General features: G+C 36.2%; 4 protein-coding genes across 12 annotated transcripts in view; 2 read left to right on the top strand and 2 right to left on the bottom strand.

Annotated features, from left to right (window-relative positions):
• LOC126762078 (uncharacterized) overlaps window positions 1–8,903 on the top strand; it is a 16,167-nt gene extending 7,264 nt beyond the window's left edge. The window contains exons 3-6 of the mRNA XM_050478572.1: window positions 2,988–3,171; window positions 3,244–3,301; window positions 3,363–4,316; window positions 8,051–8,903. Coding sequence (XP_050334529.1) covers window positions 2,988–3,171; window positions 3,244–3,301; window positions 3,363–4,316; window positions 8,051–8,272 — 1,418 coding nt within the window. The 3' untranslated portion in view covers window positions 8,273–8,903. The remainder of the gene's footprint in view (window positions 1–2,987; window positions 3,172–3,243; window positions 3,302–3,362; window positions 4,317–8,050) is intronic.
• A 5,852-nt stretch (window positions 8,904–14,755) lies between these two features.
• LOC126762072 (uncharacterized) lies at window positions 14,756–25,457 on the bottom strand. The gene is made up of 4 exons (XM_050478558.1): window positions 25,340–25,457; window positions 18,422–19,776; window positions 16,274–16,452; window positions 14,756–16,168 (listed from the first exon to the last, which is right to left on the bottom strand). Coding segments are annotated over exons 1-4 (2,199 nt in total). The 5' UTR covers window positions 25,342–25,457; the 3' UTR covers window positions 14,756–15,505.
• Window positions 25,458–29,070: 3,613 nt separating this feature from the next.
• On the top strand, window positions 29,071–31,798 carry LOC126762073 (exocyst complex component 7). The gene is made up of 8 exons (XM_050478559.1): window positions 29,071–29,364; window positions 29,429–29,943; window positions 29,998–30,059; window positions 30,118–30,577; window positions 30,632–30,929; window positions 30,998–31,317; window positions 31,378–31,511; window positions 31,568–31,798. Exons 1-8 carry the CDS (start codon window positions 29,151–29,153, stop codon window positions 31,668–31,670), a joined length of 2,106 nt encoding a protein of 701 aa, XP_050334516.1. The 5' UTR covers window positions 29,071–29,150; the 3' UTR covers window positions 31,671–31,798.
• Window positions 31,794–66,116, bottom strand: LOC126762074 (agrin). Of its 9 annotated transcripts, none has more exons than XM_050478566.1 (7): window positions 65,981–66,109; window positions 60,670–60,779; window positions 60,342–60,591; window positions 41,341–41,741; window positions 40,472–41,106; window positions 40,171–40,368; window positions 31,794–32,500 (listed from the first exon to the last, which is right to left on the bottom strand). In XM_050478566.1, exons 3-7 carry the CDS (start codon window positions 60,544–60,546, stop codon window positions 31,957–31,959), a joined length of 1,983 nt encoding a protein of 660 aa, XP_050334523.1. In that variant the 5' UTR covers window positions 60,547–60,591; window positions 60,670–60,779; window positions 65,981–66,109; the 3' UTR covers window positions 31,794–31,956. The 9 variants fall into 9 exon arrangements, with proteins under 9 accessions (XP_050334523.1, XP_050334525.1, XP_050334517.1 ...); XM_050478568.1 differs by having other exon boundaries at window positions 60,342–60,561; XM_050478560.1 differs by having other exon boundaries at window positions 60,342–60,779; window positions 66,008–66,116.
• Window positions 66,117–72,089: the final 5,973 nt, after the last annotated feature.

Raw genomic sequence — 72,089 nt, 5'->3', positions numbered from 1 at the left:
GAAAATCGAGATCGGCCGAACTTGAGATTCGCTTGATAGCCATTCGGCTTCAATTCTTGCACGAGTTGGATTTTGTAAGCCCATAATACAAGCTCCTTCTGAAAAATATTCTATAAATTGGATGGCCATAATTCAAATTGTTGCGAGCGATGGCGGATGAATTCAGTTGGGTCTTCTTCTATACTCTGAGCAATAGCGTTTACTGTGTGCGCATTGTACGACGCGTCTGAGGATGCGAATTATCCACTAGACTAAATTTGGTGCGATACCGGTCCATGGTTGCTCCAATTACCGATTCTGCGGAGCGACTTGTCGACCGAATACCGGACCCATTCAAAAAATTTACCAGAGACTGAAATAAGTATTGGACCGAAGGTGCCAAGTATGGAGATAATGATTGGTATGGTACATCCCATTCAAGCTACAAAAGCTTTTGGCGTGTCATCAAACTTGTATGAGGCCTCTAATTTTCCTGGTGGAACATTACACCTTTTCTATTAATCAATTATCGCCTCTTCTGTTTGAGTGCATCATTCAATTTGTTCAGGTGTTCACAATAGACTTCAAAATTATTCGTGGTATACTCGGGCAAAAGCTCAAAGGAAACGATCCTTTCGAAATCTTACCAAACCGACAACATAACCTTTTTTGGTCACTATTGGCCTTCGAAGTAGTTTGAGCTAGTCCATCTTTTTCAGACCATAACCTCTGGCGCTTTACATTCTTGCAAACATCGTTAGACAAATTTTTCAGCAATCTCTCGAGTTGTTATTCGAAGATTTGGGACAACCAACGACTTGATTTTATCCACATCGGCTTCACGAGTCCTTACAGCACGTGGTGTATCCTCAAAATCGAAATTGCCGGAAGGAAATTTTGCAAACCTATTGTGGCATTGGCGTTCGGTCAAGATATCTTCTCCGTACACTTCACTTAATTTTCCTCTTGCTTGAACTGCATTTTTACCCTTTTTTCGATCTTCCATCTTCGATAGCGTACTGAACAAAATCTATTCCAAAAATTTTTTTCAAATATATGTATCCGAGTTAAATTTTCCAAAAGAATTTTACTAAAGCTATTCAATTATAAAGTTTGACGGAACTTTGAAAATTCATCATCTGTTTTCCAGTAGTGCTGAAAACTTAAAGGACTTTATGTTTGCCATAATTTACAGAGAGTCACATACGAGTATGTACACAACTATATATACATATGTATATTCTGATTACATTATATGGTCCAGCGTAGGAAAGTTGCAGTACCCATTGCAATGCCAATCAGCATCATTACCCACCATCGCTAAGAGCGTTTCCAAACAATTTGCTTGCGTTCCTTCAGCCGTTATGACGCGGTAAACTTTCTTCAATAACTTGTGGTCATACATCTACAGAAACATAAATACATACATATGTAGCTATATACAATATGTATAACTTCTGAACTAACTATTCTAAATCAAATCAATCAATTTGTCCACACATCTCTGCCACCTGTCTACAAGTACTCGTATATGCGCATTAGAGCGGGTTGATTTACAGGAAGCCAAAGAAACGGAAAAGTCGCGTGTGGTGGAAATGTTATATGGACTATTCTGAAGAACTTTACCTAAGAAAATTTGTAAGATATTCAAATGAAATACACCTACGTAATTGACCATTTATCTGAATCGGTCAGATCAGAACCGATTATTCCGTTTTTTTAAACTTTGCCTTAAAATTCCTTGGCTTGAAACCCCAGTTTTAACACCATGATCTCTTAGGCAAAGTTGTTCAGAATTATCCATAGCACATATAGTCCGCATACGCAACTTTTTCAGAAAAACAAAATGGGTCCGCTTTAATGTACCGCAATATGCCAATGCAATTTGTCACAACATTATTGCAATAATAACACAATTAAGAAAGCACAACTTTATTTTGTGGTTTTGTATCTTGTCAAATAAAAATGAATACCATACAAAGGATTGGTTCTAATAAATCAGTTTGTATGGTTCCGACAAAGGAACAGCTTCTTGCGGAGGAAATAGCGTGTGAAATTTCAGATCGATATCTCAAAATCTGAAGAACTAGTTTACGTATATATAGAGACAGGGGAAACGCTCGTTGGCTTTTCCCCCTGTGGGTAGGGGGGACCCCCTTGGGTTCGGGGGAGAAATCGAATATACCCGTGGTAAGGCATGCCTGTCGTAAGAGGCGACTAAGATCCTGGCCACCAGTCCAGAGCGGTATGGAAGCTCTACTGGTTGTAGCTTCGGTTACAAAGTCACACCAAAGACTTTAACCTGGTACCACGGGGAGCAGTTAGCCCTTGAAGGTAACTCCAATCTGCTTATTGGGTTTGGCCCTTTGTGGAGATTCGTGGTGGTTGTGGTTAAAACCCAAATGCGGAAGAACTGACCTTGTCAGTTGAATGTGGAGTTGCATTGCAACCGGGTGCCGGACCCAAAGTACGGCAGAGGTTTTAGATGGGTCTCGAACCCTACCAAAGTGGTTAATATGTCCATGCCACACTGCCAATTGGTACTGAAAATGCTTAGCATTCCCAGGGCGCTGATCAACGCATTATATTGATCCGCTGTGCTTTTGAGCGCCGTGGAGTGAGGCTGTCGTCAGCAAGTACCCACGTTAAACACACCAGACGTTGTCCGTCCGTCCATACAAGCGATAAATTTAGAAAAATTGTGACATCTCAATGAAACTTGGTAGACAAGTTTCTTTGCTTTGCTACACTCTCAAAATTCTGTTAATCGAAACTTATAAGATGCAAAAACCAAACCACAAGATCAGATATAAAAATGTAATTGTGTGCTTGTCCCTATAAAGTTTTATTTATTTTTTAACATCCCATAAACCAATAAAGCTGTATTAAACATTTCTTTCCCTGGAAAATTCTCCTTCGATATTATATATATACATACATAAATTTTATATTATATATATCATTATATTTTTAATAAGTAAGAAATATTGGTATATTTTTTCTCTCAGCTGACTCAGATGCGGAAACAGATGAGGATGAAGGTCATGTTGAAGATACTGAGAAGTGTCAAAATCGAGAACGTGAAAAGAATGACGAAAATGACGAGCAAAGCAATAAAGATGCACAAGATAGTGATGAGGATGTATCAGTGTCACTACTACGAGCCAAAAATCTGTCTTTACTTCAAAGCCAGTAAGATATTAAAACAACAAACATTTATTATGCAAATGCCTTAGTATCAATTCTAATTCTTACTTTCTACAGGGAAATTTCCACGAGCCAACAAAACTTTTTTCGAATGCTCGATAAAAAAATTGAAGAGGTAAGCACAAATTTTATATGGCTAGTAAAATTCTAATCAATTTAATATACTTTATTGCTAGGGACCCGACTACGATTCGTCCAGCGAGACAGAAATCGCACTCGAGGAGGCGCGATTGAACGCTTTGGTGCAACATTGGGAATCAGCCAGTTTGACTGCCTCTATATGCTCCTCCGCTAGCCGCTCGCTGCAAACGACGCCGATTCGCCAAGCACCCATTAAACAGCTGACAATGCCCAGAGCCATGCTCCAGCCCACAGTCGCTGTGCCGGTACCAATATCAATGCCCATTCAGCAACCAGTGCTGGCAACTGACTACCTTGCGCATGGGTCATCACCGGCGGCGACTCAGTTGTCGACGGCAGCGGTGGCGGCCAGCGGTGCGTTGAAACATGCCCAAGCGTCCCAACAGATAGTTATTTCGCATATGAACACCAAAATGTTGCAGCAAATGACCGTATTGCCACAAATGCCCCTAAATATGATGCCTGAAACTTCCGCATCTTCCGCTAATTCGTCCAACGCTCTAACACTAATGCAGGCACCTAACCCAACACAGCAGGCGCAATTCACCCAACATTTACTTGTAAGTGGTTCACCGCAACTATTGAGTGGCATGAAGACGAATGTTAGCCCCAAACGCCTAATGGATGGGCGATTGCTTATGAATTCCAGTCCGCTTGCACAACAAATGCACACTGTATCAACTCCGCTATCCAACGCATACATGATTGGCACAGCACAGTCAACGGCAGTTGCAGCGGTGTCAGCTGCCAACACTTATGCAAACGGTGGCACCGGTAGTAGTTGCACGCCACAACCTACAATGCCCATACAAATGGCATATTATGGCCAACCAACGGGGCAGCAGCAATATCAACAACAGCATCAAGCAACTACTGCGGCGATGGCGATGGCCACAATGACAATGACGGCAGCGCAAAACGACCAACAGACTCCACAAGGCCAAAGTCAGCCGTATTACGGTGACCAAATGCAAATGCACACGATGCAGGTAATTAACATAAACTTAGCATAATATTAAAAAATTCTTATGGGCGTAATTTGATTAACCCTCAGGTTAGGTTATGAGGTCGATCATCACTTGAACATCCATTGTGTTAGTTAAAACTCCTATATAATAAATCATAAGACCCTTACAAATCGCCAAAGCTCTTTGAACCCATCACAAATATGTTCAACAGCTAATGTCAGATTCGGCTATGTCTCTAGTTCGCCGAAAGTAAGGCTGCCAACTTTAGTCTTGCAAGAGTTGAACAACAGAGGAGAAAGTGTGTGGATGTTCCTACCTCACTTTCCTCCATAGAACTTGACTACTTGCGCCAAGATTTTTAGTTTTACCGCTTGATTGCCTATTGGACAATGTCTAGTGAGAACCTCTCAGATTGCGGCAAGATGAAATTTGCTCAGGGCAAGGCCAATCCATCCAGATAGCCCTCATCGGTAAGGAATCAAAAAAAAAAAAAAACAGTGAGTGCAAGCTTTCAAGAATGCAGTTCAAAGAAAATATAATTAGGTCTTTCTTTTTGGGACCCTTCATATGCCCAGCTTCACTGAGCCTTAACGCGCACTTCATGCATTGCTGCCGGTAATGCTTTTTAGCAAGTGTATCCTTTTCGAGCGCCCACCATAAGTCATTATTGGCTTAACTATGGTTTCGTAGAACCAAAACCAACCTTCGCCAGCGTAGGCTGTCAATCGACATCCTCATTCCTCGAGTTCTTTAAGTAGGTCGTTAACCACCAAGATCCAAAGCAATTGAGAAAGTACCCGTCTTTGCAGAGTGCCCATGTTAAGATTTTAAGATGTCTTTACACTACCTAACTCCACTACTGTCGCTCCATCTTAAAATTTTCGAGGGCTTACTCGCCGCCTCCAGCATAGCAAATTCTTTGTACATAACAGCTCCGTTCAGCTATGACACTAAGTCGTGCAAAGTACTGTTGACCGACTACCATTTGATGTAGGCATGCTGGGTCCTTAACAATTCACACCTCGGTTTTCGGCTCCTAATGTACAGATTCATCATCGAAACATCCCCAAATGGGTTGAGGCTGATTGACTTCGCCGGGGCCCGAAATATGGTTATCTGTAGTACTAGATTCCTCAAGTTATCTGTAGTGCTAGAAGCTCAAACCCAAGCTGTCTCCGGATCGAAAAACTACCAACCAGATCGATCATGTTGTGATAGACGGAAGACACGTCTCTAGTGTTTGATATTATATCAAATGTCCTCTCTCGACGAACAAAAGCTAAACTCTATAAGTCGCTCATAATTCCCGTCCTGCTATATGGTGCAGAGGCTTGGGCGATGACAGCAACCGATGAGTCGACGTTACGAGTTTTCGAGAGAAAAATTCTGCGAAAGATTTATGGTTCTTTGCGCATTGGCCACGGCGAATATCGCATTCGATGGAACGATGAGTTGTACGAGATATGCGACGACATTGCCATAGTTCAGCGAATTAAAAGACAGCGGCTACGCTGGCTAGGTCATGTTGTCCGGATGGATGAAAACACTCCAGCTCTGAAAGTATTCGACGCAGTACCCGCCGGGGGAAGCAGAGGAAGAGGAAGACCTCCACTCCCTTGGAAGGACCAAGTGGAGAAGGACCTGGCTTCGCTTGGAATATCCAATTGGCGCCACGTAGCGAAAAGAAGAAACGACTGGCGCGCTGTTGTTAACTCGGCTATAATCGCGTAAGCGGTGTCTACGCCAATTAAGATGAAGAAGAAGAAGAATGTACAGATTCATGAGCACCTCCAACGACGACTTGAGAGCTCTTTTCTGCCTTCGATATAAACGACCAGCCTTCAGACCATCGAAACTTGCCCTAACCTAACACCACAGATGAAGCCTAACAAACTATAATTAATTTCGAATACAAAGCTGTTCTCCCTATCCTTATAAATATATGAGATTTTGCTAGTTGAGCTAACGAAATGCAAGAATATTGTAAACGGTTAAGTAACCAATGCCCTCTATGAAAGTTCTGATGGTCCCAAGAAAGTTGTCAAGTTGTAAACTAGAACCCCAACTAATGTGGTGATGAAGTCGAACAGATATTTTCAAATAATTGTCAAAATCAGCTTTAGACTCTCTTGCGAGAGTACTTTTGTGAAATTTTGCCATGGAGAAACAAACCGATGTATTTCCAGAATTCGAAAGCAAAGCTTTGATACAGTCAAGAGGCGATGAGGTTTATTTTTTTTACCTGGAACAAAGCACAATAAATGGGATTGTAAATCGTTATATAGTATTAAAAGATTTGTTGATATTGAGGAATATGAACAGAGCTGACTTAGAGCTCCAATTGTTTATCCTTCCTTCGTGGATTTTTCATTCAATGTAGAAATTGTTACGTTTCACAATTTAAATCCTTTTGAAATTCAATCCTCCAGAAAGTAACATTTATAAAAATCAGTATTTGTTCCTTCGTACGATCGTTTTCTTTTTTACGAAAAAATCTATGTACAACCCTGTTCTTTGTGTTTGAAAGGGGATAATTTGAGATACCACTGTATCACGATTTTTTTTAGCTCAAGGTATTCTTTATATAAATTCTATTTGAAAAGGGTACAGGCATTTAAAGTCCTTCTCCCCACCTGATCATAGCTCAAATATAAGTATGGTACCATCATATCCTCTTTGTGCCTTATATGTCAATTGTTATGAGTTTCTTTCAAGTTTTAGCACTTAACGCCAGAACTTTCTATATTTATTTAGTGTTGAAAATTCTACGGTCTACAAATCGACGGCTGACAAAATCTCTCGAATAAGTCTATTTGCGTTGTGACCAGTTTTTTTCACGCACTCGCTAAAAAAAACAAAAATTTTTTTAAAAAATCGCCGATTCAGGATAAAACCAGGAAATCAGTGCCGAAGGTCAAAATTCCCTGACAAATCAGGGAATATGGTAACCCTACTCAAGGAGAAATGAAAGTTTCTCTAGGTATGAGAATAAGAATCTTGCACATAGTTTACGGGAGAAATTCACTCTTTTGCGTAGGCCGACTGATTTCGTTAATTTTTTTCTTCTTTAATGGCGTAGACACCGCTTACGCCTTTTTAGCCGAGCTTACAACAGCGCGCCAGTCGTCCTTCCTCTTCGTTATTTGGCGCTAATTCGAGATACCAAGTGCAGGCAGGTCCTTCTCCACCTGATCTCTCAAATGGAGTGGAGGTCTTCCTCTGCCTCCACTGGTGGGTACTGAATCGAAAACATCGCTCTAAAACCATAAATCCTTTCTCTCAAACACTCCTAAGGCCGACATGCCTCCACACCAAATAGTAGGACGGGAATAATGAAGGACTTGTAGAGTTTGGTCTTTGTTCGTCGAGAGAGAACTTTACTTCTCAATTGCCAACTCAGTTCGAAGTAGCACTGTTGGCAAGAGGTATTCTGCGTTGGATATCGAGGGTGACGTTTGTGTTGGTGTTGATGCTGGTTGGCTGGGAGGTGGTTCGTTTATTTAACTTATTATTTTTTCGGCAGCTAGCTTCCTGTGTATTTTCATCTTGCCAATAAATTGTTTATTGTCGCTACCACCTGTAACTCTGAATTAAGTAAAAGATTATGTCATTATTTGATGAAATATTATTGTCCTGCCCACAAATTTTTTCATAGACAACCAAATGTATAATAATATTATATAGTTGATTAACATATTTACATATAGTTATATCAAAATAATTACATTTACAAATACTTATGTATATAATTTTAGCCGCCGACGGAATACAAGTTCCCACCGGCTATCAGCGTTCAACGCCTAGCTCCACAAGTTCAGCGACAACTACGCGAAACACAAGAACTGATAAAAGACTCATGCCCACAATTGTTTGCAGCGGGTTATGGCGGCAGTCCCGGACCACCGATACGAAACCAAGCCAAAAATCCAAACCGAAGACCCACCCTGGAGACCCAATTCTCACAGGAAAGCTCGTGATATCTATCTAATTAAAAGAAACTCAGCGCCAAAATTAACGTAGACGTTCGCAGCAGCAGTTAAGCCCAGCATTCAGTGCCCCGAAACTACGCCACTTGGAAATCGTCCAAGCAGTCCAAAGAACTAAGATATATAATACATACTATATCAATAAGAATGATTAAGTAACAAACATAGTTATAATGGGCGGACTGCGGCGCCAACACAAAATGACTCTCACATTCTCATTTCGACGTTATTAATCCTATTCATAACCAAAAAAAACATACATACATACATATAAAAAGTAATGATATATTGAAAAATATATATAGAGTATACATACATATATACAAATGTATAAGAAAAAGCTGAAAATAAATTTGAGAAAAATTTATTTGAGAGCAAGAACTACATGTATGCAAATCGAGTCAAATTCGAACAAATTAATAAAATATGAATAAAATAATAACAAATGTATGCTGGGATGCAAAAGAAGTAAAGTAATTTTTAAAAATATTTATTTTATGTATTGTATTGTACTTAGCATTATTTTAGTATATCATAATTTGGTGTATAATAGTTTTTCTTATAATAAAACTGATTACGTTTAGAGCAAAACAAACAACATACAAACAACACACAAAATAAATTCACTAGTTTTTTTGTTTCACTCACCGGGAAGCGGATGTTTGTGTCGGAAATGACAAGCATGTTGAAACATAATAACATCTTCGGTTGTACGGAAGCTGTAATACTCATCACAAATAAAAAAGTTTCAATGCAAAAACATGATTCAATGTATCAGTTTGTATGGCAGCTATGTACACGTTATAGTGATCCGAACTGAACAATTTCTTTAGAGATTACTGACATCGTCTGAATATCGGAGGGATTAGTGAAGACCATTTTGAAAGATCGTTTGGGCTTAAGAAAAGTGAAACAGAAAGCACGATTGCTTCCAAAATCACCAAATTTTTTCAAAAAATAGCGTTAAAGCCATGCTTCCGACTACTGGGATGTCACGAAACGTATTATTACTGGCGATGAGTCTTGGATCTATGCTTACGACCCGCAAACAGACGATCAATCGGCCGCATATCGTGGCAAAGGTAAGCCGAAGGCGAAAATACCACGTCAAATCAAGTCAAAAATCAAGGCCATGTTGAAAGTTTTCCTCGATTATCGAGGTGTGGTCTTCCTTCCGACCGCAGACGATATACATAGATTTTGAAGAGATAATTAAGAATTTTAAAATATGAACAAAAGTCTTACCATTTTTTTACTCAAAACTCAATTTTTTTATAGATATTCAGTAACCCAGTTTTCCGTGCAATAACTTGAATCCGATCGTTGAATTTGTATAGCATCTATAAACTGTAATAATTCAATATCAGCAGTTTCGAGAAATGAGCAGCATCTTCTTCAGAAAAAAATTAATGAAAATTATTTGTGATACCTATTCTTCCCAAGAATGGTACACATAGTTTATGGGTTATATTTACTTGACTTGAACCATAAAAGGACACTAAAGTTTCTTTGAATATTTTGAAAGTTTTTCGGATACAAAGTTTTTATTAGCTCCCGTATCTTTAACTAACTTGACGATATCCCCGTTTTTTAAGGGGGGGTAAGGTTTGTTTCGTCGAAAAAAGACCTTTTTTCGTAAATTTTTTTAGAAAAAATTATTGCTGTAGGTTTATTTTACTTATTATTATATGAAAGTACAACATTTGAAGGATACTTAAAAAAAGTTTTATCGAAAAATAGCGAGGAATAACGGATTTATCGTCGATCTCTGCAGGCACTTCGAAAAACAGTTGTTGTGCGGTGACCAGCCTACAGCATCACTGGATCATCTGAAACCAAAAAGCTAAAATGCTTTCTTTAGTTTATTAGTTTATCTTTCAATTGACGTCGAGTTTTTTTTTAATTTTTCAATTTTTGGTACTATATACATATATGTAGAATATTTGTACAAAATTTCAAAACGATCGATGCAGTAGTTTTTTCTGTAGGCTGGTCACCGACTTTAAAAATGACATATTTGGGAAAATCGATTCAAAGTTTTGTACACTCAGCGCAGGTAGTTAGAAGTACCGTTGTTCAACCTGCTGTAACTTCGTTAGTTTTTCTCCGAATGACCTAAAACACACAATATTCTTGAGATGTTGATGGTTCAGAAAAAAAATAAATAAAAAAAATGGAAAAAAAAGTTGTCAAACCTTATCCCCTCCTTAAAGTTAGTTCTAAATAAGGTAGGCTAGACAGGCGTCTGTCATAAAATTTATTTCCTCGTCCTCTGTTTGGACATTAAATAATTTTTGAGTTTTTCTAGGGATATTTGAAGAATAATTGGATGGCCTTACCATAGGCGTATTATTCGGTCGATTCATATAGTTTATTCTTCGTAGTGTATGTATTGAAGGGTCCACCTCCATCGGGACTACTTCGTAGTCCAGTAAGACAGATTCGACATTGTGGATCCAGGATATGAATTGGATCGGATCTCCTTCGAATATTGGGAGATTCTTCACGCTGTCCGGTAATCTACTAATTTCTATTAAGTCTAACTCAGGACGTCATGAATAAGGTTGTTTGAAATAAAACTTTCGTTATGGGGATTAATTCTACTTACTGGTTTATCATATTGCTCAATATTTTGGATTGTTCGATCTGTGCATTAACAGCACCTGTTAGGTGTGTAATGGCTTCCTGAATTTGTTCCATTTCTGAGGTTGACTATGGTTTACAAAAAATTTTATTTGACCGACTATATTTATTGCTAATATCATTTTTTTAAGATTTTTTTATATATCGGGTAGTTATAAATTTTATATAAACTTAAAATTAGCTTACTTACAGGAGTGTCAGCTTCTGCATTCTCTTCGGACTGTCCACTGGATCCTTTTTGAAGCGTTAGTCCTCTACTGGAGAGTGGGTAATGTCACTTTAGGCGTTGATTTGGTGGTTTTTTTGTTTTGGTTGCCCACTTTATAAGTATTTTAATGAAAATATTGATGTTTCATTTGCGTTTGCCAATTAATAAAACATTTAATTTTTGGCTTTGTTGCTTAAAAGAAGTTTTAAAATATGTCGCAACACTTAACGCGCCTTTGTTCTGCGGCGTGTTTTGTGTTTGCTTATTCAAAGTATACTTTTGTTGTAGGCAACTTCAAATTTTTGAATTCTCGGGTGCCAGTTAATGGTTGTCCACCGTAAAATCGAAAACACGCTCTTTTGAATTGCAAAGTTTAACTAAATTTTTTTTATTGAAAAATTTTATTTTTATACAAAATTTTGCTTATTTACTATAAACTTACATATACACGAATTCTTACTTACTAGTACTTATTTCAGTAATATTAACGTAAACAATAATCATAGCAAACCTCAGTTTCATCGAGAAACGGCTTACACAGCGGCGGCACGGCTTCCGCTTGATACTTGAACTTTATTGAGCAACAATGATATTGTTTATTTGCAGAATATTGCAGAATTGAATTTCTGATTATAGTTGCAACATTTTTGTCTGTATATTTTACTAGCTACAACAACTTTGTTGTTGGTATATTTTGTTAGCTACGACAACTTTGTTGTTGTATATTTGGTTAGTTATGCTAGCTGTGCTAACTGTGATAACTTATATGTATGTTCGTCCGTCCGTCAATAACAGCAAAACGTCGGCATTGGTGTTAGTATATTTTATTTGCTGTATTTGGTGCTGGGAGTTGTCGTATCGACTATAGCCAAAATTATAATAGAAACATGTACAGCCTTTTGAAATGGTATATGTATGTATTAGTATGTTGCGGTTGTTTTAACGGTTATCAATCCCCGTTAGGATGGTAAGGGTTATCTGTGTTGTCATCGACGTCATCTAACGGGAGGCCCAGGAAACGTGCTGTTTCGTCGGGGTCGGACCAAAGGGAAAAGGGTGCTAGATGAGTGGGGTTGGTAGGGCATGCAAAGAGGTGGTCAGTGTCATGCGGAGACTCGTTGCATGCAGGACATACATTGGGTATGTCAGGGTCTATTCTGGATAAGTATTAGTTTAACCTGCTACAATATCCAGAACAAAGCTGCGCTAGGGTCACTCGCGTTTCTCCACGGCAACTCGTGCTCTTCGTCTGCGATGGGTAGTGGTTTGACTCCAAGAACGCTATTCACGGGAAGGGAGTCAGTGAAGGTATTAATGGCTCCACTGTGAATGGCGGTCAGTACCTGTCGAAAGTCAGTTGCGTCCGAAGTCCGGTCGGCGTACTGTGCAACGTCGTCGACGTAGTCAAGGAAAGACCTTTTGATGCTCCTAGCAGGCGGTTCCGCTCCAAGCAGATGGCTGCAAGGGTGATTTCCACGAAAACATCCTAGCAGGTACTGCTTGGAGAGGAGTTCATTATGCACCTTAACTGAGAGCTTAAGCGTCTCACTGTGAAGGTGTTCGATGGGAGACATCAAAAGGAATACCGTCGTGGTCCGGAGTGCAGTATTTTGGCAGGTCTGGAGTTTCCTCATCTGCATACCACTGCATCCAAGCGACCATATAGGCGTTGCGTAGTTGAGGACCGGCCGGCCGATTGCCTTGTATGTTGCCAACAACGTTTCTGTCTTTTCCCCATGTGCTGCCGGCTAGCGACTTGAGGATTTTGTTGCGGCTCTGTACCTTGGCGATAATCGGAGTCGTATGAGGAGTGAAGGAGCATAGGCTACCAAAGTTACGCCTAAAATCTTAGGGTTATTGACAGTCCGAATTCTTACGCCATCGACTGCAATATTAAGTTCAAGTATATACTCCTTCGTCCAGTTCGTAAAAATGGTCGCTGTAGATTTGGTAGGGGAAGTGTGAGGTTCCGTGCAGTGAGGAAACGAGAAAGATCGGAGAGGTAGTTGTTTACTTTCGAACACATGCCATCGATTCCATTGCGGGAGTTTCGAGATGTAGAAGTTAAAGAGTAACGGGGAGAGGACACCACCCTGCGGAACCCCCTATTTAATTCTTCTCAGTTTAGATGTTTCATCTCGAAATAGTACGGATGATTGACGACCGTTCAATTAGTTCATGGTCCACCTCTTTAGCCTTGGAGGAAGCGTGGTTTTCTCAAGGACCTACAATAGCATTGTGTGGTTGACTGTGTCAAAAGCTTTTGACAAGTCCAATATTAGTATACACATTCTTGGTAAAACTAAAAGAATATGACTGGCGGGAAATACCCAATTTATTTTATCTCAGCACAGGAATGCCTCATGTTGTGGGAGCTTGCAAACACATGCAAAAGAAATGTCCACCAAAACCGGATCATTGTACTAGAATTACAAGCAATATTTCAAGACGGTGGAGTTTTAAAAGTCAATAGTTTCGGAAATAAAACGTTTATTGGAACAATGAATGTACCAGAAGCAGAAAATCTTCTATAGAGTTCGATAAAATTCCCATCTTATTATGTGGAAACCCCTAATTTTCCTTTGGCGAAACAATTGATTGATTTTTAGTTCCATCAAACAACTCTTTGATTGTTAAATTTGCTGCATCCGCTAGTAAAGCAAGCTGTTCAAAAAATAAGTGCATCCCTTTACAGGAAAGCACGCCCGTCAACAAACACAGCTGCAAGTAACACTTCTACCGCCTGCTGAACGGCAGTGAAAATGTAACATCTAGAGGTGGGAAACAGATGTTCTATTGCCCGACTATAATGAGGTTCGAATAGGAATGACTAGCATAAAGAACAACAAAGCGGCAGGGGCCGATGAATTGCCGGCTGAGCTATTCAAACACGGCGGGGGACTCGCCCCCTTTTGCTGTACACAAAGTAAAGAAATACAGACGATAAAAATATTTTTCACATGTCGGCATTTTGATGGGTCACCAAATTGCACTTCGGTATTTTAAGTGTATCCCCTGAACAATGCCAAAAGTTAATGCAATTAGCCAAGACCTTTCTCCCAGCATACCTAAAATAGCGATTTCCGACTTTTTACCTAACATTAAACCGTGGTTGGTGAAAATATGTGTATATTAAGGAAGTTGGAATTGGTCTATCCGTAATAAAATTTCCAGTTTACGTTTTCTGCATAAACTCAATATATAGTATGTACTTATGTATATAAAAAATAGCTTCTTCAGTTGACTTTATATCATAAGTAAAGTAATATACAAATCTCCCTAATAGGGTTGTCCGCTTAATAGGTTGTCCTTAATAAACATCAAAAAATGTTGATCTCCGCTTAACAGAGCTTTCGCTGTATAGCAATAATAGTGAGTCTATGACCTATAATATAACTTAATGAGGTATAACTTTGATTGTAGTCCATTTGGTTTTCTCGAATAATTAATGTTAAGTTCTCGCGCTACATTTAAAAAATAAAAGTTTTGCCAACACCCGAGAGTATTTTCCCGGCTTTGATTCTTGCACATCGCGAGAGTATAAAATGTTAGGTTACATTCGAACTTAGTTCTTCCTTGCTGGTTCTTTATTTTTCATTCCATTCCGATAGAATAAAACGGCATTTACTTTAGGGCTTTAAAATATACCCCATTTGGTTGCAGTATATTTAAAAGCATGAATGCAATTTCTTTATTTCACTTTTATATTTGTAAGTATGTATAAGTCCATTTAAAATTCAAGAAATACAATTCACTTCAGTTATGTTCTATTATTGTAATTGCTAATATTTATTTCCAAGTAGTGATGAATGTAAGAACTAATGATGGAATTTAGTGAATATATAGAAGTGGTGAGTGAACAAATTACTTATTTTAATTTGTATAATTTCCACAGGAACGCAAATCAGATAAGATTATATCAAAAAAATTTCTTAGGGAAACACAAGAAACATAATTAAATAAAATTATTCTTTTCAAGGGAGGGTAGTTTTTAGTAACTATGACTAATGCCACCCGCGAGAACTGAAATATTGTATTTGCTGCATTAGCAATACAATTAAATAGAAAGAAATAAGAGAAATTTCAATGCTTAAAAGTACATGGAGGATTAATAAAGCAACAAAAGTATCAAACAAAGAGAACAGTATGGTGTTCGGTGCGTTTAAATGAAATAATGAATTGCAGCATTGCCTTGGCCTTTACATCCAAGCTTCGACCAGGCTACAGAATACTCGTAGTAATACGACACGACGGACATTACTACGCTACACTCTAAATGAACAAAAAAATTTAATCTAAACAAATGCCAAATGCAAAAGTTATTTCAATATGTTTTAAACTACTGATGATATTAATATTATATTAATGTTCTCTTAATTCTGCACGGGTAATGGGGGTGGAGGATAGGCAAACATGTTGCCCGATGCGGCACCAAATCCGGAGGGAACGGCATAGTGAGCGCCTACGGTCGAATGATGATGCGAAGGAGGTGCATGAGTATACATAGCTGAAGTGGCACCCGCAGCTCCACTTACTTGTGGTGGGCCACGATGGTTTGGAGGTGGTTGATGGTGGGCATTATGACTCGGGTGACTGTTTGCATTGGCCCCATAAGGTATGCGGGGTTGTTGCTGATAGGCCGAAGCTTGCTGTGGCGGTTGTTGCTGTGGGTTGAATCGTGGACGTTTGTCAACGCCATCAGCTCCGGCATTTGTATAGGGTTTATGTCCACCGGCTTGCTGATTACGATCATATGCGCCCTGAGGTGGTGCAGCTGAGAAACGAGATGGCGGTCCATTCGGACGTTGATACATTTGATTGCCACCATTCGGCGCTTGTTGTGGGCGCTGTTGATACGACTGTCCGCCGCCCATTCCTCCCATATTATTGTTACCATAACCACGATTGCCGCGATTACCATAACCGGTGCCACCAGCCATATGATTGCCACCGCGATTTTGATAGCCACCACGTGAGTTACGTTTATGGTTGTAGCCTGACGATGAAGCCATTTCAACTAGTCGCGGATTGATGACCTGTGGATGTTAACAATCAAAAAGAAATTCACATTATTAAGTATTAAAAAAATCACAATAAAACAGCAAATAATTTTATTGTATGCATAAGACTTGTACGCTTACCTGATTTGCTTCGCGCAGCACTTGTATCAAGTCATTAGCTTTGTTGGCATTTGAAGTGGTGAATAAGGTGTATGCCGTTCCCGTATTGTTCGAGCGTCCTGTGCGCCCAATACGATGTACATAATCCTCCGAATTCGAAGGATAATCGTAATTAATTACGAATTTCACATCATCAACATCTGTTTAGGTTGATGGGAGTTGTAATTTCACGTTCGTTCGTTGCAAACGTCGAAAATTAAAGATATTTAATTTAGAGATTGCACAATGGCACAATATAAATATAAGTACATTTTATCATACAAATTGAACAAAAATCTCTTCAACATTGCAAGTCAAGTTAGTTAAAATATTTTAAATTTTTTTAAATTAAGTAAATAATTTACTATTGGAGTTTTGCATTACGTTTAAGTGGACCTCGACCTTTAGCGATTTTTTCTTTATGTGTGTTCTTTTGTATTTTTATTAATTCTAAATATTTAGAAATGAAAATTTGATAAAATGCGTAGGCAGTAAGTCATACACGATGTTGGAAGCTTAATTCATATAGTATACTTAAGAGACTAACAAAAAATAAAAAAAAATATTGTTTTTTTCGAATGATTTTAATGAGAAGATAAAAGCAATGTACTTACCGCAATCCGGTACAGACCTGAACTGACAACTAATGGATGTGGGATCAACGCAAATTTTAGAGAAAAGAAATACGGAATAGATGAACAAGCAGACAAGCGAGCACATAACGTAAGTACAATGTATATGCCCTTACATACAGTTGCCTACATATACATACGAATTTTCTATTGATTTTAATGTGCAATACAAGAAAAGCTCCACCATCAAATATACAGCACGCGCATCGGTAGAAGCTAAACTTTAAAGCACAGCATTTGCTCGCATGTTTATGTATTTTTGTTGTCACGATCTCACTGCCATTTTAGCTTTAGTTGTTTGATTAATTCTTTATAACCTAAACATACTTATTACTACTTTATAAATACTAAATTTGAATTCAGCTTTTTTATCACGTATGATTAGTAATTCTTCCATCAAAAACAATCTGTAGAAACAGATTGAAGTTTTTGTCTTATACTCCATATTTTCGCATTTAACAAATATAAGAAAAAATCGAAGTCCATTTGAAAAAACGGTTGATATTTTTGTTCACACTTAAATTGTAATAAGAGCTAAAAAATTCAACTGCCAGTCAAAAATTTTTTTGGCGCAAATTCTGAACAATTCGTGGTATTTTCAAACCTAACCAAATGTAATTTTCTTCCTCCCTTCTACTTAAGTATACAAATATTATCTTTAGAAGACTTTGACCTTACAACGCTGTCAAGTTTAGTATCATATATAGAAATATAAAAGTCCATATTAAACACGATTAGTTTCTTCTTCGGATTTCCTTAAAGCCCGCACAAAAGAAACGTCATTAAAATCTAAAGCACTAAGTTTTTTAGACTTAAGATCGAATTCACTTTAAAAACTGTCTTAATGCTACAAAATAACAAGTGTATATGACAAAACTTTTCTTGCTCGACTAAGTTGTACTTATATTTTGAATAAATTGAAACAAAAAGTCTGTAAAGAAATTTTCCCACTTTCTTTTTTCTTTTAAGCAATTGTTTATACGTTTGCTGTTCTATTCAGATTTTGCGGCCACAGTTTCCTTGACTGACACTAGTCTTTTTTGCATACATATATTATAAAATATAGTTTCAATCCTAAGTTAATTAACGTGAACCGTAACGTCTTAGTAATGTATGGAAACACAAATTCCTCATTATTTACCCACACCTTTTCAGTGAATCGTCCGCAAAATTGTTGCATAGTGTTTTCGAAATCTTATCTTAAATTTTAACTCAGAACTTCACCCGTTTTTTAAGTGAACTTATAATTACACCCCATGTTATCTTTAATTGGACGCATTCGAAACAATTTAATTAATAAGGCGTTGGGTTTCGCTGATTCGCATTATGACAAAAAATAATATTCGCCAACGAACCAACAAAATAATAATGAAAGAATATTCAGCATTTTGTCCACAGCATCACTCGCAGCTACGATCAAAAAGTCAAGTTACTGCCGTAGCCGCATCTATAAAGCGGCAGCGGCAGCGGCAAAATACGTATGGAAAATTAGTCTTACCTAGGCCGCGGGCAGCCACATCTGTCGCCACCAAAATTGAGTGGCGTCCATTACGGAAAGACGACAAAACAAAATCACGCTCTTGTTGCGATTTGTCGCCATGAATGGCACATACGCGCCAACCGTTACGTCCAATAACACGAGTTATTTCATCCACGCGTTTTTTGGTCTCAACAAATATTATGGTCTTAGTTTCTGATTCGGCCGAAATCTCAGATAAAAGCTTAATAAGCTTATTGTCTTTCTCATTTTCTTCACACACATCTACTATTTGAAGTATATTGTGATTGGCTGAAAGGGTTAATGAACCAATATTAATTTGTATATAATTATCAAGAAACTCTTCGGCCAGATTGCGCACTTCTTTTGGCCAAGTGGCCGACCACATTAAAACTTGTCGATCTGGGCGGATCTGCTTAATTATTCGTCGTATTTGTGGTTCAAATCCCATATCAAGCATACGATCAGCCTCATCTAGTACAAGGTAAGTGCAACGTCGCAGATTAGTAACACCCCTCTCTAAGAAGTCGAGCAAACGTCCTGGCGTAGCAATCACTATTTCAACGCCACGTTCCAAGTCACGAGCTTGGGGTTGTTTTGGTGCTCCGCCAAAGATGCACGTATTACGTACATGGGTCTTAGAACCAAAGTCGTTAGCGACTTGCTGTATTTGTTGAGCTAATTCACGAGTCGGCGCCAAAATCAGAGCGATAGGTCCATCGCCACGCTCCAAACGAGCCTGATGGCTGATATGTACTACAGCCGGTAGTACATAAGCAAGAGTCTTACCCGATCCAGTTTGTGCTACGCCGACCATATCTCGTCCGCTCAGAGCGATTGGCCAGCCTTGAGCTTGTATAGCAGTGGGCTTAGCAAATCCCATTTTCTTGATCTCAGCTAAAACGTGTTCTGGGAAACCAGGTTCACTAAATTCAATATTGGGCGATGGTATACCGTCACCTTTCAATGTTACTTCATTAGAAGTAAGAAACCCATCCACGTCATTCTTCGAGCGTTCCACAACAGTTGTACTTGGTTGATAAAAATTCTTTTGGAATGGCGTCAATTTTATTTCAGACCAAATTATAGTGGGCAAACGATCTCCGGGTGTGCCAGTATTGTTGCCGCCATCCATTCGACGATCATTATTGCCAGCACGTGGGGGTCCGCCGCGAAATGGAGCACCATTACCACCAACCCCACCGCGAGCATAAGGTGCAGGACGTGGACGTGCAAGCCCATTGCCGCGCATCGGACCACCACGCTGCTGATCACGATACACACCACCGCTGCCGCCCATAGCGCCCATTCCACCAACTCCAGGTCCAGCACGATCACCGTTACGTCTATCGAACCTATAAATACGTAAAGGTTTTTGTAAATAAATTTTGTAATTTATGTACGGACGTTTAAAAGCAGAGCATAATATTGTCAAGTTTTCTTTTTAAAATATTATTATAGAACCCTGTTTTGATATGATTCAAAAATATACTTTAGAAATATTCTTGGCATAATTTTTGTGTTGTAGCTGCAGAATCCCACTTTCATAAGTCCGTACCCACGACAGTCGGATCTACGTAATCGGAACGGACCCGGACTTTTTCATCTGGACAAGGACTGCCAACCGGGCAGAATTCTGCACCACAACAACAATAACTCATAAGTCCTCTTTGTTTCTGATTCATATTAAAGTCATCTAAAATTACTAATCTTCCTACTCTTAATCCGACTAAACTGAAAAAAAAAAAAAACCTAATCTGAACTGTCTCAGTATATTCTGTTCTCGGAACTCTTAGTTTGGGAATCTGCCACTACAATACAACTACAACTATGGACAATGGAACTCATTCTACTATATATTCTAGGTCTTGGCAAGCTAATATACATACATATATGGATAAGTTATTAAAAAATGTACTCGTATAGCAATCCCTAGTATGTGGCTACAAATAATTAATATGGCATCTTTAAGTCTTTTATTACTTATGTGTTTGTTATAAAACTTTTCAGATTTTAAGTTTGTGGCTATCGAGTTTATTTGTGAAACCTTCTCTCTTTAATCAGAAAATTTCAAACTTTTTTCAATAATCTGTAACAATCTGGACCGTTTTGATGAAAAATATTATTAAAAAGTTATTACAATATCTAACCTCATTACAGGTACATTTATCACAATTCAACCAATTCATAGCGTGTCAGTATGTGTATACTGTATGAGTGAAATCTATAATCTAGAAGCTGTGTTTAGTAAAAATTTTAAGTCTTTTATTTAATTTACGCTCACACTATTTTATTTTATAACATATATTTTTTGTAATTTACATAAACTTAGTTTATCGTAATGCCATCGGATGTACAATATTTTTGGTTAATCCTTATGGCGTATAAACAAACAAATTCGATGGTTTTCCAACTCTGGAACATGCAACATATAATTGATCGTGAGAGTAACACGGATTTTCTAAATCTAAGCCACAAATTTTCATTGTTTGGCCTTGTGATTTATTTATAGTCTTAAGGTATTAGCAAGAAGACGTTGAGTACGTTGCCCTGAATTTTCATTTGCACGTGCAACTTGATTTCTTAAATTTATATTATCCGCCGATTGTTCTTCGACGGATCTATTAAATCGACGATCATGAACTAATTGCGCGTTCCGAGTACGTCGACCAATATTTCTTGCTCTTCCACGAAGACGTGGCATTTTTCTATAAAAAATAAGAAACTGTTAAATAATACACAACGAATATGAGTTACTTATTGAAGATAACATTTTATTTAATTAACTAAAAATATTTATTATAACAAATTTTGGGTAATTTTATTTCTTTGGTTTTTTATTTAATATTTCCAAAAATGAATTTTAATAAAAACAATAATAAAAAATAAAAAAATTCGTTATGATATCAATGAGCTACACAAATTAATTTGTAGGTTAGGGTGATTGTTAATGAACGCTCGTGTACATTTAATAAACAAATTTATAAGAAATAAACTCACTTCGACTCCGCACTAAATTCGCAAAATGTATAGTTCTTTCTGCACACTTCAAAACTCTTCGAACACTAATTATATTTTCATTAATCAATCTCACAATAATAACACAAAACTACGAAATACTTTTCTCAATTTGATCGCAGCACCAACTGTCGGGATAAACTAAGATTAAAATAGAATAATATTGAATATTCGATACTGCGATGGTAACGCAGTCTGCCGAATTGCTCTTTCCAACGGTACATTCAGATCGCGGCGCAAAAGATATCGGAATTGTGCCATTTCGGTATATACTTGTAATTTATGCACCTAAAGTTGTATTTTGCCAAAAATGCGTAATTTATTTTGATGCTTACCTCGTTATTACAATAATGTGCAGCAACAATAGCCAAATAAAACTTCTGCTTTCCGATATTTCAACACTTCTTTAAATATATACTGATATTTCGCATAAAAGAAAACTTGTCACAACACAACTATTTAGGAGAACAGAGATTATTCGCTTAGTGATCGTCATGCCGAGTCAGCAAACTCATCGGTTTTAAGGACGGTACCAAAAATGATCTCAGCCGGAAAGCAAACCTTTGCGCGATTTTTATATATGTACATACACTCGCCGTCAACAGGTTAAATAGATAGATACTTGCGTTAGTATTTAGATAACAAATTGGATCAAATTGTGAATCTAAACCATCCTCGAATCTCCTTGAACACACACACAAAAATTTCATCAAAATCGGTCCAGTCGTTTAACAGGAGTTTAGTGACATACACACGCACACAAGAAATATATACAGTGAAGAGCATAAGTCTTGATACCCTTCAATTTTCCACTTTATTATTAAGATATTTCACACAAGTTTAAATATTTTAAGCAACTTTCGCAATAATTTAAAAATGTACATTGTACTTTCATAATCGAATGGAAACAGCAAAATTTTACGTCAATAGAAATAAACGGCTGCATTTTGCAAAAACGTATACTTAAAGGGTGGAGGAAGCCAAACGAAGAGTTAAAACCAAAAATACAATTAAGAAGGTCAAGCATGGAGGTGTCATGGTATGGGGCTGCATATCCACATCGTGTTGACAACCTTGTTTTTATCAATGAAATTATGACAAAAGAAGTGTATTTGAAAATTTTTCAAGAAAATGTATTACAAAATGCGGAAAAAATCGGACTGTTTGGCGGATTGTATCTCCAGCAGAACAACGATCCCAAACATACTGCACACATAGTGAAGATGTGATTAATACACAAAGTACCCCATTTGTTATTAACACCTCCACAGAGTCCAGATCAAGCATTTATGGGATCATTACGCCTTTTTATACATTTTCTCCTTTTTTGAAGGAGTATCAACACTTTGAGAATATCCTTGGTTTTTTGATTTTTTTTTTTTTAAATAATGAAAATACTTTTTATATCTAATTTTTTATATTTGTCACATCAGAAAAAATGCATTTATTTAATTTTAATTAAAAAATGGAAATATTCAAAAATATTTTGTGATATATTTTATAAAATGTCTTCGAAGTGGCTGGGTATCACAACTTATATAAGATAGTTGCCGCTGACATATGGTTTTTGAGATATTTGCATTTAAAGTTCAATAAATCAACTATTTAAAATGCGTGTTTCTCCGATTTATAACAAATTTCACACTTATATTTTTAACTTTTATATATACACTCACTAATTCGTTTCTAACCATTTATTTTATATTAAATAGTGCAAAAATAACTTTAATTGTATATTAAACTTTATTTGAAATTCATTTATTCATACAATAAGAAAATGGTTGCAAACAAGCAAAAAATTAGTGTTACCAACGCAACGTAAAAAGGACGCGCAGGTGTTGGTCCGACCAGGGTTATGTTTTTGAAGCGCGGCCGAAGGCCCCCAATGCAGAAGGGAATTCTTTGCGGAAAACTAATGTGTAATTTATTTCCTGTCATTGGGGTATTCTTTGTTTTCTTTATTTATTTTGGTTCTTCTGTAAAATATGTACGTAAGGTAACACTGATTATTAGTTAGAATGCAATCCTTTTGTTATTGTGAGAACAAAAATAATTGAACAAAAATTAAAAAATAAATATTGATTACAAGTTAGTTTTGCACTATTTAATGTAAAATAAATAGTAAGAAACGAATAAGTGAAGTGTTAGTGGATATAAAAGGTAAATGTTATATTCATTATAAAAATTTTGAACTTTAAATGCAAATATCTCAAAAACCATAAACAGTGGCAAAAAAAACCGTGTAAAAAAAGAAGCGTTTCCTGTAGTAAAATGCGGGAAACGTTCCATATCATATCAAAACCGTGTAAGATGAAATAAAGAACTATATTTACTTCGAAACACCGTGTAAAAAATGTTGAAAACTATAAAATTTCAGACATGCATACAAATTGTATCTTCATATGTTTATTGAGCATTAGAACTTAAAATACATAATTCATACAGGTGAAAAATTGGTAGATTAAACAGAAAACAAAAGAAATCTGTTAATCCAGAATTAAAAACAGAAAAATTTGAATAGAAATAAGAAAAAAATATTTACATATAATTATTCGTCTCTACTTGATAACAAGCGCAATTGTTTGCGACGAACTGGACTTAAGACGGCATCATCTCCGGAGATATCCATTTCAGCAATGTAAATATCATGCGAACAAAATGTGTAGGTAATAGTTATCAAATAAGTGGATTTCCCAGTTACTGTCGGGATATGTATGTTCATTTTAGCAATGTTGCTAAGTGTGGTAAAAACAAACATAATTACAAAACAGTGATTTTGAAACCGTACTAGATTAAAAGTTTTTTACAAAAAAAAAATTTTTTTCAACCATGTAACTTCAAATCCGTGTAAAAAGAAAACGTGTAAAAAAAAGAGTTGGGTGTATATACATATAGATATATTTTCTTGATCTGGAGGACCTCCTCTATCCGTACATACCCATTTTAGCCCCGAAATCTGGGAATGCTATTCTGAAATTTACCCCGATTCTTCCAAAAATGTGTTTAAAAGCATTGAACAAGAGTTATTATGGTATTCTGAAAATTAACCCAACGTTTTTTCTGGTTGTTAACTCATTGACAGTTACATACTTGAAGTGGAAGTACTTACATACATATTTAAAAACTTTATTTCGTCAAAATAATAAAAGAGTAAGTTGAAATTAATTTTGATAATTAAATTGGTAAATTGAAATAGATTAAAAGGTAACAAAAATTTTTTCCTGATAATTAATTTGATAAAATTAAATAGAAATTCTAATAATTTTATTCCATAAAAAAATTCCATAACCACGCCCATTTTTACCTTTTTCAAACCTAATGCGCCATTTTCTGTATTTGTGCCATTTTTGACAACAAAATCGATCGATAATCATTTTCGAAGTTTCTTTTAGCCAATATGCGGATTACAATATTGTACATGAACTTATACGTATACATGGTGAGTCATCCAAACATATGTATACTTGATTTTTATTTTATTTTTATTTTTTTTTTTCAAACAACTAAAAAATTAAATCATAAACTTTGATTAATATAAAACTACGTGGCACAATTAATAAAGTTGTACATAACCTCATAATTAATTTGATACATATTCCTACAACGTTCCTAATAAATTCAATAAGGTAGCAACAAAAATATTAAAAAAAGAACATAATTTTTCCTTTCTAAGTTATATTGAAATATTAACATCAGACATAAGTCAGTTCTTCACAGCCTTCATAATTCGCCGAGTAGACCATTTATTCGCAATTCCGAATAGATACACGACCACAACCAATTTATACGTAACTTATTGATTTTTAATAAAAAAAAAATAATAAAATTCGTTTATAACTACATTTTCACAAAATTTTTATCACATTAAGATACGAAAATAACAAATGGGTGAATACTTACATCTTTAAAAGGTTTTGATGTTGTTTTCAGCAAAAATAACTATAAATTACTTTGAAATTCTCCTGCGAAAAATTTTCTTGTTCCTCTCACAGAGAATATATATGCTGATTAAATATTTTTCGTGTAAGCAGTCGTAACTATAAGGAAATAATCGGTAATCAATTTATATTTTCCATCTCTTATAAAAGCAAAGCTGTCTACACTATCAATAATAATTATCTCAAGAATTTTAGTGGTCGTTCACACATTCCAGAAATAGTCCGAAAAACTCAACACACACATTTTATAGCCCTGACAGACGACAGCGCTAATTTGCATTAGCGGACTTAATTTACATTTACTTGCGCCTTTGACCCACGTTAATGCAAGTTAGTAATGCACAAAAATTTTGTGCATTTAGCTGAATTTACCAAATTTGAGTAGGCAACACTGCCCATAAATGGTGAGTTTTTCTTCTAGTTTGGCAGATGTCGCTTGAAATCTGCCGCCTTCTTTGCGTTTACAGCATCAGATGCAAACTGTTTTTATATTGCGAATTAAATTATGTGCAAGTATATTAACAAAAGCAAATTTTAATATTTTTAGATGGCAGAAAATTAACAACGCACAGCTTGCTATTCATTTATCGAATATTCTTAACTTTTTCGCGCACTTTTTCGCGTTACAGTCAAGAATTGCTTTCAATACTTTTTATCTTTTAACGTGTTTAACAATAAACAAATTTTTTCGTTAAACTCATATTAGGGGTATTCTCTTGCTCTTGCAAACCCTTGCACGGTGCAAGAAATGCATATATTTCCTCTTGGTGCAGCGGCACAACAACAAATACACGCAGAAAATTATTTGCAATGGCTGGAAAATATATCAGACCAAAACCCATTGTTTATCTTCGTCCAATAGCACGTAAAAATATAATTGCAACCCTGTTTTAGCTGTCATTTTATATAAAGACATATTGCGCCGTTAAATTGTTAAGGAAGGTAAGTTTTAAATAGATTTTATAATTTCATAGTCATTCTCAATAAATTGACCGAATCAGCCGTTCATATATCACAAGTTTCTGCAATGGGTGCTCTATTGGCCTTGCATATTTTGATATAGGATGTTTGCATTTCGTGTCATCGTACAATCTTGCAAGAGCAAGAGAATCCCCCTATTCTTTACGTGACAGTTCTCATGTATGCAGTATATAACATAATAAATTAAATATGTTAAAATCTTTTGTTCTCTCTTGTTAACATCTTTGCAATGGCAGCAAAAGCAAGTTAAAATTTTTCATAATGAAAAAGTTCAAAATTAATTTCCAACTAATAAAACTATTCTAGCTATTTATAAATAATAATAATATAAAGTTAGTTTACGAAAAATGAAAAGCGCTGGTGAATGTCCAATTACATTGCGCTTACATAACATAGATCATATCAGCTGATTCGGTCAACAGTTTTGCGACGGCCACTAACTGAAACATAAATGACGCTCTGAACACATAGAAAGCGACTCGACATGGCAGTACGGCAGTGAACTGTAAATAGCGTCATGAATCATCCTACATGAACATTTGTAAGAAGGTTGCGACATAACAATGGCCGTCATGTTCACAAAACAACACAGCTGTTTATTTTGTGTGTACACCATTTCGTCGTTGCCATACTAATACCTTTCAATTTTAATATATTGTTAATATAATATTAATATATTGTTGTTATAAGTGAAAAGTGTGCGTTCGATCGGTATGTGTGCGCATGCGATTTACTCGTGTATGGGCTTGTGCGCGTACCGATCCAGGTTCGCGAAAATGTCTGATTTTTTACGATCGGTGTGCGCACATGTGTGTCGTGAAAGGCGTTGTGTGCGCACAAAATCTCATTTCTCAGGTGTCGCCGAACAGTGAAGATTGCGGACGAACAATGGCAAATGTTAAGGAGGAGCCTGCTTCGGTGGCCTCAAAAAATTGATTTTTTTGAGGTTTTTTTTTTTGAGGGAAAGAAATAATTGATTCAAGCGAAATTTCTAGGCTTTATAGTATATATTTGAACATCTTTCACAATTTTTTTGGATACGAAATCCTTAGATATTCTACCTTTGGGAAGCAATTACCCGATGCGTCTCGCATGCGCATTTTTCGGACGGCGGGCAAAAAAATCGCAATTTTTTCGGAAACAACAAATTCAAAGAGATTCATATTTTTTAATAGTTTATTTTCTAGTTAAACTAAGAAAATTCAAAAAAAAGTGTGAAATTTTACAAATTTTTTGAAAATTGAAAAAAAGTGGTTTTTGACCAAAAAAATTTTACTTTATGTTGTTTAAAAAATGTTCAAACTTGACTTTTCATAATTTTTTTTTAGTTTAAATAGAAGATAATTTTATGCCAATGATAATAAACTTTGCCCTAATTCTATACGACGTTTAGTTTTTTTCTATCCTGCCCGCAAATTGAAAATAATCCTAAAAATGAAAAACCGAGAAATCGCGCTTCAAAGTTTTCACTTTTTGCCCAAGCGCTCATATATCTGTTGGACGCTCGGTCACTATTTCCCATCTAGCTTCGACAATAATTCGAATTCCAATCTATAACTTTGGGGAAATATTGTTAGATAATTTTTAAAGAGATTTAAGCAAAAAAAAATCGATTGTTTGAATAAAGATTTCGTATCAGAATTTATTGATCTTATAAAAAATTAATTGGCAATTTGGCAAACGAAAAGTGAGAAATATAAAAATAAAATTGAGAAAAATAAAAGTTGGAATAACTTATTAACGAAATACAAAGAAATAGATAAACGTGCTACATTAGAAATAAATTCGATGAAATGTTCCGCTTGCCTGTCGCACATCTTAACTGAGTGAAGAACGAACGCAAAACGGATTTGTGTGTCGTGTATGGGCGACACGAATTCACACAAATCGAACGCACATGTGTGTCGTGTATGGGCCCTTTTAGCCCAGTTGTATAGTCGTGCAGCTGTTTAAATAACTGTATTCATAAGAATGTCTGTATTTTAATATTTGACAGATGTCGCTTGCAGTCTGTCGCGCTAAGCGTTAGCAACTGCGATCTTCTTATGGAAATGGCGGCTTCCAAATTTAGCATCCACAGGAGAAAGCAGTAAAGGTGTTTTCCCTGTATGTTATTTTTTGTCTTAAGTTTATAACTTAAAAAAAAGTGTTTTACTAATAAATGTTTACATGCTTTTTCACATACATTTTCCATTTGAGTCATTCTAAAATCAATTTAAATTATTTATCTAAAACAAAATTTGCAAGCATTGAGGATGGCGAGTTGTAGCCTTTGAAATAAATAAATGTTTAAAACAAGTTTTCTAACATTAAAGTTGGTGAATTCTACGCGCTTATTGTGTTATTGTTTATATGTACATGTACATTTTTGAAACCACAGTAGCAGTGAGCGTGAGCGTTTATAACATTTGATGAATATCCTCAAAATAATACAAACTATCCTGTCGTCCTTGAACACGCTACCCAGAGTTGCATTCCGGCTTTAACGTACATAATATTTTTAATAAGTTCAAACAGCCGATCATATATATTAATCAATTTCCACAAAAATTAAAATGCCTGTGTCCTCAAAAAGCGTACATTGCAGAACAAGAATGAAAAAACTGTCAATACAATAGGCAACAAAAAAGCATTTCCCCGATTACAAGCAACAAACCTTTCCGTGTGTAACCCCAGACTAAGAAATTTATCTGAATTTGGACATAACAAAAACAATAAAGAATGTGAGTGGCAAGAGGCAATTAGTCAACAGAAAACAAAGTGTGAAATCTCGACCAGAATTACGCCCAATAATGAATAATTTGGATAGCTGCGGTCAGGCTTTCCACAAATTGGAAAAAGAAACTTCCAATTTGTCTTTGTTAAAAGACCGTGTAGAAAAGTATCATGATTTGTCAACGCAAATGTCAAGCATTCTGACGGTTTTTGAACAACGCCTTGGAAAATTGGAAGAAACTATTCTACCGGTATACAAGGAAACGGAACAACTCCAAAAGCGACAACAGAGTAGGAGTGTACCATTTTAAGCTTTAGAGTAACATAATTTAGTATTGTTTTTATTTTATATCAGATTTGGACGCTACTTTAGGTTGCCTTGAAACTGTGCTCGCGCACTATGATGTTTCTCAAGAGGTGTGCAACCTTATCCATCAAGGACCAATAGAAGGTAATGTGAGTAGCTTTCTTGAAGCCTTGGGAAAGTTACGTGCTGCTATGGATTACTTTTTGCACCATAACTCTCAAAGTGTGGAGCTAGAAAATGTCACAAGCCTTTTTAATACGGGCTGTGAAGGTCTTAATCAACATTTCCGATTATTGTTAAAGAAACATAGTGTCCCGCTAAAACCAGTTGACCTATTAGATCTTATTTACATAGAGGATGATTCTAGTGATGAGTACACATCGTTCCGACAGTTGTCACAAAACACTAGAGAAGAACTTGCTACGATTGCCCATTGGTTGGAGCAAAATTTGCGGCGAGAGTACACAATAATTTATGCGGCAGAAAGAGGTGAAGTGGTTTTACGTTCACTCCAAAACTTAAAAGATCACCAGAAAAGTAGCAGTTGGGGTCACGAAGCTTTGGTGTGTTTATGATATAATTATTAAATTTATGGGTAAAATATATATATTCTACAGAAACCTCGACATAGCGGACGACCAGATGTGAAGAAAAATACGTCGGCACGACTGCAACAAATGTAAGGAAATCACCATAAAAAACGTTATTTCTTATCTATTGATAAACTTATTTTTTAGTTTCGAGCGAAAAGCTAATAAATTGTATCTGCGTGCGACTCAGACACTTGAACAGTCAACAGGAATATCGATAAAAAAGGCATCATCGCACTCTGAACACTTGTCCGCCGAAGAGTTCATGGATGGAGATCAAGAACTAGACAAATATCTTGTAATGCTATTGGGACTGCAACGCCTTCTAAATTGGGAACGCGCCCTAATGACTGAAATTGTGCCTGCCTCCAAACATGGAGAAGTTTTTTCCAAATTGGCTTACAATTCCATAGAACTCGTGGTTAAAGATGCAGAAGCAATTACAAATCGCATAATGCGTTGCATTTCACGAAAAGAGTGGACATCTGCTTTAGGCATATTTTCCGCACTTAAAAGGGTAATTTTGCTTCAACCAGACATTGAACGTACCTACGATCCACAACAACGCGAACAACTTACTAAGGTCCTAAATAAACTTCAAGTTACGGTATGAGAGAGCATTAATCTGCAAATAACATATTCATAACACAAATTATTTAAGGGGGCGAAAGCTTTAGAACATTTTCTTGATGTGGTTAAAGGTGAATCTGGCACGAATATAGTTGGTATGAGTTCAAGTACACTTGGCTACGGTTACGTAAATGTCCCTAAAGATGCGACAGTGCATGAGCTCACTTCGAATACTATTTGGTTTATAGAACATCTTTATGAACATTACGATGTAATTGGAGCTATTCTACAACAGGATGTTCTTTACAGTACTCAATTGGATACAATTCTAATGAAAAAAGCTTTGCCAGGTGAAGAGCGCAATAAAGCATTGTTGGCGATTTATATCAGTAAGCAAATCTAGATGGTAAAAAAAAATTCATTATCTAATATAATAAATCCGATCTTTTTTAAATAGAAAAGGCTTTAGCGGAATTGAACCTTTCCATAATGAATAAATGCGAGCAGTATAACGACCAAGCCACGAAACATCTGTTTCGTCTTAATAACATTCATTACATTCTTAAATCTCTACAGCAATCAAACCTAATTGATATTGTTACATTAGCGGAGCCCGAATGCGAACAAAGCTATTTAGACATGATCCGCGAACTAAAATTTTCTTACCAAAAGACTTGGTCGAAAATGCTAATAAGTATAGGTGTAGAGGAATTGCCTCGACCCTCTCATGGTAAGGTGAAGGATAAAGACCGCAGCATACTAAAGGAGCGATTTTCGGTGAGATAAGAAGGTTGTCATTTTCATTAAAATGGTTTCTTAATGGTTGTTTCATTATAGACGTTCAACAAAGATTTTGAGGAAGCTTGCAAAGTGCAACGAGGAATTTCAATTCCAGATGTTATTTTGCGAGAGGGTATAAAGCGCGACAATGTAGAGCACATACTTCCAAAATATAATAAGTTTTATGAAATGTAAGAATTTTAAATGAACGTAACTAAACTCTAATATCAACATATATTTGTTTTAGGTATGCGTCCGTGCAGTTCAGCAAAAATCCTGATAAATACGTAAAATATCGTCCTCATGAAATCAATCAAATGCTAAGCAAACTTTTTGATGATTCTGCTTGAAGCAGCTTACTATAAGTATTACAATGATTCTTTAACTTACTTTGTTCTTTTTAATATTTTTTATTATTATTTTTATTTAAAAATATGCATATAAAAATTTAATAAATATAAACACAGTTTCTATTATATTTTCAACTACATTTTAGAACTACAAAAATCATAAATATTACGCATAACTGTTTGTGTAACACAAATAAATAAAATGAAATACATAAATATAAATGCAAAAACAAAATTACAAACTATGTTGAAACCGAAGCTAAGCGCTGCGAACGCGCGTCCCTTGTTAGTAAAGGTAGTTCGACGAAGGCGCCTCTGGCCGTCCGCAGGCTCCATAGTGACTAACTTTTACGGTGTTATTCGTTCGACAATTTTCGATTTCCAGGAAGCATTCATTCAGATATGTCATATCATCTGTTCCGCAGATCGGTTCAAATTCTCGTGGGCAAATACGAGAGCAGCCTTTAAACTGAATGTTACTGAGGCAACGCTTTAGCGGCACTACAAACACATGTTTACCGCAGTTTTCTTTTCGCATGTGACACTCGGATTTATAAAATTTATTGTCGGATCCACATACGAAATTCGGTGGCTGTGCATCACAGTCCGACTCACAGTCGGCAGTGAGTAAACAGTTCTTCAAAGATACGGGAACCACTCGCATGTGACAAGTTCGACGTTTAAAGTCACACATTGAAGGGAATGTATTACCATCTGAACCACACACCGGTCCACTTTCGATATCGCTGCGTGTACAACGCTCACCACAATCTTTACTTTGAGCTTTCAGGTCCGTGCATGGACCTATATGGGCCAGATTTACTCCACGCCTGAGAAGATCAAAAAGACAATAATACATAATTTAATTAATGCGCTTTTTATAAGGAAAAGATATGTACATACTTATGTTTAACCTATTTTTATTATTAGTATAACATGAGTTGACTAGTGTCAATAACATGTCCTCACATTGTCTAAAGTATGCAGATATGAGAAGACGGTTGGGTTGATTGTGAATGAATTATAATCATGTTTGGCATCATCTTTTAGTTTTATTATTAAAATTTGCTTCATGCTTTATATAAAAACTTTATCTAACTAACCAAATTACTAAATTAATATACAAGGGATCTAAGTTGTTTGCCTTACTTGTAGTAGAATAACGAAGTCTTACGTAAAGGGTTAAGTCGTTAGATACCAAACGAGGTTTCAGACAAGGCGACTCCCTATCGTGCGACTTTCTCAATCTACGCCAGGAAAAAAAAATTCGAGCTGCAGAGTGGAATAGAGAAGGTACAATCTTCTACAAGAGTGTACAACTGCTGGCGAACGCCTATGGCATGAATATCATACCACACCATACCAAACATCATAACTGGTTCTGCTTTTACCAGGTTGGACAAATAAGAAACGCAACGGAGTCTGGTAGTGAACGAGGACAAGACGAAACATCTATATCCTGTTATCAAACACTTGGCTCCAACGTCACTACTGACAGTCATAACATCGAAGTAGTACATAATTTCGTCTATCTTGGAACCAGCATTAACACCAACAACAATGACAGCCTCGAAATCCAACGCAGAATAACTCTTTCTAACAGGTGCTACTTCGGACTGAATAGGCATTTGAGAAGTAAAGTCCTCCATCGATAACCAAATACCTAATTCGACAAGTCACTCATCATCCCCGTCCTGCTGATGAGTCTACGCCAATAAAGCAGAAGAAGTCATACAGCTACGGTCACCTAATTAACAACACTGCTGTGTGAATCATCGGTGAAATGAGCGATTTTGTACAATCGAACCTTCAATTTCAATTACTCTCAGAGATTCTCAGTGGGATTCAGGTCTGGACTGCATGAAGGCCAGTCTTATAAAGAAATCATATTTCCAGCCATACATTGTTTAGTTGATCCAGGCGGCATATTGAAGTATATTGGTGCTGATCCATATGACTCTCAATTTTTGTTACACGTAACAACCAACACACTTCCATGACATTGCGTGGGACGTGTGTATTTGGGGTCAAAGTCTTTACATCGCGGACGCTGAACGCAAGTTTTTCCATCTAATGACTTACTTATTTCGGCTCCATCCGAAAATAGCACACTTTTACACTTCTTTAGAATACAATTATTATATTTTGTGGTCAATTCGTTTTTTACGATTTCGCTCTGACAGCAGTGACTTCTTCCGAGAAACCCTCCTAGTGAGTATTTTTTCCCTTAAACGTCTTTTGACAGTTTAAACTGATGGTGTATGATAATTTTTCCTCAAAAATTGCAGGCGAATTTTATTTGCTATTTTTTTGGGGATTTTTTTTTTGATTCGCGCACGATTCGCTCGTCATCTCTAGCAGTGGTATACAGGGTCTTTTCTTGTGTGGGTCTTTTTCTGGAGGGTTTGTGGTTTTTAAACGTTGAAAACCATTATTTAACGATTGCGGAATCTCAAAATAGGACCTCTCATCAATTCCCTTTCTAAATAGCTCTCGAACTTTCGTCATAGGATTTGCTTTTGACCGACGGCTTGCTTGAGATGATTTTAAAATTGAAATCAAGCAAAAAGTATTAATAGATTAAGATATATGTATGTATTTGTGTTGGGACAAAAATATAGTTGACCGTAGCTGTATATTGTGAAATAAAATAATCTGATGGAATCTAAAATTGTATTAACTGGAGAGTATAAGCGTTTGTATTCCTATTGCAATATAAATATGTCAACTATGCATCAGATGTGGTCGAAGAATTGCTACAGTCGTTCCTGATCCTATTATCCAATTTTTTTGTTAATGGCGTTGTGGTATAAACACTTGCACTTTTTTAGTTTTGACCGAATATCATCCATATTATCTAAAATTCTCATTTTTATATCATAGCACAAGGTGCTGAAATGCAATGTTTCCACTAACTAGATAGCTAAGCCGTGTTTTAACGGGTGATCTAAGTAGCGGTACTTGAGTATGTTTTTGACACATCACGCGTGAGTCGTATCAAACTATTATGTTATTTTTGTTTAGCATTGTTTGGCATTTCATCATGGAAAGGCTTACGCCTATCAACGCTTACAAATCGTTCAACTTTATTACGAAAACTGACGTACTGTAAAGAATGTGTTTCGCGCGCTTCGCTCAACTTATGGTCAACATAATCGGGCCACAGAGTGTACTATTCGCATCACCCATCTTGAGATCCAGCATTCATTATTGGGTAATAATCGACCGAATAGACCATGCCCAGCACAATCCCCTTGGAGCGAAATATCCCGCGTGTCATTGGATGGACCATCTGAGACGTAGCTGCGGCCAGATAATCTTCAAAGATAAATGCCAAAGAATATTCTTTCGAATGATACTAAAAATTCCCCATTAAGTTTGAAGTTTCTGTGTTTTTCTTTACAAAAAAGTAGAAGACCTCGAAATGGATCATCCTTTATAAGCTTGGGATAAACAAAGGTGATGTTATATGGGGAAATTGCTGCGCCGATTGTAATTATTTAAATTTATTTAATTTAAGTTTAAGTTTAAAGAACTAGAAAGCTATTCTTTACTAAAATGTAAAAATATTTTTTTTTTGAATTCTGATAATTGTGGACATTCGTTCGAGTAAACATTTGATTAATATAAGACATGTAGCCACAGATGTGTTTTTACAGCTTTGTTGTATCAATTGAAGCAATTTATTATCAATTAGAAGATTGATTGTTGTTTTTTCACTTTTTTTTATGAATATTTTGATATAAAAGACTAGCATGTCAAATTGTTTTCTCAAGGTGCAAAATCTTATTTGATGGACGCCTAACATAGTCCAGTCATTTAAGCTTAAATTAGGTAAGAATCTCGGAATTCGGTATACCCTACCATATGTAGGTTTTAAGACAACTTTAGGGTGTCAATATACAAGTATTTACAGACATATAAATGGGTATATCGAATTCCGAGTTGAACTTACTATAATGACTGGACTAATATAAGTATGTTTTTCCATCAGAGATTTTACCATTTTGACCTAAGGTTTGACACTTAAAAAAAACTGTATTCTAGTAAAGTTGGTATTTTCCAATAATTTCCATAACAACGTTCTTTTAAATTGTTTATTACACGTCCTGGTTCTTATTCATTAGTTTAGACTCCTATAAAAGTCGTCTTATCGTTTACTCTCTGAATCATGCGAAGAAAAAATTTAAATATATCTGCGGATTCTACAGTAACCTATAATTACTTTAAGCTTTTTTTTTAGTCTGAGCTCTTTGGCTGGGGTTCCAGATTTCTTTGAAAACTGAATTATCAAAAACATACTAACAACATAACTCTTCCAATAGGGATGATATTATTTCTATGCGAGGTTTCGGCCATTTTTAATTTGTAATTATCAGGAATTTTTGTGTATTCAGCAATGTTTACAATTTCATGGAAAGATATACGCAAGAATAACTTTTAGAAATTAATTAATTTTATTAGCAAACTACACGTTCTCTAATTGTAACTTTTCGTGCAGTTTTGCCATTTTATGGTCGTAATAATCGTCCAACTGTGCTCGCTATTCGCCGAATTGTCATAATGTTCAAGTGCCAATAAGACAAAGAACCGCTCGAAGTAATGAAAATATTGCTGCCGTTGCGATTTCCATTTCCAAGACGTTGGGGGCTGTCTCAAACCACAACTCGGCGTATTTAGAGAAAAGAATCGGACTTGTATCCGTATAAAATTGTTCTCCTTCAAGAATAGAAACCATTGGACCACCGAAAACGTCGTGACTTTGACTGATTTTGCCATAAAAACGACAACGATGTTTGTAAGAAAATTATGTTTTCCGATCTTTCCGACTTTCATCTGAGTGTTGCAGTAATTAAGCAATACTGACGATTCTGGTACTCAGTTGGATCATTGATCCGTACTTCTTTGGAAATGAAGCTGATTACACCGTTACTGTCAATGGACAGAGCTATAGATCGATGATAACCAAGTTTTTATGGCCGCAATTGGTAGAAGTTAATCTTGACAATATCTGCTTCCAATAAGGCGAGGCTACGTGCCAGATTCGGTTATTTCAAGTAATTGTGGCATTGAATGGCCTCCAAGAAATTGTGATTTAACACCATTAGACTACTTCTTGTGGAATTATTTGAAGTCATTGGTTTTGAACGTGCTATAACGTATGACTTGATTTAGTGGAAAAAGTGCTCGAAAATTGGGTTCATCGAATTCGTTCCTGCAAAAGAAGTCGTGGAAGCCATTTGAAGAATGATGTTATATTCAGAACTTAATTGTATCGATTGCACTTCTCATTAAATAAAGAAACACTTCCTTAACCAAATTTTTTTTTTTGTTTTTTTTTTTTGTAAAGAAATCATATCGCTCTTATTGGATATGTACAACATATACAAGTAGTACATCGGTGTACAAAATTTCATGATGATCGGTTACGTGGTTCAGCGTGAAAACGTGACAAACAAACATGCGTTCACATTTATATTAGTATGGATTGGTGGATTATACATAACGTGATAAAGTTAATTGTTAGTTGTTATACATTTATTATGGGGTGGGTGTAATAATTGACCTTGCATGCTACGGTTGGGTTGATATTGAATAATGTTATGGGCGGTAATATACTATTCACATAGAGTGCCAAGTCCCACTAATTTTAATTCAAATTTCAAGATGTCAGGAAATGTTAAAATTAATTCGTTTCACTAATCGGAATATATCGGCTGAGGCTTTTCATGAATACATGTATAATGTTATTTTAATTTCTCCTGAGGGGAACGAAGAAATAAAGTTGTTGTTAAAACTTAAAATTCGTTAAACGTTTTCTTCCTGTCTGAACTTGGTTGCCATAGAAACGACAAAGGTAAAAAGCGGAAATTTTTTTTTCGGGTTAAGGATGTGGGTATGCACACATTTCTAAGCAAAAAGGCGGTGGTTCATGGCGTTATTTTTGGCCTACATTGACTACGAAATTAATTTCGGTTTCAAAAAGAAGATTGATCAATAAGCGATTTTTATAAATTACTAGAGGACCCGTCCACGCTTCACAGTGGCTGATATATAGATAATACTACTACTACCATCTATATGATTTCTATTAGTTGGATTATAACTATTAGTTAATAAGATATAGCATTTTTGTGAAGCAACTTGTGTTAGTTTACAAAAAAATGGATCATAAAGCATTTCGTGTGTTAATAAAGCATTTCTTTTTGGGGGAAAAACTGTTGATTTTGGGCTCAGGGAAATCCACCGTTGAAAAGATATTTTCTAAGCTGAAAACAGGCGAATTGAGCACCGTGGAAAATGATGCTCTAAAGATTCGAAAGCTATGTGCAAGTTCATAATCCAATAAAAACAACGAATAACTGATTATGAGAAGTGTTTGAGCGCTATTTAATAAAACCGAATTTTTGCGCCGCTCCATCATTTCCCACTGGAGTCCAATCGACTGTCATTCTAGTGGACTGCACATGATGAACCGGTTCTCAGACGTGGAAAGACGAAAAAGTCGGATGGAAAGGTTATGACATCAGTCTTTTGGGATGCACGTGGTATAATACACACTTAACGACTGATTACTGACCCATAATCCATTGCACTTATTTGGTTGCAGTTCTTTTCTACTATTACAAATACTTAGCAACAGTATTATTTTTGAGGAAGAATCTGTTTAAAATTGTACGCATATATTCAAATGATTCCTACAAACATGAATTTTGAACAAATGCTTATTATTTGAAATATAAATTTTGTATTTATGAGTTGTATTAAATTTTGACATAAAGAGATAAGAGGTATCCTATGTCCTTACCCTGGTTCTAAGCTACTTCTCCACCAATTTTCAGTCAAATCGGTTGTTATAAATGGTGTAACTAACACAACTTTCTTTTATATACATACATACAAGAAATATTATATGGAAATTCTGAAGAGAAATGTAAAAAAAAGTGCCGAAAAATTGAAATTGCCAGAGTCATTCACATTTCAACACGATAATGATCCGAAGCATACCGCTTATGATGTACACATGTGGCTGGCACATCACATAAAACATACATTACCACATCCCCCTCAATCGCCCGATCTTAACCCAATAGAACATTTGTGGGAAGAGGTAGATAGGCGCGTTAAGAAGCGAACAATATCAACAAAAGCTGAGTTGAAGGTGGCAGAATATTGGCACAGAAACGACACAAAAATTGGTTTCATCAATGCCAAACCGGCTGGAAGCAGTCATCAAGCAAAAGGGCTTGGCCACAAAATATTAATTTTATATATAGTTTACTACTTTGTTATTGTTTTTTTTTTTGTATTTTTATGGAGTGTGCCAATACCTTTGTTTCGCTAAAATTAGCACTTTTTTTCTTTTTATAATTACTATTAAATAAATATAAGAGATAATTAAATGAATTAAAGGAAATATATTTGATAATTACTCGTCCTAACTAAGGAATTTTTTTTGTATTCAAAATTTATTTTATAAGTGGTAAAAAACAGTGGTAAAGTCAAGGTATCTTGCTGTGCCAATACTTTTTGCTTAAAGATAAAGTTTACAAAACATCGCAACTGTTGTTTGAAAAGTTGTCCTCTGACATCGTGACGATCGCTTGCTGATTGCCCGCGATCCATAATTTCATTCGTATGTCATCGCATCCTGGGAATACTCGGTCATGTGCCATGGGCTGTCAATATACATACTTATGTTGATGCCAAAACGAACGCGACCTCTTCGTGGCATCGTAACAAATTTCAATCTGTAATTGAGCACTTTGTGTGAAACACACATAACGTTTTCACGGAATAAATTTCAATAATTTTTTTTGAATAACCGGAATAAAGAAAGCAAACGACAAATTTGACAATTGAAAAACAAAAGGAAAAAAGTTGAAAAAAAAATTGTGTATGAAAAAAGTTATTTTTTTGGAATTGTCCAACTTTCCGACTTTTCCTCACGAAAAGCATACGGTTTTTTTATTTCTAAACTTTCCTCGATCCACAGCGAACAACCTCTGATCAATTTCATCAAGATTGGTTCAGCTGTTCTCGAGCATTAGCGTTACTAACAGCATTCATTCGTTTGTATGGGAAAAAGAAAAGGGCTCTTTTTAGGGGTTTTTCGGCAATTATTCAAATTTTTCGCCATAAAAACCATCCTTGAGCCTCAACGAACATTTTAAAAAAAGAATTGGCAAAATTGGTCCAGGCGTTTTTGAGTTATGCGCCAGCATTTAAAATCATGTTCGTTTTTATTTCCTTTTTAAAATCGTATTTGAAAATTGATTTTCTTCATAATTTTTTTTTTCGGAAAATTTTCCAGAATTTTCTTAAGTATTCTCCTTGTTTGGGCGGAGGCCTGTCTGAATTGGTGGTAATCACCGAAATCGGTCCAGGCGTTTTCCAGTTATAAGCGTAGTAACTAACGTCACTTTCTTTTATATAAGTATATATGTATATGTAGATTGAATATTCAGTACAGATACAAATTTATGTCATTTAGACTTACAAGCACGTTGCATGCGCAAGCTCACATTCATTGTTGTAGGTTTTTGCATCACTGCCACAGAGTTTGTCATTGCGATTTGAGGAAAATATGGATCCGAATAAATTATTAAAGTCTTTGCAAGGCGGCAGCTGTTTGCATCGATTCAAACGGGTTTTACACTTGTCCATGCTCATTTTCTGTATAGATTTTCGTTGAGGACTACAAGAAATAAGAAACATTAAAAAACACGAGAGAAATTATCGACATTATTTTCATTGCTTGTCTTATGTACAGCACAATGAACCAATTACCGCCTACTTACCCACAGTTTAACATTTTCAATTCGCAAAGCGATGAATAAATATTGCCATCGCTTCCGCAGACATATTGTGATGGCGCGTCCGAGGTAGGAGGACATTCGGTGGGACAGTTATCCGCTGATTTGCTGCCATTTGTATTTCGCTCTTGAGACATGCAAAATGCTAGCGGTACTTCGAAAATATGCTTGCCACAGTTGTATGCTCGCATCTTGCAGGGGCTGGCGTACAAACGCCCATCAGAACCGCAGGTGGGCCGCGCAACACGCCAGCAAGACTCACGGCACATGCGCGTCGATTGGCAATGCTTCCGACTGGTCTTCACTACACCCTGGCTGCACGTCAGCAATTTCATCTCGCATGTCGAATTGTATACATTGCCATCGGAGGCGCAGATAGGACCGTCTTTGGGAGCACTTTTACAATCCACTGGACAAGATTCACGTATGGCACTGATGTTACTGCAGGCGCCCACATGCGACATGCTAACCGCAGCCAAACCAACACGACACGCTTGCACGCGCAACATACAGCGATTCAAGTAAGTGTGACCATCAGTGCCGCAAACTGGGTCTTTCTCTGTAGGACACCGATGCTTGCATTCGGAACCCCGCGCGCGTTCACAGCTGTCTTTAACTGCCTGTAAATTTGTACAAAACCTACATTTTAGTAAATATTTACATGCAAAGGTTTGAGGAGAAGTGAAAAAGAACGTTATGTTTTCATATCTGCCCTTGATCTTACTATCGGCTTTGGTGTGTGTACTAATACACTGAAATTACCAATTTACAAGATAAAAAAGAAACTAAATATGGATTTATTTTCACTGTACGTACACATAGTATGTATGTATGCTTGTACACAATGGTCTTACCTTCACTGTGTTTGACCCATTTCGAGAGCAAGTCTTTTTCTTCATTTCGCAGAGATTCGCATAAATTAAACCATCAGAGGCGCAAACCGGTACAGCGCCCACAGTTGTGCTTGGCGGGCACGATCTAGGGCAGGAGTTGGCATTGCCTCGTTGCTGCCTTTGCACTGCATCCTCGTCCAAACTCATTGTATTCATAGCTGCGTTCATGTACTCGGAATAAAGCAAAGCAGCACGGCTAAGAATCGGCGTCGATGTTTCGTTTTCAATGATATCAGATGGAGTATGGTCCTTACTATTACGATAGTTGATTATCGGCGAATCATCTTTGCTCTGGGTATAGTGGATTACTGGTGCTTGAGCTGGCAATTTAATGAACTTAATCGGTGAGTCTGTGGCTGCATCTGAAAGAAGAAATGTGCACCAAATTGTTATAATTATAAAAATATAAGAGAAGTATATGCATTACTTTTATACTTAAGCGAAACTAGAAGAAATTATATGTAAACAAATCAAAAAACACGAAAAATCCTTCACTTCAAATACTTCGGTTATATGTGAGGTATATGTTATAGTAGTCCGATTTCGAAAATGGTATATATAATAACAAAATGCACATCTGTATTAAATTTCATTCGGTCACCGAAAAACACATTTTTATAATCCCTAAGGACTAAACTTTGTCTTAAAAATCGCTGGGTCGAAACCATTCAAACTGATCCGTAGAACATTTTCCGCTAATGCGAATTCTCCGTTTTGAAAATATTCATTCTAATCTAAAATAAAAAATTGATGTACGCAAAATATCAAATTGATACCACAAAAACTGAATAACTGTTTCGCGTATACCATATAAAGGGTGATTCAAGTAGAGCTACTATATTAAATAGCCTATTTTTGACAGCTCACTCGTGAGTCGTGTCAAGTTATCATGATATTTTTGTTCAGTATTGTTTGGCATTTCATCATGGAAAGACTTACGCTTGAATCGTTCAACTTTATTACGAAAATTCACGTTCTCTGACGTATGGAACGAGATCTTAAATTGAACGCATACAAAATACAGCTTGCGCAAGAACTGTAGCCACACGACTTCCCAAGCGACTTCGCTTCGCTCTATGTGCTCTTGAAAAGTTCCAAGAAATTCCGACGTTTTCGAGCCAAATTTTGTTCAGCGATGATGTCCATTTTTGGCTCTGTGAGTATGTAAACAAGCAAAATTGCCGCATTCGGGACGAAAAGAAAATATTCAAGAGCTGCCATTTCATCCAGAAAAAACAGCGGTTTGGTGTGGTTTGTGTGCCGATGGAATCATTGGTTCATATTTCTTCAAAAATGATACTGGTGATAACCGACTATTTGGTGCACGAAATTGAAGCTCGTGATCACGGCGACATTTCAGCAAGACGGCACCACTTCCAACTCATCGCATCAATCGATGGATTTATTGAGAAAACACTTCGGTAAGCAGATAATTTCACGTTTTGGGCCGGTCCATTGGCCACCAAGATCGTACAATATCACACCTTTACATTTTTTCATGTGGATATATGTAAAGTCTAGATTCTAGACTTAGATTCAGGCCTTTGAGCAAAACATCACGCGTGTCATTTGCCAGTTATCAGTCAAAATACCCGAACTAGTCATCGAAAATTGGACTCAACGGATGGACCATCTGGCCGCAGCCTACATTTGAAAGAGATAATCTTCAAAAAGTACATGCCAAAGAATGTTATTTCGAGTGATAATAAACATTCCCCATTATATTTGAAGTTTCTGTGATTTTTTCTTTAAAAAAGTAGGAAGCCGCGAAATGGTTCACCGTTTATTGACAAACAGAAGGACATGGCTAATTAGACTCAGCTCGTCACGCTCATCATTTATAAACATACATATGTATGTACACATATGTAAATTTTTCCTGGAATCGATGAAAATTTCGTTGCAAACTTAATATAACCTGTTCAGGGTATAAAGAGAAACATTTTTTTTTCAAATCATAATATAATTTTAATTAAATGTCATTAATTGAAATCAACGAATTAAATAGCATTTTTATGTTTCGGCATATTCGCTTAAATTTATTGTTATAATTTTGGATTTAAAAAATTTAGAAAGTAGTGAGTAAAAATATTCGAATACATGTACGCATGTTCATATAAAGTATCAGGTACCACGCCAGTATCAGCAAAAATGTTTTGCATTTGTTAATTTTTGAAATATCATAAACGAATTAGCCATATAAAACTTACGACACATCTAAAAGTAAAAGTATGCAATTTTACTACTTATTTTACTGCGAAACTTTGGTGGAAATTTCACTATCATTGCTGCGAGCAATGAACCGGCTAACTAATAAAACGTATAATTTGCTAGTCAAGCGAGCTGCTTGCACCATAACTCTCCTCTTCGGTATGCTCAAAGTGTTACCAGGTTTTTAATTATTTCGTATGCATGTGTGCAAAAGTAGCGGTTGTTTGGGAGATAAGCAGAACGAGTTGGCGTTGCAGATGATGACTTTGTGCATTGAATGCGAAGTGATTTTACGAAAAATTTCTATTGTATAATAAATATCAAAAATACAACAAAAGTTTTCCATTAACTCAACATAAAGATTACAGCTATTAACTGCGCGGGCAGTACTGCTGCAAATAGCTTTTGTTACTGTCTTTATTGATGTTTAAAATTAACAGAAAAATTATTATACAATGACTACAATAGAAGTATAAATATTTTTCAGTTTCACCCACCAAACTTAAGGCTAATTTACTAAGAATAACATATCTCTTGTTTTTAAGATACAACATTTGATACCAAAGGAATTATTTATAAGAGAGCAATTTTGCAACTCGCTAATTTTCTCTAAAAGAGTAACTTTTTAAATGATTTTAACCGTGTCCATAGTAGCGTGCCAGTCGTTTCTTCTGTCGCTAGAAGATGTCAATTTAAAACAACAAGAAATTAAACCAAATTTGGTTTAAGAGGAGAGTATGAATAATTCATGCAAAAATAGACATGTTTTTGAGAATTTTCATGACAAAAAGTTAAAATCTCTTTATTTAAAAAAATCTTATATGTATATAAAAATGAAACGCGCATTACGCCCGAATCACAGCACAGAAAGACGAGAAAATTTGCACGGGTATTCCTTTAGCCCTGAAAAAGTTCCTAACGGTGGCCTTTTTTGCAAAATCACCCTCGATTTCGCAATTTACGTCTATATTTATAACTCAAGAACGATTGATGATATTGATACCATCGGACTCAACACCCGCGCCGTTAGTTCTGCTTTCTCCAGGCTGGACAAGGAAGCACTGAAAATGGGTCTGGCAGTGAACGAGGGCAAGACGAAATATCTGCTGTCATCAAACAAACAAACGTCGCACTCGCGACTTGGCTCTCACGTCACTTTTGACAGTCATAACTTTGAAGTTGTAGATAATTTCGTCTATTTTGGAACCAGCGTAAACACCACCAACAATGTGAGCCTGGAAATCCAACGCAGGATAGCTCTTGCCAACAGGTGCTACTTCGGACTAAGTAGGCAATTGAGAAGCAAAGTCCTCTCTCGACGAACAAAAACTAAACTCTATAAGTCACTCATAATTCCCGTCCTGCTATATGGTGCAGGGTCTTGGACGATGACAACAACTGATGAGTCGACGTTGCGAGTTTTCGAGAGAAAAGTTCTGCGAAAGATTTATGGTCCTTTGCGCGTTGGCCACGGCGAATATCGCATTCGATGGAGTGATGAGCTGTACGAGATATTAGCTTGTCAAAAAAGTCTTGCGGAATTTTCGCTAGTTGGCGCTGAAAGCCCGAGGTTCTAGTTTTATTCGTCGCATCGGGTCATGCTATACCTTTTTGGAAAGCTCATTTCACGCTCTAACACGTGTTTGATTGGTTGTCGTTTCTTTTAAGTCTTTCGTGAGTTATAGTGTCGCAAACATGGAGCAAAATAAAGAGAAAATACGGCATATTTTACGGTACTACGAGTACTACGATAAAGCCAAAAATGCCTCTCAAGCCGCAAATAAAATTTGTGCAGTTTATGGACCCGATACAGTTTCCATTTCCACCGCACAACGATGGTTTCAACGTTTTCGTTCTGGTGTAGAGGTGGTCGAATATGCGCCACATTCAATGGAACGAAGAGCTGTACGAGATATATGACGACATTGACATAGTTCAGCGAATTAAAAAAAAGCGGCTACGCTGGTTAGGTCATGTTGTCCGAATGGATGAAAACACTCCAGCTTTGAAAGTATTCGAAGCAGTACCCGCCGGGGGAAGCAGAGGAAGAGGAAGACCTTCACTACGTTGGAAGGACCAGGTGGAGAAAGACCTGGCTACGCTTGGAATATCCAACTGGCGCCACGTAGCAAAAAGAAGAAGCGACTGGCGCGCTGTTGTTAACTCGGCTATAATCGCGTAAGCGGTGTCTAGCCAATTAAGAAGAAGAAGAACGGCTGAACTTATCAAAATCCATGATCACCGGAAATTCCATCGAAACTGTAAGTGAATTCATCAAAAATCTGTCGAAATCATCATTGAAATTAATGGAAATGGAATTGAACATCTCCAAAACATGGATTTATCGCATTTTGACCGAACATTTGGGCTTACGAAAGATGTGTGCACGGTTTGTTCCGCACAAACTGACTGACGACCAAAAATTTTTCAGAATCCAACATTCGAAGGACAGCATTGTGACCGATTATTTGACCAAAAATCAATTTATTCCATCATCAATTTTAACCATTAACCACTCCTCGTACTCCTCTATGGCACCGTGCGACTTCTTCCTTTTCGGAAAAATGCATTTGTTCCTGAAAGGAAAGCGTTATGCAGACGTAGAGGCCATTCAAAAGGCTTGCACCGGCATACTGGCGGCCATACCGGCCAACGAGCTGAAACACTCGTTCGACATGCTTTTGGACCGTACAAAAAGCTATATTGAAGCAGAAGGAGACTATTTTGAAAAAAATAAATTGATTTTGCTGAAAAAACATTTGTTCTCTTTTTTTTAAGAACTGTTTACTTTGGAAAGCACTTAGTAGTTCTGAAGCCTTGCACAGAACAATGCAATATTTAAAAGGAACGATCAAGTCTGTGTTTTCTTACGAGTAGTATCTGGGTTTTAGCCGTCGATTTTGCAATTACATTCGATGAATGTTAAACAATACATTACCATATGATTAGATATAGGGCGTGAGACCCTCTTTTACTTTACTCCTGCACTGTCATTCGTTATAGCAAGTAGCATATATGTATGTATGGATGTATGTATGCAATGATATACGATGCAGATGCAGAGACTGTGAAGATGTTGTTACATCATACATACATACATATTTATGTATGTACTATTCCTTAAGTGATTTACGATGTCAATAAAAAATGTAGATTGCCAATTTAACTATTCCATTATATTGTTATCACGATAAATGACATCCTTGACAAAAAGGAGCGAGCGAGTCTCGAAAAATGAGAATAGTGGGACGCTTTTTAAGTTGCTTCTATATTATCCGACATCGATAACTCAAGGTCTATTCGTGAGATAGTAGTTTTTCACAGGTAACGTGGAGAGGAAGTTTTTAATTTAAATTTTCACTCTTTTGGAACAACTTGAAGAGAAAAACGCATTTTTACGAAAAAACGGCAAATTCGTTATCTATAATATAAAATTGAATAGCAAATTGTATTGCTAAGCGCATAACTCAACAACGCCTGGACGAATTTGGCCAATCCTTTTTTTGTAAATGTTCGTTGAAGTTCAGAGATGGTTTTTACGGCGAGAAAAATTCGAATAATTGCCGGAAAACTCCAAAAACAGCCCTTTCCTTGAATGTTTGTTTGCTAGTAACGCTTAGGCTAGAGAACGGCTGCACCAATCTTGATGAAATTTTCAAGGTTGTTCGTTGTGGATCAAGGAGGGTTTAGCAATAAAAAACCTTATACTTTTCATGAGGAAAAGTCGGAAAAATTGCACAATTCCAAAAACTAATTTTTTTCCATGCAAATTTTTTTTTAATTTATTTTGTTTTGTTTTTCAACATTTTGATTTGTAAATTGTTTCAATCGTTCAATTTGGGTCGCTTGCTTTTTTATTTCGGCTATTCAAAAGAAAAATTATTGAAAATTATTCAGTGAAAACTTTATGTGTGTGACAAAGTGATCAATTACAGATTGAAATTTGTTACGAAGCCACGAAGAGGTCGCGCTAATATCGCTCGGCCTTCTTTTTGCCATCAACGTATGGCAGCCTAAGATACACGAACGTAGTCCCAGGATGCGTGTGGAATTATGGATCGCGGTCAATCAGCAAGCGATCGTCACGATGTCACAGTAAGAAATAATTTCTGCGGAAATTCCTGATGCAGAGAAAGATCCAGTATTATAAAAGTGATGAAAACTATAATGATTCATGGACCTTGCGGACATCACAATCCCACTTCGGTTTGTATGTCTGACAATAAATGCACGAAACACTATCCACGTGCTTTTCTTTCGGAAACGCAAACTGGAAATGATGGATATCCACTCTATCGGCGTAGCTTACCAGACGACAATGGCAGAACATTTGGCATTCAACTTAGAGGAATGAATATCGAAGTCGACAACACATGGACGTACCATATTCGCCACTATTGTCTAATTTACATTTAAAACTCATATCAATGTTGAGTATTGCTGTTTGGTACGTACGTCATCAAAGAAAGCAACATGGCGGCTATTGGCCTTGAACGAGATGAGATCACCAAGTATGAAATAGGAACATGAACTGCAATGAAGCGCTTTTCAGGATATTTACTTTTGCAATTCAAGAACCTTTCCCGACTGTTGTGCATCTCGCAGTTCATTTGGAGAAGGCCAAAGAATGTATTTCAACCCAGAGAATACTGTACAGCCAACGGAAATACCGCCAACTACAAAATTGACATGGACGAGTATTTTCTCGACTTGCGTCAGTGATCCGTTTGCGAGAAAATTGCTCTATTCGGAAATGCCTTGATATTATACATAGAATGCATCGTCGAAGAAATGTTTACACAGAAAACAAGGCCAACCAGTAGATGGACATTCAGGTGTGTTCTCAACTAATGCATTAGGATGAATTTACACAATCCACCCGAAAAACGATGATTGCTTCTGGTGATTTGGATGATGCGGTTGATTGGACGATGCGATAACTGCTTTTCATGCCACTGAAGCTCGCACACTTTTCGCGATGATCATTTCCACATATCAGCTTTCAAATCTGCGTCAATTATGGGATACGAACAAAATTGGAAATGGGTCAATAACGGTTGATACTTATTGTGTTTTGATATCAATTTCATCTGCCGTTCATCAATTCACGAAAGATGAACTCATCACGAATGTTTATCCGAAAGCATCGTGACTACGACTCCTTGAGTGCACCCGCAATTTAGCTGCCAAAAATACCGATGTTGTTGACTTAAACTGGAACATTCAAAGTCAAATTCCGGGAGACTTGCGCTCTTACAAATCGATCGAATGTCTTGACAATGAAGACGACGCCGTGAATTATCCAATGGAATTTCTAAAATCTTTGGAGGGGATTGGTATGCCGCCGCATTATTTGTGTTTCAAATTTGGATCTGTCGTTGTTATGTTTCGCAATCCTCATGCGCCGAAATTTTGTAATGGAACCCTACTGATTGTGCCGCAGGTATCAAATACAAGGAGCAAAATGCATGATTCTACGAATTTCTTTAAATTACAAGGATTTGCCATATCAGTTCGAACGTATTCAGTTTCCAGTGAAAATTGGATTTGCGATGACAATCAACAAGACACAAGGATAGTCGCTAGAAATGTGTGGCATAAATCTGGAAATGCCATGTTTTTCACACGGCCAGTTATACGTGGCGTGTTCACGAGTTAAAAAACCATCTTCTCTGTACATTTACGCACCGGAACAGAAACCAAAAAATGTTCCATTTCGAGACTCTTTACTTTTATAAAGAAATAACACAGAAAATGCAATTACTGGGAAATATTTATTATCATTCGAAATAACATTCTTTGGCATTTATTTTTTGAAGATTATCTTTTTTCAAATGTCAATTTTCGATGACTTGTTCGAGCATTTCGGCAAAGACAAGCGTAATGTTTTGCTCCAAGACCTGAATCGAAGCGGGATGGTCTGTATAAACTGTAGATATCCCCACAAGAAACCGTACACTCTCAGCTATGGCTGCTATATTTTCTTCACTGCGTGCTGGACGTAGTCTATTCGGTCGAATATGTATGTATTATCTAACAATGAATGCTGGGTCTCGGAATGGGTGATGGTGTTGCGAATAGTACGCTCAGTAGGCCGATTATGTTGACCACAAGTGGAGCAAAGCGCGCGAAACACATTCTTTAGAGAACTTGAGTTCTCGTAAAATCGTTGAACGATTCAAGCGTAAGTCTTTCCATGATGAAATGCCAAACTATACTAAACAAAAATAACATGACAGCTTGACACGACTCACGCGTGATCTGTCAAAAAAGACTATTGAAAGTATATCCACTTGAATCATCCGTTATATAGGTAAATAAAAAGCGCAAAACAGTTACTAGTGAAGATGCACTTCCAAGTTTAGATAGCACTTATGTCTTAGAAGTAGCCTTATGGCATATACATATGTACATACATCGTTAAAGTTTCTTCCAGAATGTAGAAAAAATCTTATTGGGCACTTATAATATTGTATTTCGTTAACGTTACGACCTAAATTAGGTTTTATTGTAGGAACTTTGATATAAAAAAGTGAAAGGTAATTTTTAAGTGATTACGGAGATGCCTTTGGAAAACTATGATGTAAAGCAGAAGGAAAGAGCGGAGTGGAAATGTAACCGTTCAAGATTATGCAGTAATATGCAGGTGTGTGTTCCAGCATACATATCTGAGGCTTTTGAGAAATAAGTGTAAATAATGTGGATATGATACTACAAAAAAGAGAATAGGAAGCAAAAAAGAATTAATATCGACATCAATATGAAATACAAAAGTCGGTAATATGTATACCCTTTCTTACTAGTGGATCTAACGTACCGCTATACCACTGTATATGTATGTGTTGTACATTCCTATGTGTCCCAAATACATATATGTACATACACACATTTGTGTTCATATACATATTTATATTCATATTTTTACGATATGATCTTGCAGCACGTTAATAAAATTTCTCCGTATAATTGCTGTGCAGTTGAATTGGAGCAGAGCAAAGTGGCGTAAAATGAAATACACATACTACATACAAAGATACTAGAAGACACCGTGACTTTGAATAAAGAAAACCGGCTGTCATTAGCTCATATGGACCAACAGCGTTGTCGTCGCCTTCGAACACAATGTTCGATATTTTTTTGGACAACTTTGAATATAAAGCAATTCTAAACAATTAAAATTCAATTAAAGATTCTCAAATTCACAAATCAATAATTCATGAACACAAGTACAGCTATTGGCAATGGCTTTCTTCAAAATTTATAAATTGAAAAGAAGAATGAGTGAATATGGCAATCAATAGTATTCGTATACACGCTGCATGAAAATTTCAATCAGCGTAAGTGAGAGCCTTAGAAGACCTCTCACAATGCATTACAATGCGGTATGTTAGCAGTGGAAAAAATAATTATTTTGAGTAATAAAGAGATAAATGGAGAATGAAGTTTGATTTGAGGTGGATTTCTAGAATAATTGACAGAGTTTTTTGTGTATAAATCGTTGGTAAGGTCTTATATGCATCTTATGCCCTGTCGAAAATTCAATCCATGCATCCTGGTACAATGATTCTAAATTTTCTTATATATATTGTGGGGAAAGAATAATATTATTCAACAAAAAATTTCCATTAAATTTTGTGTGCGGAATCAAATTTCTGGTGCCGAACATTCAAAATGTTGGAAAAGGCATTCGGTGATAATTATTTGTCACGGGCAAGGGTTTCTAATTGGTAAAAATTATTCAAAGAGGGTGGAGAACGCGTTGACGACGAACCACATCCAGGACGGCCATCAACATCAACTGCTTATCAACGCGACAATAGAATAAAGGAATTGGTGCTTGAGAATCGACGATTAACAGTCAGATATCTTACTGACATCGGTGGAATATCGGAAGGATCAGTGAAAACCATTTTGAAAGATCATTTGGGTCCAAGAAAGTGAAAGCAAGATTAGTTCCAAAATCATTCCATTTTTTCGAAAAACAGCGTCGTGTTGACGTTTGTGAAAAAATTCTTTACTTACCAGGATGTCATGAAACTTATTATTACTGGCGATGAGTCTTAGATCTATGCTTACGAACCGAAAACAGACGATCAATCGTCCGAATATCGTGGCAAAGGTGAGTCAAAACCGAAAAAACCACATCAAAGCAGGACAAAAATCAAGATTATGTTGACAGTTTTATTTGTTTATCGAGGTTTGGTGCACGCCGAATTCTTTCCGATCGGCCAAACTATCAACAAGGAATACTATTTGATTTTTATGCGTCGTTTGCGTGAAGGTATTCGTAAAAAGATGTCGAAATTACAGGCAACAGTTCTTGATTTTTGCACCACGATAATGCACCGTCACATACTGCATTGATTCTTCGTTAGTTTTTCGCCAAATTTTCAACCAACATCGTACCGCAACCACCGTATACGCCTAATTTAGCTCCTTGTGTCTTCTAGCTATTCAGCCAGAATTTGACATTAACAACTATTTCGAGGATTGGGAAAAACGTTGGCACACGGGGGCCTAAGGGTATTACTTTTCGGGGAACGACATAGATTCTGAAGAATAATTTAAGAACAAGTTTTATTATTTTTTTTGCTCATGATCATTTGCGTTAGTCAGTCGATTTAGCCACTCTATCTGTCATAGTCATACAAACTGATCAATCGAAGTCTTGCATGGAAAACTCTTTCATTTAACAAGATATCATCATAGCCTTTCACATGGATCCGAGAAATTTTTCAGATCGGGCCATTGTGGCATATAGCTGTTATACAAACTAAATTATCAAAATCAAGTTCTTCTATGGAAACTTCTTTATTTGTGAATCGAAGTTAATATTTTTTCTTGTTTTCAGTTGCGAAATAACAGCATTTAAGGTTTTCATACTGGCGCGAGGTGACCATTTTCTTCCTTTTGAAAGAGACAAGGCAGTTGTCATTCCACTTCTTTTCTTAAGTCATTTTGATTTATATCAGTTTATTGCGCCATTTTTACTATGTTGAATTTACTTTATATAAGGATTAATTTATCAAGTCTGACTACTATTGCAATAAGTATTTCTTTGCAAATAAGGTTCCAGTTTTTATACTCTTGTAACATGTTGTTAGAGAGTGTTATAGTTTTGCTCACTTAACGCCTTAAACTAATCGAGATAGGATTATATATATGTATATAAATATCCGGGTGATTTTTTGACTGTCTGTCCGTCTGTAATTTGGCACAACAACCAAATTTGCTAAGCTCGAATAGTATAAGAACTTCTACTGACGGCGTGAACATGGATGAAAAAAAACTAAAAAAACAAGAAAAAACGTTAACTTCGGTTGCACGAAGCTAAATAACAGGAGCATTTCTGTTAGTGTTCAAAATATTCTATAGTTATCTGATCAATTTCTTCGGAGATTACATTGTTGCTTTAGAAAATAATATATACCAAATTTCGTGAATATATCTTGTCAAATGTGAAAGTTGTCCATACAAGAACTTGATTCCGATCGTTCAGTTTGTATGGCAGCTATATGCTATAGTTAACCGATCTGAATAATTCCTTCGGGGATTACATTGTTGACTTAGAAAATAATATATACCAAATTTCGTGAATATATCTTGTCAAATGTGAAAGTTGTCCATACAAGAACTTGATTCCGATCGTTCAGTTTGTATGGCAGCTATATGCTATAGTTAACCGATCTGAATAATTCCTTCGGGGATTACATTGTTGCTTTAGAAAATAATATATACCAAATTTCGTGAATATATCTTGTCAAATGTGAAAGTTGTCCATACAAGAACTTGATTCCGATCGTTCAGTTTGTATGGCAGCTATATGCTATAGTTAACCGATCTGAATAATTCCTTCGGGGATTACATTGTTGACTTAGAAAATAATATATACCAAATTTCGTGAATATATCTTGTCAAATCAAAGTTGTACAAAAGTTTTCCATATGTTATAGCATTTAATTCCTTCGGGGATACATTGTTCTTAGAAAATAATATATACCAAATTTCGTGAATATATCTTGTCAAATGTATGTTATACAAGCATTTGATTCCGATATCGGCCTATATGTTATAGTTCCGATAAATGAGCAGCTTCTTGAAAAGAAAATGACGTTTGCATAATTTCAAAACGATATCTTAAAAACTGAGGGACTAGTTCGTATATATACAGACAGACAGACGGACAGACAGACGGACATGGCTAAATCGACTCAGCTCGACATACTGGTCATTTATATATATACTTTATATGGTCTCCGACGATTCCTTCTGGGTGTTACAAACTTCGTGACAAACTTAATATACCCTGTTCAGGGTATAAAAAAATCAATAACTAATTACGCTAGATACATTAAATTAAATTGCTCCGTATGAGTGTTGCTTGTATGAGAGGTACCTTAATGAAACCCAAGGAACATGTGGCATAATTATAGTTAATGGATAAAATCGAGTTGATACTACCTCAGCTCCCATATACGACATATAATGATTTTTGTTTTTCTAACAAATATTACTTGTATATATAATGTATGTGTATATAAAATTACTTAGATTCCGATATCTTACTGGTTGACATTTTTCATCGTAAGGTATTTCCCTGGCGTTGATTCCTGCAAATTGCGAGAGTATAAAATGTTCGGTTGCACCCGAACTTAACCCTTCCTTACTTGTTATATATGCGCATGCGTATGTGCATCCACACGTACCGTTAGAACTAATCTTTGAATTATATGCTATAATTGTAGCTACCTTACGATCTCTTCAGTTCCGCTAATGAGTAATTCACCGGTTATGTAATTGACGCTTCGTAAGCAAAAAATAGTTTATGCTAATCCTTGCGTGTGTACTGAAATAACGGAATCCGCATGAAATCTCTTAAGAAGCATTCGGAGTTATGTTTCGACGACTTTCTTTTAAAACAGTTCCTTTTTAGGCACATTTAAATAAAATATTTCTAAAATCAATATCACAGGTACATGAGCTTGTGGGAGAGTTTGTCAACGACAAGCTTTAGAAGAGATTACTGAATGAATGTTAGGCTAAGTTTATAAACTTTCAGTTTTCTCAAAAGAACATCTCGCAGCAAGATTCACTTAAACTTAAGAATGCTCTAGATATTGTTTGCTCGCAGTGAGAGATATTGCGTCGATTTACTAGAACAATATCACCGATCTACCATTTACAGTATATCCAAAATTATACACTCACTAAATTTTGCTAAGATATCTTACATATTGATCGATATATACCATTTAACATCAAGAGAAGGCTTGTAATCATGTTTGGTATAGGTGGCTTGGGGTATTGACCTGTCTTTATTTGTTGGCGCCAGGAAACAATATTATGGATTGACCGATATTTTAAAATGTCAGCTATGGATACTGAGATTTACATATTCGCTATTTGTGGGTCTATTTCTACAAATTTTTATTCAATTATCTATAGTACATATATTGGTACTTAATTTACGTATCGCTAGAGGGTTTCTTGACGATGATTTTGAGGTTGCACAGCAAAACTTTTTTTATTGAGGAACTTTTTCAGAAGCACGGGGGGTACAGAGAGAAGACAATGGACCTGGTGAGAGGCCTCCTAACGCCTACGTTCGTCGCCAAACAACCTAGTATTTAAAATCAAATCGTACTGTGTAAGACTTCTATGTTAATATTCCTAATGTACATACATATGTATGTAAAGAGGAATTTTCATCATTTCCACATTTACTATACATACACAATTTGTCGAGAGAAACTCTGACTGTGACGTGTTAATAAGGCCTAGAAGACATAAACAAACACTTACTGAATAGAGGTCAGGTTTCTACAAATATGCAAATGAATAAACGCTACGGATATTACAGCAAGACTATAATCTCGTTTTCACTTTTCAGCGAGTGACCGTTGCAATTGAAAATACTGTTATACTATATATGCAAATCTGGACACATAGGTATGTACATATGTACATAAATGCCTTGCAGGAAAGTGCACTTGCTCCGGCTTTCTACAAGTACCAAATAGTTACAAACTACTGAACTTGCCAATAATATGAAACACTAGACTAAGCAAAGAGAAAGTCGTAACTTCCTTTATGATCGTGCTTTTAATTAACACTCTTCGTTAATTAAATTTTCAATTTTAAACTACAAGGGCTTAAACCCGAAAGAGGATTTTTATGTGCTTTTTTTCAGAAAGTAAATTATACAATATTTGTTATTTTGTTATGAGGTTGTGAAACGCTACTCGGGATTACAAAAAAAAAAAAAAAACAATTTTTTATTGCCATATTTAATTCTACAACATTTCTAGAATACTGTTAGAAGTTCTTGAGTTGGTCCTAGCAATAGTTTTGAATATACAGCCTTGAAGACACTTATACATTTTCACCCAAAGTTTTCATTTTATTGAAAAAACGTCTGCCAAAAATACAAATTTCTTTTATTGTTTTTCCTTCGTCCAATACCTAGTTTATGGCCTTAGTTATTATTACTTATAACTTAAGTAAAAATTAAGATATCTGGATGAAATTTAGCGCACATGTTTCTTGGCGAAAAAATTATAAGTTCGCAGATGGGTGTAAAGGGAGCCGGGGAAAAAATTTGCCGATGATTTTTGATGAAATCACATAACTCGGGACCCGAGATACAATTTTACACTAGTAATTCCTTTAGAGTATGCCATCGTATTACCACAAATTTTCCAAATCCAACTAAAACTGTTCAAGTCCCTAAGTACCGAATATGTGGACATTGGCATCTATAGTTGATTTTTGACCTAAAATATCGGTCAATGTGTGAGATATACAATTGAAATTTAGAGAGGATCCTTTGCTGACAATAGAAATTCTGGGTAACAAAAAGGGGTTAAATCGGATCAATACTTCTCTAAGCCAAAATATACATAATATAAAGATTTTTGCTGCTTCCAGGTGATTTTATGCTGCATATATCGGCCAATATTTGAGTTATCTCAATGAAAACAAGAAAAAACGTTAACTTCGGTTGCACCGAAGCTAAATACCCTTCACAGGTACATTTCTGTTAGTAACTATGTGTTCAGCTTGTATGGAAGCTATATGCTATAGTAATCCGTTCTGAACAAGTTTTTTAGAGATTACATTGTTGCCTTAAAAAATAACATATACCAAATTTCGTGAATATATCTTGTCAAATGTGAAAGTTTTCCATACAAGAACTTGATTACGATCGTTCAGTTTGTATGGCAGCTATATGTTATAGTGGTTCGCTATCGGCCGTTCCGACAAATGAGCAGCTTCTTGAAGAGAAAATGACGTTTGCAAAATTTCAAAACGATATCTTAAAAACTGAAGGACTAGTTCGTATATATACAGACAGACGGACAGACGGACAGACAGACAGACGGACATGGCTAAATCGACTCAGCTCGACATACTGATCATTTATATATATATACTTTATAGGGTATCCGACGATTCCTTCTGGGTGTTACAAACTTCGTGACAAACTTAATATACCCTGTTCAGGGTATAATTACAGAACATCTTTTATTCATAATAATAACTATTATCAGGATTTTTGAACATCCGGCTGACTTTGCTCCATTTGATTGGTGATTGTATATATGTGAGGTACCTTTATGAAACCCAGGGTACATTTTTAGTATGAGGCATGATAATAGTTGATAAAATCGGGTCGATAATACCCCAACTCCCATTCACTACGTGCGTATAAGGATTTTCGTTTTGCTAACAAACCTTACGCTGAAAATGTCGGTCAGTGTATGAGTTATATAGATATTATATGTATACTATATATAAAATTGCTTAGATTCCGATTTTCTGGCTAACGTTTTAGATCTTAGGTTTGATTGTATGAGTACATCACACATCACATGTTTTTGTTTAATTAAACATATTTGTATGTATAATTATTACATAAAAACAAAATACAGAGATGCCATCTAATTTCATTAAATATAATTTTCCTGTTAAAAATATAAGAAAAAATCGATATGCTCTCCGTAAAGATAATAACGATAATTTTCAAAGCTAAGATACTATTAGTTACAAAATAGACGGCTCATTTACCAATTTCACGACTAATCTTCACAGTTATAAAGTCAGTTATATCTGTTTGTTGTTATTATTTTAATTTTTGCTTTTAGTTTGCTTGCGTGCTTAGTAGGTGAAAATTAACTATGATTGCGCCCTTTTATTAAATTATTAACTCTTTCAAACAAAATAGCTCAATTATCGATATCAAAACACAGGTTTCTAATTTGTGAGAGTCGATTGCATCAATATATAAGTATGTATGTATAATGGTTGTAATAACGAAACCTTCTATACAGTAATATATTTAATATTTTTCAAAAATATCAGGGACATACAATTCAGTCTTAAGTAGCGAATTTGATGTTATGAATGAAATCTGTTCATCTCAGCCCTATGTGTCGAATATGGAATATAGTGTAAATAATTAAACGTGTGAGGTATGTATATATCAGTAATTTTCTTTAAGAACATTCCGCATAGAGTTACATGGACGCAAACATTTATCAAATTAGTCCATAGCTTCTCCTAGCTTCAAATAATATAATGATTTCTTTCTTTCCAGTTAATCTTACATCATAAATATCAATTGTGAGATACCTAAAGAAATGAAGCCAGAAAAGTATAAATCGGTATATAATTATAAATATAAAATGTAAGTCCTTACTAAATCATACATTCTATGATTTTAGCCTTGGGCAAACTTTATATTTTATAGGTAGTGTCAGCAACTTCGTCACCCTGGAATTTAACAAAAGTTGCCGTTCAGTTCGCAGAGTTGTCGATAACTTATTAATTCTTTATAAAAATACCTGTGCTAATATTTAATGAAAATTGTCAATTTGTCAATTGAGTTTATTCATATTTCTCTATTTAATTTTCATTTTTCGTTTTTGCCGTGTTAGTTGAGTATAATCTTTTTACATATTAGATTTATTGAAAAATTGTATTACATACAAGTTTTGATGTATGTTTTTCTTAGGGAAAACAAAAAAATGGCAAATTGGCATTCAGTGGCGTAGCTACAACTTCGGGCGCCCGGGGCCAAGGATGTTCTGCCGCCCCCCTTTATCTACCTACCTACAAGTTTCATGAGGTGGTTCGAACAAAAGTGAATTTTTACAAAATATCTTCGATATTAAGTATATTAAATTTAAGAACTAGAAGCCACGCAAATTCTGAAGTTACAAAATTCTCACAATAATGGTTTTGAGGAAATTTATAGTAAAGTTAGAAGACATCTTATTAAAAGCCATAGAAAAAACCCATTTTCGCACAATATCTTGTACACTTTTCACACAATTTGCAGGAAATTTTGCCCGAATTGGAGTTTTTAAATACCATTTTTGAAAATTTGGAGAAATAAAAGTATTTGTTACATTCAAAGCATAGGGTAACTGTGAGAGTGACACGTCGCTAGACAAAGCTAGAAAAGTGCATTTTTAAGTTCTATCACTATTTTTAAGAAAGATATAAGCCAAGAGTTATATCTCCAATTCAAAGACTGAAGAGTATTCGAGTAAAAATTAATATTTTTCATTGTTATTCAGATTATTAAATTATGAGTGTACAACTCTTTATCTTTTATAATAATATTTGTAAAAAAATTTGTTGAAGTATTTTTTTGAATATTAAAAAAACAGCGAAGATCGTTTTTCCGTCCCCAACACGTTGCGCCGGGGCGACGGCCACCTATTAGAAGGCGAGGCTACGTCCAGTTTTTTTAAATTTTTCCCACCGGTGCACCTTGCTAGTGCAATCTTCTGTGACAAATTACAGTTCGATATTTTATTTTAATATTCAGTTATCGCGCTTTATAAGTTTTCCTTTAATGGCGTTTTGTGGACGTGGCAGTGGTTCGATTACGCCCTTCTTCGAACTCCACCTTACTTTTTTGCCAAAAAACATGTGCTAGTACCAACAAATGGACGGACAAACAGCAGTCACCCGGATTTCAACTTTTCTCGCTATCCTGATCATTTATATACATATATTTATATAACCCTATATCTATCTCGCTTAGTTTTAGGTGATACGTACAACCGTTAGCTGAACAAAACTATTATAGTATGTAGAGTATAAAAATGGCCTATGCTATTCCCGATTATATCAGCTGTCTGTCAGTGAAAGTCCTATCAAAATCGGTTCAGCCACCTTAGAGATTAACCGGAACAAACAAACAGAGAAAAATTGTAAAAATGTTAGTTTGGTTAGTTGAGTTTATCACTATGCAGTTAACAAAAAAATGGATATTCTAATACTACAAAAAGATACTTCAATTTCATGTATCTACATACATATGTACATATGTATAATATATTGATACATAAAATCTGCGACCTACACAAATGTGCGGGTGTGTTATTCCTAATGAAGGTACTTAGAAAATATTTAGGAAAGGCATTTTCAAATAGAAGCATAGATTTCTGTAATGACCGGTCTCTCACGGACCGAACTTTTCTTTATTTATGTTATTCATAAACACCTTTATACCCGTTACTACGGGTAAATAGATTGCTAACTCATTTAGGCACTTAGCTGCATATATGTATGTATATGCATGTACATACATACATATGTACTTACATATATGTTTAAAGTACATATTCCACTGGAAAATGACTTTAGCTATTACTTTAAGAGCTCGCATAGGAAACCGAAAAATAAACTCTCTCAAATATATGAACATATAAGGCAATTAATAACTCGACTTCACTTACCAACTGTGTTTTCGCTCTGGCTAAGCGTCAGCAAAAGCAGCAGCATAGATAACAGTAACCGTTGCAGCATAGGCGATGTTGCTGCAGTCGCGTGGAACATCTGTTGTTGTCGGCGGCGTTGATAGCGGACCGGAGCGGTTATTGTAGGGGGCGGCGGCTGCGTGTTTCTGGCTTGTTGCCGTTTAATGGCTAGCTTGCGCAGCATTTTCACTACAATTCACTGTTTGTTGTATACTTTCAGTTTGAATCTCTGATGTGTGTGTGTATATGTGTAAGCTTTTTGTGTGATTATGGGCAGTTTGCTTAACCTTTGATTTACAATTTTTACCTTTCTTTTGTTCGTAACGCTTTCGCTCGTTTGCAACAATCAAAGAGCAGCAGAAGTTCCGGCGACAACAAAAACTTTTGCTTTAATCGTATCTTCACAAGTCAAGTAAGCTAGAAGCATTTACAGTGGCAGTATTTTGATTGTATTACCAATAATGGGCGTGTACACACACATGTGCGGTAAAATGAGATTTCGAAACGTTTTTTTGTTTTCCGTTATAATGACACGGTGTGGCAAAAATTTACAAAGATTTCTTTCTTTCTTTTTCAAGGATTACAAGTTTGTATAATAGTTTCTCTTTAGACTTGTGTGTATGACATTGCTGTTAATAAGGTAGCAGTAGATTTACTGTTTCGGAGTTCAACCTTCCCCAGTGAAGTGACTATGACAGGGCGGCGTTACTAGCCTCGAGCTCACTAACCATGCATTTAGCGCTGGTTAAGAAATGTCTAACCTCGTTATGAGTAGCATCGAGTCACTTTGTGATGAGACTAGTATGGATGCCAAGCCACAGCGGAATCGCAAACAACTATAAAGCTGATGGGCTGGCAAGTAGAATGGTGCGTCCTGTCGCAAGATTCTTTTGGCCCAAGATTGATCATTAATCGCAAGAGATCCAGTAACTTCTTTTCCCTCAGTAAGGCTAGCCTCAGTTCTGGAAATTCAAACAGGCCATTGACCTAATGGTATATAATATAATGTTGGGATCTTATCGGTCGCCAGCTTCAGAAGTTGTATGGAAGAAGACGAGATAGAAACATCTCAGCACTTCCCTCTTCACATTTGCGGGATTTTCTGATATCTCACCGTTGCAGTGGGAATAAAAATTAAACTTTTGAACAAATTTTTAATGCTCTCTTAGGTACTTTACATGTTCGAATCACAGGAGTTCTATTTTAATGGCTTCACAAAGAACTGTATACAGTAGTGCGATCTCTGGATTAACCATCAAACCTAACCAAACTCCTAACCTAAGTATATGACAGATGCTAAAAACGACCAAAGTTGGATCTCCGAAGAAAATCAAAATTTTATAAAAGCCTGACAGAAGATTATTATTATACCCCATTGAAGTAAGAAACAAGGAAGATGTCTATATTTAACTTATTTTTTAACTAACATATTATAATTATTAAGGATGTTACCAATAAGCTAAATTTCGAACTTCGAAGGCAAATATTTCTATATCGAAAAATGTAGAAATTACTGAATTTTTTTACTTTAATTCGAAAAAAAAATCTCATCGTTAAAATTAGATTTTTTTGTTCAATAAGAGCTTGATAACTTTTTAAAAAAAAAAACGCATAAATTTGCAAAATCTCATCGGTTCTTTATTTGAAAAGATTGGTTCATACCAGAGATTTTTTTGTACAGTGTTATCATTTATATACAGATGTATTTTGTGTGAATGTGATTTTGAATATTGTCACGATTTGTATCAAGAATCTTCGCATTAGATTTTGCTGTACTTTTCCTTTTATTTAAACACAAACAATGTATTGTGCGCTTACTCAACTTTATACATACATACATACATATGTAAAGAGTTACATACATATGTATGTATGTATGTATGTATATAGAGGAATGTGCATACATTTATGTTGCATGTGGATAATAATCGCTTGTTGGTTACCGTAATTTTGTTACCTTCGAACGGAAAATCGTTACTGCACATAATTTGTGCTGAATGATTCATTTGCCATTGTTTGCTCTTAAAAGTGCAAAAGAATGAATGAAGAACGGCGACTCTTTAAGTCGGCGCATAATGTTCCTCTGGCTTGAGTTTGCGGCACAAGCGACACAATTAGAGAATAAGTACCCTCAACAAGAGCAGAGAAGCTTTCTGCTACATATGTACTTACACATGCATGTATGTATGTATGTATATACACAACCCATGCATAAGCTATATGCCGTATGTAATATAATAGAGAGATTCAAAAACATTCTTCTTTTTAAGTGAAGTTTTCACCATTTATTTCGTGAGGTACTATATACCGAAGTATGATAGAATGTCAAAGCACATCGTGGTATACTTGCCGAATCTTGCGCAATAAAAAAATAAAAGCTGATACTATTTGTGTTAAATTACGAAATAAATAATTTATCAACTTATGGCAATAAAGAACTGTAAATAAATACATATGTATATAGCGGACATATTGTATACAAAAGAAGTGATATTGCTGAAAAAATTGATATTCCCTTCTTTGCTCGGAATTAAGACAATTCAGCGTGTAAAATTTCTGATGTAAAGTACAATCTAGTGGTACAACAACGGCTCGAAAATGTCGGAGGGAATTGGCGCAGGGGTCGCAGGACCACGCTCTAGGCTCTCCATACCTATCGGTAGTTTTCCGAGCATATTCCAAGCACAGGTCTTTATTATAAGTCGATGCGTAGAGATAAACATCCAACGCAACTATCGCAATGAACGTATAGTTGTATATACTAAGCGATTATCAAGCGGCACTCAAAGCGATCCGGTGCATGAGTGTATAAAACGACTGAACAGTCCATCAGATCGCTCAGTAACCAAGTGCAACTTATTTGGGTGCCAGGTCACAAAGTTTGGATACCATCTCACAAAGGTATAGTCGGGAATGAACTGGCTGATGAGCCTTTCATTGCGGTTGGTCCCCATACCATTAGGAAGCTGCTCCACAAGTATGAAGCAGTAGGTAGGGAGAAGTATTGATAACAACTCCTAGACATGCATCATGCCAAGTTGCTAATGGTTGGTTACAACTGTACAAGGTTTAAATATGTAATAAATCTCAAAAGGAAAAGACTCAGGCTACTTGTCGCCTTCTGCACTGGCCATTGTAAGCTCAAGAAGCACTATTATAACAAGGGTCTAGCTTCTTGTCCGAATAGTCGGTTCTGCGACACTTGATAATTGACTGCACAGCAGTCTGTAGGCGCAGCATAAAGGCCCTTGGATCCATGTTTCCAAATAGGGATCACATGGCCTCAATATCACCTGGCAGTATACATGAATTTATCAATTTGCTGGGGCTAGTTGAGATGTTGTGACTTGGGAGAGGGCACAATAGACCCTAGGTCGTGGTGCAATCCTCACTTATTTATATAATCTAATCTAATCGAGTATGAACTATCAATATGTACAGGGATCCTCAGGGGTTTCACTCATTTATAATTAAAATAAAAACATTTTGTTGATTAGCTAAACTTAAGGAGTTACATGGGTTCGCCGAGCATAAAACGGTATATTTTCAATAATTTTTTCATATTTCAAAAAATTAAATATTTTATTAAAATTTTTTATTATTCTACATTTTTTTTTTTGACAATTTTTCAAAGAAAAATATAAAAGTTAAAATTGTATTTTTTGCAAACGATTTTACTCGAAAAAAATGCGTTTTTGGAAAAAATCTCTCGAAGACCTGTGTAAAATTTCATTAAGATCGGTTGGGTAGATTGCGAGAAATCTTGCCAACCGACTTTGAAAACATAGTTTCGAGAAAAACGCATTTAAATTCTTAAGTGTCTGCATGTGATATACATATAGTACATAATAATGGAGCAAAATAAAGAGAAAATACGGCATATTTTACAGTACTACTACGATAAAGGCAAAAATGCATCTCAAGCCGCCAATAAAATTTGTGCAGTTTATGGACCCGATACAGTTTCCATTTCCACCGCACAACGATGGTTTTAACGTTTTTGTTCTGGTGTAGAGGTGGTCGAAGATGCGCCACGCTCCGGAAGGCCTGTCGTCGAAAATTGCGATAAAATTGGTCGAAAGAGACCGCATAGTAGCAGCCGTCGGTCAAGAGCTGGGCATGAGTCATCAAAAATTCATTTCAATTTCAATAAAAAAAAATCAATAAAAATACCGCAAGACTTTTTTGACAATCCATTATGTATAGCTGAACCTAAAGCGCCCAACTTTTCAAGGCTGTAGCTCCAAAACTATTACTCGGATCAACATGAGAACTTATAGCAATATTCTAGAGATGTTATAGAATTAAATAAGACAATGATTTTTTTGTTTATAGGCGTGAAACGCATGTAATACCTTAAATGTTGCAAGATATCGGGTTGAAGGAACTTATAAACAATAATAAATTGCAGTGTAAGCAGACATATTTTTTAAATAATTATGTCAGGAAACAAAAGGTCACTTATTGAAGGAGTGCTGCACGAGTGGCCAAGTGCAATTTGTATCTACATTTGTATCTACTATTGACAACACCTCTAATAATATATTTCGACGAATATTTTTTAGCGCAAAATTGAAATTAAAAAGTCTTATTATTTTTGCCTCTAGTAGTATGTGTGTATAATCATATCATTGTTGTTTTATGAGAAAAGTGAAACGTTGCCGTTATTTCCGTTTACTCTTTAGGCTAATCTATGCAAATACTTCGAGTTCTATGAGTTTTTGGCACTTATGCTCAGCTAAAGCACTTGAATATCTGAAAAAATGACAACTTGCATTCGAGAGGCGACCTATTTAGGAAAATCGTTTCCGATAATTTTGGATTACCCAAATTAACTATTGGTTACAAATTGCAAACACTTCTTAAGTATACAAAGGTGTGTATAATTGTCCATTTTTAATATATTTGTATTCTAATTCATGAAAGTTTAGGTTGTTGTGCCTGGAGCAGTGAGTTGAATTGACGTCTCGCACTTATTGAATTGAAATCCAAACAACACTGGATTATTTGCCGGACTGCTCCACTTCTTTTTGTCATTTCAACGGACTGAATGTTTAAATAATTACTTCAATAGCAGACATGCCACACACTAGGCACTTCAATTGGCACTGCCTTTCAGCAACTTGATCTTTCACATTTCTTCTTTTTGTACATACATACTTAGTTGTTGTAGGGAGTGACGATCAGATATTCATACAGCACTTATTTTTTTTTTATTTTTATTTAACACCTTTTGATTTGCACTATTTGCTTATGCTTTGAGAAATTGTAATTCAGACATGAAAGCATAAATCTACTTCTGTATGTACATATGTATAAATTGCATGTACACATAACGTACATTGAGACGTTCAGTTATGTAGCGATTGCATTTGTCTTCTAATACCGATAGAATAAAATTTTCACTGGACTAAAGTTAATTCATATACCGTTATTATTATTCACAACCTTAGTTTCACGTTAATAAAGAGACTTCACAGAACCAAAATCTTAAACAGCAAGAAATGCACTGGTTTTAGTATATTCTTGCACCGTTAAACGCAGACGGAATGTGTGCTTAATTGAGGTCTCACTGAAAAACACTGCATTAAGCGCAATATATTTGCTATTACACTCACAATAAAGAGCTGTGCAGTTGGACTCACTGTATATGTGGAAATTTGTCTAATATAAAATATGATGTGCGCGCGCGCGTTTGACTTTATCACTGCTACCGAAAAGAAAGGTTCGAAATGCAAAGGCAGAATGGCTTCGCTACTTGTTGCGCATACGATTTTATAGAGTGAAATGCTGCCTCGTGTCGCGAGTTGTGAGCGCCGACGTTAACGCCGTTGAAGCGCCGTATTTTCAGCAACAGTTGCTTATGCTCTGGCAGCTGCAACATAACGTAGTACTTGTAAGTGGGTAAAGATGTGCAAATGCCCTGTAGGGAAATAACAGTACTATAGTGGTAGCCAATAAGTAGAGCAAGGGTCTGGCGCGTAAGTAAGGAGGCTGAGATCAAATATCTACTCTTTAAACTAATTTTTAGTTCCAAGTCAGAACATACTTTTGAAAATCGGTGTGATTGATTTGCTACTGAAAACAACTTGAGCCCAAATATGACCCAAAAGTTATGATAATTATGTGGACTAGGGCCCTGAAGCACTGGAACTACGATGCCGGCGAACTGAAGCAAGAGACAGAAATAATTGCAGAAATAAATTGCAGCAAGGGAATATCCGCACCGGGTTATGGAGCTAATGGTGATGAATGTTCTAAGGGACCAGCGCGCGTTTCGAATATTTCCTTTCAGGTTAGCGACTGTTTTCTCTGGAAAAAATCGCAGCTCGGTTAAAAAGTCGAAATAAATACTTTCTGCAACTTTCATACAATTTCATAGAGGGTGTTGCGTTAGGGGAAATATCACTCATGTGGAGTCGATGAAATAGTGAAATATAAAAACTTAACCTGGTGCATTGAGTTTACCATGTTTATATTTTCATTTGAGTATAATTCACATTGACAATGCCAAACTTCCAACATTGTCCACGTGTTTGTTCAAATTAGCTTTAAATGTGAAGCTCTATTTCTCATAGTTTCAAACAGATGGAAATTGTCCTATATATTCACGAACATAAATGTGCACCTATGTGCGTCTAAGTAAGTACATACTTTCAGCAAAGAAAAGTGGCTGCGGTCAGCTCCAGCCGACGTGAATGAGAGTAGCAGTAGAAAATGAAACTTCGGCTTCAAATGCAATTGTAGTGCAACAAACGTGCCACCAACTTTTATGTTCTATGAACGGTGTGACTCTTCGAAACGCATGTCCGAGATGAAAATAAAATTTTCCAGTCTGGGGCATCAATATGAATATTATGTGGAGTCACAACAAAACACAAATAAATTCAGATATGTAAAGATACCTGTAAATGTGGTGTTATACTCTGGCAACACGTTGCGACAGAGTACAATAGTATGGTTCACCTAACGGTTGTTTGTATCAATCAAAATCAATATACGGTTAATCGAAAACGTATGAAGTCCCATAACTAATCCACAAGTTAAGATAGAAAGCTGTAACTTTGTACAGGGCTTCGGGAAGAGGGATAAATTTGCATCTGTGGTTCAAGACTCTTTTAAATATTAGCTTTAATAAATTAGTCTATTTCAACTAAAGTCTTCCAAGCGCAGAGTGAAAATAGGTGAAATTAGATGAAAACCACCACCCCTCTCAAATATAATAACCGTTAAGTTGGAACTATTAAACGTGTGATAACTTAATAAGTAAATGCGTCAGTGGCTTCGGGTCGTTGTCCTGTAGAAAATAGTAATCACTTCGAACACCCATTTCTTTCGCTCTTTGTTTCAAATTTATTTATGCATATTTGTCCATTGTGGAGTGTACAACTTCCATTCACTCCACACAATTATGTACTAGCTAGGGCTGCATACCCCTGTAACATAAGTAGCTTCTTCTCACCGTTCGTGCCACCGTTGTGGCAGCATTTTTGGCGGCCGAATAGGTATGTTTGTAGTTTTCTTATTAGAACTGTAATTTTGCATTGGAGAGTAAAGGACACCTGTGGCCAAAATTGTTTAAAAAGTGGACGTGGCCCTGCCCTTTATTAGGTTTAATGTCAATACATTATATTACTAAAGCTACATTAGCCAAATTCGCTTTGAGACAATTCTTGTAAGCACTCTTATCTACAGTGTAATAATGAATGAAATCGAATGATAACCCCGCCCACGAGCCAACTGTGCCGTTCAAAACTACTAAAAGTGCGATAAGTCACTAACTAAATACGCCTGAGACACTAAATTTTATGATGAGAGGGCTTTAAAGGAACCGTTCGATGAGCGTGGCACCGCCCCTTTTGGGTACTTTTAAGCCTCTAAGTACCGAATATGTTGACACCAGTACTTATGGTTGACTTTTGAACGCGAATTCCTGAGTTATATAATTTAAAAGCAGAGAGAATCCCTTTCTGATAATAGTATGTGGTTGTGTTTAATATGGGTAGAATTGGGTCAATACTTCTTTTAGCCTCCATATACCTAATATAAAGACTATCGAACTTCAGGTATAAAGTCACCGCATATATAGCCAATATGTGAGTTATCTCAATGAAAATGGAAGAGCATGTTTCTAAAAGCGATAAAATCACACAAAAACTTGATCTATCCCTCATATAACTAATATCAGGATTTTTGAAAATCTGGCTAACTTAACTCCATGTGATTCGCTATTGTAGGTGAGACATCTTAATGAAACTTTTGAAACATTTTATTAGTATGTGGCATGTTAATATCCGTAATATGTGGTATTGGCAAAAATAGATAAAATCGAGTTGATGGTATGGACTCCAACTCCCATATACTACTTATAATGATTTTCATTATTCCAGCAAGTTTAATGTTGAATATATCGGTTAGTGAGTATTATTTATATATAAAACTACTTCAAACGATATTATCGTGTATAACTGAGCAATGTCAAAATTAATTAAACGTTTATGTTGGTCAAAATTTATGAAATTTTAATGAAACAAAATGGACAAGTTTTTTTATTAATTTTTCTTTATTGACGTAGACACCGCTTATGAGGTTAAAGCCGAGTTTACAACAATGAATCAGTCGTTCTTCCTTTTCACTGTTTGGCGTCAATTGGAGATTCCAAATGTAGCCAGGTCCTTCTCCATCTGGCCTTTCCAACGAAGTGGAGGTCTTCCTTTTCCTCTGTTCCACCGGTGGGTACTGCGTTGAATACTTTCAGAGTTGGCCTAGCCAGTTGTCTTTTAATTCGCTGAACTATGTCAATGTCGTCGTATAACTTGTATCGTTCCATCGACTGCGGTATTCACCGTTTCGAATTCGCAAAGGACCATAAATCTTCCGTAGAAACTTTCTCTCGAAAACTCGTAACACCTACATACTCATCAGATGTTGTCATCGTCCATGTTTCTGCACCATATAGCAGGACGGGGTGAGTGATTTGTAGAATTTGTTTGTTAGTTGAAGAAAGTGGAACTAACGGCGCGGTTGTTAAGGCCAATGATATCAATATCATCGGCGTACACAAGCAGCTGTACACTCTTATAGAATATTGTACATTCTCTATTCAGTTCTGCAGCTTGAATTATTTTCTCCAGGAGTAGATTGAAAAAGTCGCACGATAGGGAGTCGCCTTGTCTGAAACCTTGTTTGGTATCGAACGGCTCGGAGAGGTTCTTCCCGATCCTGACAGAGCTTTTGGTATTGCTCAACGTCAGTTTACACAGCCGTATTGGTTTTGCGATGATACCAAATGCAGACATAGCGGAAAAGAAGTAGTCCCTTTTCGTGCTGTCAGAAGTAGCTTTGAAATCGACGAAGAGGTGGTGTCTGTCGATACTCTTCACGGGTCTTTTCCAAGACTTGGCGTATGGTGAATATCTCGTCAGTTGTTGATTTTTCAGGCTTAAAGTCACACTGAATCCACCAATCAGTTTGTAGACGGTGGGCTTTAATCTATCACAAAGTACGCTCAATATTTATGTATAGTATATTAAATTTAGCCTCTTCGGCCGAGTTAATATCACAATCTCAAATGAATATATTTTTTATATAATCTTAGCTGACTCGAACTAAAATATAGCAATAAAATTAAGTCAAAGTTAATGGTCTTTACTATAAGTCACGAATATACACAACACAATTTCTTCAAATAATGAATATTGAGTTCTTTCGCACCATTTTTTAATTCAGCACCTGAAGGAATTTCCTGGGCTTTAGTTGCAAGAATAAAAAAAATATTGGGTTACATCCGAACATAGTCTTTCCTTACTTGCTTTTTATTACTTTCGCAGCGGCATTATATGAAGTTTCCCCTTTTTGTGTAAAGTATCTATTATGACGCGAGATTTTCCGTTTTCTTTTTCATATACATCCATACATATGTATGCAAATGTGCGTATATTATAACAAAACTTATCTGCATATGGCAAACATACTTACCCTCAAGTGTATAAGTATGTTTTCGATTCTTTGTGAGTTTGTGTTTCTCTCCTCGCACTTTCGTTAAGCTTTTGTTTTTGTAGCTGACATTGAGCTTTTAAAACCCGAAGTGGCCATTGCTATTGTATCTTTATTTTCCAAAGTGTTCATTAATCGGAGCAACTATTGCCGCCCCATTTAAAAACTCGAACAAATAAAAGTAACTACACACTTTCGATTGATACCATTGAAATAATTGCAATATAATTTTTTAGCACCAATTTCTAATATGTTAAGAAAAATGTGTTCTCCTATTTTTAGTGCTTTCCCGCATGAGTCTGACCACCTCTGTCATGTTTAATGAATTCCACTCATCTAACACCCCTTTTCCTATGATTCGAATGCGTTGAAACGGTACGTTTTCTGTTACATGGCTTCGATGATAATCAACCTGACCCCTACCACCCAAGCTGGGATGAGATAACCGCTAGGAAAAAAATGGAATTAACGATATTAAATATATGTTAACAGGAAAAATTTACAGACTAAGAAAAGACTTGGAAGAATGATACCTTATACTTAGAATACTGTTTGTACAATTTTTAGTCCCTTGGAACAAAACGATTTTATGGGTACTAAGCTTTGTCTTATGGAGTTTTTTAGGTTCCCCAATTTTTTAAAGAAGAACACAGAAACTTCAAATTTAATGGGGAATGTTTATTATCATTCAAAAGAACATTCTTGGCATTTATTGTTTGCAGATTAACTCTTTCAAATGTTGGCCGCGGCTATGTCGCAGATGGTTAAACCGTTAAGTACAATTTTTGAAGACGCGTTCGAGCATTTTTACTGGTAACTGGCGAATGACACGCTCGATGTATTTCTCCAAGAGTCGAAGTCGAAGCGAGATTTTCCGCTTAGACTTTAGACTTTACGTATCCCCAAAGGAAACGGTCTAAAGATGTGATATCACCCGATCTTGGTGGCCAGTCGACCGGCCCAAAACGTGAAAATATCTGCTCACCGAAGTGTTCTGTCAATAAATCCATTGATTCGTTCTCACCAGCATCATTTTTGAAGAAATATGGATCGATGATTCCACCGACCCACAAATCACACCAAAGCGTTGTTTTTCTGGATGAAATGGCAGCTCTTGAATCTCTTCAGGTTGCTCTTCGTCCCAAATGTGGCAATTTTGCCTGCTTACATATCCGTTGAGCCGGAAATATGAATGTCGGATATTCTTGAAACTTTTCAAGAGTCCATAGAGCTAAGCGAAAGTCGAGCGGCTTCAGTTCTTGCACATGCTGGATTTTGTACGATTTCAATTAAAGATGTCGACGTAAAATACGCCAAGTCGTTCCATAAGACAATCCGAGTTGCTGCGACCGGCGCCGAATCGACTCTCCACGGTTTTCGTGTACACTCTCAGCTACGGCTGATATATTTTCTTCACTGCGTGCTGGAAGTGGTCTATTCGAGCGAATATAATCCAATAATGAATCCTGGGTCTCACAATAGATGATGATGGTGTTGGGAATAATACGTTTAGTAGGCCGATTATGTTGACCGTAAGTTGAGCGAAGCGCGCGAAACACATTCTTTACAGAACGTGAATTTTCGTAATAAAGTTGAGCGATTTGTAAACGTTGTTTAGGCGTAAGTCTTTCCGTGATGAAATGCCAAACAAAAAAAGTACCTCTACTTGGATCACTTAAAGAACAATTATAGACCCAAGCGGAAAAAATTAAATATGGGCGATCTGTGGTC

This window comes from Bactrocera neohumeralis, chromosome 6 (genome assembly GCF_024586455.1).
Source record: "Bactrocera neohumeralis isolate Rockhampton chromosome 6, APGP_CSIRO_Bneo_wtdbg2-racon-allhic-juicebox.fasta_v2, whole genome shotgun sequence".
Taxonomy (NCBI): Eukaryota; Metazoa; Arthropoda; class Insecta; order Diptera; family Tephritidae; genus Bactrocera; species Bactrocera neohumeralis.
This window is presented reverse-complemented; position numbering and strand designations above follow the sequence as displayed.

Bases quoted from the DNA above. Each gene is read 5' to 3' on its own strand.
- LOC126762072 (XM_050478558.1), bottom strand. The intron at 16,453-18,421 runs GTAAGACTAATT...CAACCTAAACAG, and splicing joins TGTGGCTGCCCGCGGCCTAG to ATGTTGATGATGTGAAATTC. The intron at 16,169-16,273 runs GTAAGCGTACAA...TAACATCCACAG, and splicing joins TGCTGCGCGAAGCAAATCAG to GTCATCAATCCGCGACTAGT.
- LOC126762073 (XM_050478559.1), top strand. From the start codon at position 29,151: ATGAATAATTTGGATAGCTGCGGTCAGGCTTTCCACAAATTGGAAAAA. The intron at 29,944-29,997 runs GTGTGTTTATGA...TATATTCTACAG, and splicing joins GTTGGGGTCACGAAGCTTTG to AAACCTCGACATAGCGGACG. The intron at 30,060-30,117 runs GTAAGGAAATCA...CTTATTTTTTAG, and splicing joins TCGGCACGACTGCAACAAAT to TTTCGAGCGAAAAGCTAATA.
- LOC126762074 (XM_050478560.1), bottom strand. From the start codon at position 60,546: ATGCTGCGCAAGCTAGCCATTAAACGGCAACAAGCCAGAAACACGCAG. The intron at 40,369-40,471 runs GTAAGTAGGCGG...TATTTCTTGTAG, and splicing joins TTGAAAATGTTAAACTGTGG to TCCTCAACGAAAATCTATAC. The intron at 32,501-40,170 runs GTAAGTCTAAAT...TGATCTTCTCAG, and splicing joins CTTGCGCATGCAACGTGCTT to GCGTGGAGTAAATCTGGCCC.